The sequence below is a fragment of the Phoenix dactylifera genome, chromosome 4 (genome assembly GCF_009389715.1).
Source record: "Phoenix dactylifera cultivar Barhee BC4 chromosome 4, palm_55x_up_171113_PBpolish2nd_filt_p, whole genome shotgun sequence".
NCBI lineage: Eukaryota > Viridiplantae > Streptophyta > Magnoliopsida > Arecales > Arecaceae > Phoenix > Phoenix dactylifera.
Genome location: NC_052395.1, coordinates 17,010,694 through 17,071,641, shown reverse-complemented (window position 1 = coordinate 17,071,641; position 60,948 = coordinate 17,010,694). Strand labels below are relative to the sequence as shown.

The 60,948-nt window shown below is 40.6% G+C and overlaps 4 protein-coding genes across 6 annotated transcripts in view; 2 read left to right on the top strand and 2 right to left on the bottom strand.

The window, feature by feature from the left end:
* The first annotated feature begins 9,636 nt into the window (after nt 1–9,636).
* Nucleotides 9,637–20,037, top strand: LOC103708189 (histone-lysine N-methyltransferase ASHH3-like). Of its 2 annotated transcripts, XM_026805054.1 has the most exons (13): nt 9,830–9,905; nt 10,827–10,887; nt 11,432–11,561; nt 12,148–12,250; nt 12,481–12,580; nt 14,082–14,160; nt 14,309–14,480; nt 14,571–14,651; nt 14,821–14,897; nt 14,981–15,074; nt 18,764–18,815; nt 18,891–18,976; nt 19,636–20,037. In XM_026805054.1, the coding sequence occupies exons 2-12, from the start codon at nt 10,867–10,869 to the stop codon at nt 18,954–18,956; spliced, it is 975 nt and encodes a 324-aa protein (XP_026660855.1). In that variant the 5' UTR covers nt 9,830–9,905; nt 10,827–10,866; the 3' UTR covers nt 18,957–18,976; nt 19,636–20,037. The 2 variants fall into 2 exon arrangements, with proteins under 2 accessions (XP_008791233.1, XP_026660855.1); XM_008793011.4 differs by lacking the exon at nt 10,827–10,887 and having other exon boundaries at nt 9,637–9,905.
* Nucleotides 20,038–24,429: 4,392 nt separating this feature from the next.
* Nucleotides 24,430–26,013, bottom strand: LOC103708209 (zinc finger protein WIP6-like). Its single transcript, XM_008793032.4, has 2 exons — nt 25,328–26,013; nt 24,430–25,175 (listed from the first exon to the last, which is right to left on the bottom strand). The coding sequence occupies exons 1-2, from the start codon at nt 25,793–25,795 to the stop codon at nt 24,678–24,680; spliced, it is 966 nt and encodes a 321-aa protein (XP_008791254.2). The 5' UTR covers nt 25,796–26,013; the 3' UTR covers nt 24,430–24,677.
* Nucleotides 26,014–28,146: 2,133 nt separating this feature from the next.
* Nucleotides 28,147–31,502, bottom strand: LOC103708210 (protein TPX2-like). The gene is made up of 6 exons (XM_039125720.1): nt 31,463–31,502; nt 30,782–30,901; nt 30,591–30,689; nt 30,390–30,449; nt 30,195–30,289; nt 28,147–28,585 (listed from the first exon to the last, which is right to left on the bottom strand). The coding sequence occupies exons 1-6, from the start codon at nt 31,493–31,495 to the stop codon at nt 28,459–28,461; spliced, it is 534 nt and encodes a 177-aa protein (XP_038981648.1). The 5' UTR covers nt 31,496–31,502; the 3' UTR covers nt 28,147–28,458.
* A 22,721-nt stretch (nt 31,503–54,223) lies between these two features.
* The window catches only part of LOC103708190, a 17,100-nt gene continuing 10,375 nt past the window's right edge, over nt 54,224–60,948 (top strand). Inside the window, exons 1-2 of one of the 2 annotated variants that reach the window (XM_008793012.3) lie at nt 54,224–54,445; nt 59,887–60,060. In XM_008793012.3, the coding sequence (XP_008791234.2) occupies nt 54,402–54,445; nt 59,887–60,060 (218 nt within the window). In that variant the 5' untranslated portion in view covers nt 54,224–54,401. Of the gene's footprint in view, nt 54,446–54,741; nt 54,949–59,886; nt 60,061–60,948 lie in introns of those variants that run through there. The other variant, XM_026805055.2, reaches the window with a different exon arrangement.

Sequence of the window (60,948 nt, the reverse complement as noted above, 5' to 3'; positions counted from 1 at the left end):
GTCGACTCCAAGACTGGATGAGCCAAAAGATAGAGAATCGGGAGTTCGGGCTCTGAGATTCGAGTCGACTCCAAGGACAGTCGAGTCGACTCGAGTGGACAAAATTCAAAATTGGATCCACGGACTTCAGTGGATGAGCCGACTCCAAAATTGCCAGGTCAGCTCCAGAAGTTGGCGAGTCGACTCCGAGTCAAGACGAGTCGACTCCCAGTCGTGACGGCAACTTTAATTCAAATTTGGAACAGTTGCCGAGTCGACTCCGGAAAAGCTTGAGTCGACTCCCGCTACAGCCGAGTCGACTCCTGATCGCGCGAGTCGACTCCAACCCACCAACGGTCATATTGTCAGGCTGCGCAGAGTGTGCAGAACGGGCAGAAAAAGCAGTGTAACGGCTAGTTTCCGTAGGGGTTGGCTTAAATAGCCACAGAAGACTGTAGCAAGGCAGAGAACAGATATTCCACTCCAAGCATTCAAGTTTTCAAGCTCTCCAAGTGCTCTTAAACGAAAAAGGGGGGATCTGCATTTATTGCTCCAACAACTTCTTCCCAACAATCAAAGCTTCCTCCTCCTGCATTCAAGTCGACCACTCTTTCAAGAGGAGACCGGAGTTCCAGAAGCCATACCTCTTCACCAGCTTAAAAGCGTTTGAGGGCTTCTAACTCCTTTACGATTATATTGTTTTAAATCTGCTTTTTGAGAAGCTATTTTCTGTTTTCTTCTATCTCTTATATTTACTTGATTCAATTGGGGGATTGAATCAAGGGGTTTAAGGTTGGTTGGTGAGCCAAGTTAAAACCAACGTGTGTAAGGGTTTGATTGTGAGCCCGGGAAAACAATCGGGGTTGGTTCTAGTCGGTGAGCCTGGAAAAACCGACCGAGTTCGTTGTGAGCTCGTAAAACAACAAGTTTGGTTGTGAGCTTGCAAAACAACCGGCTGTAATCCAAGGGGGTTATAATGAAATTTCCAAGTGAGACTTGGGGAGTGGCGTAGGAGCAAAGGTTAGCTCCGAACCACTATAAAACTTTGTGTTTGTAGTGCATTGTCTCTCATCTTCTTCCCCGCACATTACTCACAGCACTAGGCTTTAATTAAATAACTTGCTATAGTTTTTAATTAATCATCCACAAAGTTTTAATTAGCCAAATTATTTTAAAAACCCAATTCACCCCCTCCTCTTGGGTTGTCTATCTGGGCAACAGTACTTCTCAGTCCCAAGAAAGATGGCTCTTGGAGGATGTGCGTCGATAGCCGTGCTATCAATAAAATCACGATTAAAGTTTTTCCATTCCTAGGCTGGACGAGCTTTTGGACTATATGTCTGATGCTACAGTTTTTTTCAAGATCGACCTAAAGAGTGGATACCACCAGATTCGGATTCGTCCTGGGGATGAATAGAAAACAGCCTTTAAGACCAAATATGGACTCTACGAATGGTTAGTGATACCCTTCGGGTTAACAAATGCTCCTAGTACTTTTATGAGGGTGATGACACAAATCTTTCGACTTTTCTTGAATAAATTTGTCGTTGTATATTTTGATGACATCCTCATCTATAGTCAAACTCAAGAGCTCCATCTCTCACACTTAAGTCAAGTTTGTGATACCCTTTAGAAAGAAATCTTCTTTGCAAACACCAAGAAGTGTGCCTTCCTGACTGATCACGTCACTTTCTTAGGGTTCATAGTGTCTTCCATGGGTGTCTCCGCTGATCCGAAAAAAGTAAGCGCAATAGTCGATTGGCCTGAGCCTAAGACTCTAGCGGAAGTACGTAGTTTTCATGGCCTAACTACTTTCTATCGCTGCTTCATTAGAAATTTTAGTTCAATAATGTCTCCCATCACAGATTGCATAAAGAAAGGAGATTTTATCTTGACTAAGTCGGCATCCCAAGCATTTAATGAAATTAAGAAAAGGATGACCGAAGCGCCTGTCTTGCGCCTCCCCAATTTTACTAAGGTATTTGAGGTCGCATGTGATGCCTCTGGTGTTGGCATAGGTGGCGTGTTAAGCCACGAAGGTCACCCTGTCGCATTCTTTAGCGAAAAATTAAGCGACGACAAGTTGCATTATTCCACCTATGATAAGAAATTCTATGCGGTAGTGCAAACTTTGCGACATTGGCGATACTATTTGTTACCGCAAGAATTTATCTTGTATTCAAACCATAAGGCTTTAAAGTATCTCAACTCTAAAAAAAACTGAACCATCGACACGGCCGATGGATTGAGTTTCTACAAGCCTATACTTTTGTACGGAAACATAAAGCTGGAGTTGAGAACAAGGCTGTTGATGCACTCAGTCGACGGATCTTCCTCCTATCTGTGATGAGCACTGAAGTAATTGGTTTTGATAGGATCAGGGAACAATATACCACCTGTCCCGATTTTAGTGATGTATACCTGACCCTACGAGATGGAGTAGAGAGAGAACAAGATGATTTCTTTTTACAAGATGATTACCTCTTTCGCTCCGACCGATTATGTATTCTCCGAACCTCATTAAGAGATTTTCTAGTATGGAAAATACACGCTGGAGGACTGTCTGGGCATTTCGGAAGAGACAAAACCATTGAGATAGTGGAGAGACGTTTCTTCTGGCCGAGTCTTAAGAGAGACGTGGCCAAAATTATCGGTCAGTGTCGCACATATCAACTAGCCAAACAACGTAAGCAGAACATTGGTCTTTACACTCCACTGCCCGTTCCTGATTGTTCTTGGCAAGATGTTAGTATGGATTTCATGTTAGGGCTTCCACGTACCTCCACCAAACACGATTCTATTTTTGTAGTGGTGGGCCGATTCTCTAAGATGACTCATTTTCTTCCCTGTTCTAAGACTTCTGATGCTTCTAGGATTGCGAAACTCTATTTTGACGAAGTCGTTAGACTCCATGGTCTTCCAAAATCAATTGTGTCCGATAGGGATGTTAAATTTATGAGCTACTTTTGGAAAACCCTTTGGCATATGATGGGCACCAAATTAAATTTTCCTCTGCCTATCATCCCCAAACTGATGGCCAGACAGAAGTTGTCAACCGAAGTCTAGGGAATCTTTTACGATGTCTAGTAGGTGAGCATGCTAGGACTTGGGATCTAGTGTTACCAACCGCCGAGTTTGTATATAATAGTTCGGTCAATAGAACCTTAGGCATGAGCCTCTTCGAAGTGGTGAATGGATATAAACCTAGGCAACCCATAGATTTGATTCTCATGTTTCATCAACATAGAGTCTCTGAGTCTGCACAATCATTTGCTTCACACCTGCATTCATTGCATCAGAAAATCAGCAAACGTATTCACTCTAATAACTTAAAATATAAATCCCTTGCTGATTTGCATAGACGTTATAAAGAATTGAATGTAGGCGATTATGTAATGGTGAGAATTAGACCTGAACGACTCCCTTCGGAAACATTCAAAAAGTTGCAATCTTGTAGTGCGGGACCGTTCAAAGTCCTAAAGAAAATTAGTTCGAATGCTTATGTTGTAAATCTTCCTAAAGACTATGGGATTAGTGCGACATTTAATATTGAATATTTAGTCCCATACAAGAAGTCAACATTCATTCCTTCTGACCCTTTTGTTGATACACCCGCTTTTGTTGATCATCCTGACCCAGCACCTGCTATTGAACCTCCACCTCCAAAGTTTTATGCACGCAGAGGACAAATAGAACATATATTAGATGAGCAGGTTATATCTACCAGGAGAGGAAGCTACCAACGTTACCTTGTTCGGTGGAAAAGTCGATCCGAATCGGATGTGACGTGGATTTCGCGAGTCGAGTTGCAGCGCCTTGACCCTGATCTTCTGGAGCAGTTCGACAGCCGGCCAGATCTGCACTCGACGGGGTCGAGTTTTTTTCACCCGGAAGGAGTTGATGGGGACACCAGTTTATTTGCATATTTATTTTATGTTTATTTCTGGGCTTGTTTGTATTTTAGAGATTATTTGTGTTATTTGTCGGTTTATTAGGAGTTATTTCTATGGAAGGGGGTTTTTATGTTAATTGTGTTTATTAGGCCCTATATATAGGGGACTATTTTCATGATTAGAAATTTTAATGAAGAATTAAGAATTTTTCCCTACGTCTTCCTCTTCTCTCTTCCTCCTCTCCTCTTCTCCCTCTTCTCTTTCTCTGTGCCGCTTTCCCTCCCTTCTTCTCCTCTTGTTCTTCCTCCCTCTTTCTTTGTTCCCTATTTTAGAACCACAACAGTCATCTCAAGCATGAATTGTCACCACTGCAGCCATTTCTCCCTCCCGGTTCGGCATCACCAAGTCATGGTGGGTTGCCCCGAGGGTGACGCACTGGTGGGTTAGGATACGTCTGCACTTATGCCACCTAGAGCAGGCGACCCGGATGGTGATGAGGGGGCCGCTAGAAGGCCAATGGTGGATCATCCGATGGTTGTACAATGGGTTAAGGTGGCTGTTATGCGGGTTGTCTCCAGAGCTAGTGTGGATGATGTTTAGCGGGGTGGCACTTATCTTGAGGTGGAGATGGACCCTGAGGCCTAGGGGGTAGATATGTTTATGCCGGACCTCTCGGACTTTTCTCCATTAAGATTCTAGCATGGAATTATAGGGGGGCGGCAATGCCGTCTTTCATGTCATCTTTCAGGAGGTTAGTGCTGATTCACAGACCAGAGATCCGCTTCCTCTATAAAACGCATCTATCCGATAGAGGCCTTCACCGAGTACAGCGGTGCTTAGAGGCAGACTGGGAGATCTATGCAGTAGAATCCCAAGGGTTGTCCAGGGGTATTTTTGGCAATGTAGAAGCAGGGTGTGGTGTCAATAGATATTTTCCACAACTGCTCTCAATTGGTTATTATGGTTATTTTGAAACCCAATGCAGCACTGTGGGTTTTAACTAGCGTGTATGCAAGTACTGACCATAGGACTAGAAGATTCTTGTGGGATGAAATCACCCATTTAATCGTCCAGAGGTTTCTGATAGCGGTGGTGGGAGATTTCAACCGTATCCAGGACGCTAGTGAGAAGAGGAGTGGAAGTGCTTTTACTGACACAGTGGATAGGAGAGAGTTCTATGACTTCATATTGCAGAACGGCCTAGTGAAGCTGGGCTTCTCTGGACCGCGGTTTACCTGGTGTAACAACCAATCCGGTAGAGCCAGGGTTTGGGAGCAGCTAGACAGGGATGTGGCATCCACTGATTGGATTATCCGGTTTCCTTTCTATAGAGTCAGCCACTTATCTCGGATTGCCTCGGATCATTGTCCACTGTTGATCTTGACGGCATCCGACTCTAGTTACTATTGCCCTACTTTGAGAAGGTTTGGTTGTCTTATCCTCAATCTTGGGACATTGTCCAAAGAGCTTGGAGTTTGCCGGTCCGCGGCAATGCCATGAAGAGGGTTTTTGAAAATTGGAGCTAACCAAGAGACGACTGTGCCGCTGGAACCGTGAGGTTGTGGGCGATATTTTTAGGAAGTTGGAGGAAGTAGAGGTCGCGATAGCCGACCATCAAAAAAAAGAAGATCTTGATGGAGCGCTCCCTGAGGCCGACATGGTACGCCTCCGAGGGCTTCTTGCCACTCATCACTCGATTTTGCGAGAATATGATATGTTTTAGAGATAGAAGTCCAGAACCTAGTGGATTAGAGAGGGAGATCGGAACACTAGTTTCTTCAATTGGACCACGGTCATCAGAAGATAGAGGAATATGATCTGGTCCCTGCGAGACGGGACGGGCCAGCAGGTGGAGGGGGATATGGTGGTTTGACAGGTCTTGCTTGATTTCTTTCGGTCTAGATGGACAGAGGATAGTGATGGTGATGAGGTCGGCTAGCTTCCGAGGGTCGACACAAGAATTGGTGGTGTGGAGAATGCGTTATTAGTCTGCCCAATGTCGGAATGGGAGGTGCGAGAGGCGGTCTGGGCCTTGTCAGAGGATAATGCGTCTGCTCTAGATGGGTTCCCGCTTTTCTTTTTTCGAAGATACTGGGGCATCATCCGGATAGCTTATGTGGAAGCGGTTATATATTTTTTCAGTCGAGCAGGGATGCTTGAGGACTGGAAGGCCACTCTCGTCACGCTGATACCGAAACATCAGGATGCGGCAGAGCCGAGTCACTTTAGGCCCATCAGCTTGTGCACTACTTTATATAAAGTTGTGGCAAAAATATTGGTGGAGCGGATGAAGCCTTTGCTTTCCAGTATTATCTGTCAGGAGCAAGGAGCTTTTGTGGGAGGTAGGAGTATCTTCGATAATGTCATGCTAGCTCAAGAATGATGTGGAATCTTCAGCGAGCCCCGAAGCGGCGAAGTCTAATGGCTGTCAAGCTGGACATGGAACGAGCTTATGACAGGATCAGGTGGAGCTTTCTTAAGTGAGCCCTAGAGAGTTTTCGTTTTCATAGGATCTGGATTGAGTGGGTGCTGGGGTGCATTCGAGGTCCGAGTTTTTCTATTTTGGTCAGCGAAACACCTTCACCCTTTTTCAGGTCCACCATGGGGCTTCGACAGAGTTGTCCTTTATCCCCATACTTGTTCATCATTTGCTCTGACGTCTTGTCTCGGGCATTGCGGATTGCATGCGCTGGCTAGGAGCTAGAGGCCTACATCCCAGCTCTAGGGGCCCAGCCGATATCTCACTTACTCTTTATCAATGATCGTCTTCTTTTAACAAGGGTGCAGGTAGCGGACGCACAGACCCTCAGAAGGGTGTTGGTCGACTACTGTACTGTGTCTGGGCAGAGAGTGAATGTCCAAACCACCATCTCTTTCAACCCTAGCACGACGTTTAGGGTTAGACAGAGGATCCAGAAGATTCTGGGGATGCCAGAGCAGGTCGGTACCTAGGCATATCGATCACAGGCAGGCGATTGCGGGTTTCTGAGTACATTAGTTTGGTGCAACGGGTCTAGAGTACGCTGGCGGGCAGCGTCTCTATTTATGATGGATAGATTGACGTTGATCAGATTTGTACTAGGCTTTATGCCCATCTATCACATGGCAAACACGGTGGTGCCAAAGACAATACTGATGAAGGTTGAGCGGCTACTTCGGGGCTTCTTATGGGGCTCACATGGAGGTGGTCATGGGGTGCACTTGGTGGCATGGAAGAGTGCTTGCCTTTTCTCCAATGAGGGCGACCTTGGGGTACTGTCTCTCCTAGAGAGGCGGGAGGCACTTTTTGCCCGGCATGCTGTCCATTTCGTGTTGGACTTGCAGGGGTTCTGGAGCCGGACCATGGCTGCCCACTATGGGTGGGTGGGCCCTGGGCGCGGGCCCGGGGTGGGCGGAGATGTTTCTTCCTGTGGCGAGAGATAACGAGGTATTTGCCTACCGTATTGGTACATACCAGATGACTGATAGGTAATGGGCGGAGCATCAATGTGGCTAGTGACCCGTGGGTGGATGCTCTCCCCATACGACACTGGCCAACTATGGTTAGTGTCGAGGTAGCAGAGAGCCTGTGTGTTTGTGATCTCTTTATCCTGGGGGGGGGGGGGGGGGGGCGGCGGTGTGGAATGAGACTAGGTTGTTTCAGCTTTTTGGGGAGTATCTCGCGGAGAGGGTCCGATCCCCCCCGGTGCCAGGATGTGCAGGTCCAGATATCCGAATTTGGAGTACCTCGAATAGGACCAGCATCAGGGTGGGAGATCTTTTCCGTATCCTTCGGCGGGAGTATGAGCCAGGGCCAGACTATGCCTAGATCTAGCGCTTGGAACTCCACCCGAGGGTAGCACTGTTCCTTTGGAAGGTGGTCTGGGATCGTCTTTCGACGAATGCAGTACTCAATGCACGAGGGTTGAGGATTCCCTCGGAGTGTGGTAAGTGCGGGGTGGATGAGACGATGGACCATGCGATGTTTCAGTGCGCATGGGCGAGGGTGACGTGGCAGCTGGCAGAGATCCCGCGGGAGGTGTGTGGCTGGAGGGATCAGTTCCTACAGGCCATACGTCGAGGGTCGGAGTCGCCACTGCTCTGCTAGAAAGTGATTTCAACGTCCTGCACGGCCTACCAGATCTGGATGGCAAGGAATGCTCGATCTTTTGACGAACACAGTATGTCGCTGAGGTGCATGGTGGAGATCGCTCGGGCGCAGGCGGCGGAGATTAGTCATATCACACCCATTGAGGGAACTTTAATAGTTTGGAACATCTGGGGTTTCTGCTCTGCTCTAGCAGCACCTCGTATGGTGTTTTTCACCTGAAAGCTCCCACCCCTGAGCTCCCTCAAGGTCAACTTTGATGGGTCTGTCTAGGATGGAGGTGCGAGGGGTGGCGCGGGATTTGTCATTCGGGATCTGTATGCCAGGATGGTGGCTGCAAGTGGTGGTCAGCTATTCGACATCTCGATTTTCGGTGCAAAACTGAGGGTTGCTTGGGCGGGCCTTTGTCATGCTCGACGCGAGTTACAAGCTAGCTTTATCATCATGGAGGGTGACTCGGTCACAATTATTAGTTGGATCTAGGGGGTCCAAGGGATAACGGATGCGACCACCCTTTTTTCCGAGATATCTGGGCAATGTTGAGGGATGGAGGGGCCTTTCAGGCCAAGCATGTCTTCCGAGAAGCTAACGGGCTGCGGATTGGGTGGCTGCTTATAAGGCGAGTCATTTTGGTAGTACCTTATGGGCTGGAAATGGAGAGTTGCCCTAGGCATTTCGAGGCATTTTGTTTTCTGACTTTATTGGGTGCATCCGTACTCATCAGGTATGAACCCTTTCCTAAGTAACTTGCCAACTTGCTTTTGCAATTCTTGGTGCTCTGAAGGATTCATTCTATAATGGGGTAGATTGGGCAAGGTAGCTCCTGAAACTAGGTCTATGGCATGCTGAATGTCCCTTAAAGGTGGTAGGTTGTCAGGAAGATCTTTAGGAAATAAAGATCTACCCATTTTAGCAAAAAATAATAGTAATAATAATAATGAATAATATATATATGTATATATATATATATATGTATATATATATATATATATGTATATATGTATATATATATATATATATATATATATATATATATATGCATGCTAAAACCCCAATCCTTTCTCCGTCTGATCCCAGCTTGATCCCTGCCGCCACCATAACCCTTCCCCTTGGCCCCGCCAACTCAACTTCGATGGTCTATACCATGGCTATGCTATGCCAACACATAAATTTGGGGGGTTAATTAAAAAATTTTAAATTTTTAGGATCACTTAGTTTCTTGCTCAAACTTGAAGTAGGCCCATAGTTTTCTCAAAAATATTAAATAATTATTTTTTCTTACATGTCATGATATTCTTTCTTATTATTGTCATTTAGAAACTAATTATCCAGATGTCCTCCCCGTTCTCCATACGATGCGCAGCGATCTCCAAATCGTCACATGACGTCATCATGATGCATATTTTTCAATTTTATTAGAATTAAATAGATAAATATGATAATTGTACAGTGTGCTTTGAGATAGAGAAATGCGAAGGAAGTCAAAAGATTCTAATCTCTAATGGTGATGAGAGACAATATATTGGGGAATTCAATCTTCCAAATGAAGCATGCACGGTGCCGGGTGGGTTCTTCGTAAGATCTCAATTCTCAAGACAAATTTGGGCTGAGGTGGGCGTTTTTCCAGATGTAGATGGCCTTACAAAACGCAAAGGGCCGGCCGTGACTTTAAAGCCCAGAAAGAGACTCCTCACGGGTTCGGTTTCAAGCCTCAACCCCCATCATCCCCCGTGCCCTCACATCCACCCGATCCGAAACAGAGGCACGGTGCCCGCGAATCTAAATCTCCGCTTCCCTCCCAGCTTTCTTCAATTCCTCCCGCCCATCTCCGATTCGCGATCCCCACCCTCCCGCCTTTCCGAACCCCAATTTACTCAACTAATCCGGCGACGCTGTCCCACTACCTCTCACGGAGACGCACCGCCATGCCCGCAACCAAGAATAAGGTATCGCCCATCTCCTCCCTTTCTCATCGAGTCTTTGTTCTTTCTTGTTATCTCAAGGGATAAGAACACTTGAAAACACTGGTATTATGTATGGCTTGGTTCATTAGTTCCCCCCCACGAAAACCGAAAGAAGACTGAGGACTAGCCATTTTAGAACAAGCATTTTGTTTTTTTATTCTTTGTCTGCTCCCCCCAAAAAAAGAGAGACTTGTCGGAAATCGCCGGTTGGGTTGGTCCAACCAAGAAAGACATGGGATGCACTTTTTCGTTTCGAACCATGTCCCTCGGAGAAGCGCTCTTTCATCGATGGCGCTTGGGCTTCTTTTCACATTCTTTCAATGCCTTCTTGAAATTCTATTATTCGACTGCTGCACGCTAACCCTACTACAAATGTATTCTCGTTCGTAGGGTTCTTCTGTTATGCCTTCTATTGACAACTGAGTTAGAAATTTTTACAGAGGCATGGTAATGTTGTCTGATAAGATTATTATCCGAAGGCGTGTTTCGTATTTTTGGTGTTTCTGTATATGGCACAAACATCAAACTATAGTATGCGAAAAATTGTTAGGAAAGATGCGGTTTTTCTCTGTATGAGAGTGCTTGGAGCATGAGAGGCCCCAAAGGTCATAAAGAATCAGTATAAAAAGGGGTTTTTCTTGCAAGCTTTTTTCCTATTCTAGTCAGAATGTAAGGCTTGGGGTTGGGGAGGGGTTGGGGTTGGTTGCTTTTGTTCTGCCAACTGAAGAAAGCGTAGTTTCCCACAAGAAATGCAAGTGTAATGGCATATTATTTCCTAGTCATTTTTTTTAAACGTAATCGATAACTTTATGCCTTGAGAAGGATGGTCTACTAGGTATCCAGACTCCATTCACATCACTCTTAAGACCAGTGAGTTTGTGTTTGTGATTGCTATTACCTCAGGTATGGCATCTGGAATGAAGCCTTGCCTTTTGTCTTCGTCATGCTCTTCCTCTTCTGCAAGGTTGGTAATCATCTATTACCTTGAACACTCAAAGGTGCAATTATTACCTTGTTTAATTGACACAAGAAGTTCCACTGGGGTTAAAAAAATCCTGGCATCTTAACCATAACATAAAAGTAGGAAACTGGTCTTCATTACTTTAGGTAATTATATACCCAAGTTATGTCATAGCTCTGACTTGGAATTTATGGATATGTACTCCAGAGTTTCCTCTTGTATATTAAGTACGTCACGACCAATGTGAATACTTGCTTCCTGTCTTCTTCGAAAATATAACTCTGATACTATTTTGGTTTTCACCTGTCTGTGGATGCGACTCTTATCCTTTAATGAATGCTGGAGCCACATATAATACCCAGTGCTACTTCTTTCTTTGGTACTTGTACTGATTAAATATGTTTCAGATATTATTGTTCTTTAGTTTAAATTCAACTTATTTAATGATGCTTATGTTTTTGGATTGATATTCTCCTTATAATTGCCTTTGTTGTCGAGTTATTCAGGATTTTTTTTTCTTTGGTTCTCTTTTCTCTTTGCATGGCAGAGGAATGAACAATGCAGCATTGAATGTGTATTTGAAAAAATGCCTAATGAGCTTGAAGGACCAGTTGAATTTGATCTTCCATGCTGGCTGAAGAAATGGAAGCCTACACAGTACATAAATATAAAGCGCAGTATCCATATGACTCAAAATTTTGAACTCTTTAAGCAATCTTCTTCTTTCATACTGCATTCATGCTGTCCTTATTGCCTTTCTAAGATTAACTGTATAGGAGGTTCTACTTATGTATTTGTCCATTAGTAATTCATATTTCCAATCCTTTGAGTCATATCAGATTATGATGGATTTTAATTAACATATTCAACATGGGTGTCTACAGCTTCTAATGTTAATTATATGTACTGTAACCTGAATAATAGCTATCATTTTCTCTAGCCATTAACATGAGTCTGAGAAAATATCGAAAACCGCTGTTACTTTGTTATTACTTTAGTATATTGTCACTATTTCGGTACAGATATATCTTATTCTCCTGATAACTAGAAAAAGGACACCAGTAATGCTAGAGATTCCAGGATACTTTTCTTTATTAGGGATGATGACCATACAAAATGCCAACAGATTTACCATAAGTGGATTTTTTTCTTCATCCCTTAGGAGGAGAATTAGGTTGTGTGACATAACATAACCTTTCTCTTGGCATTTCTAAATTTTTCGGCCGGCAATTAACTTCCATTAATGAGCTTGACTCTTTAAAGATGTCTACCTTACTAAGAGACGCATTGAGGATGATGGCATTTTCTGCTTGTGTAACCCCTTATTGGAAGCATCAACTGTCTGTGATGGAGATTGCCATTGCGGGTAAGCAACAATACCTTCAGTCTTTGATGTCCTCTCATTTCTTACTTCTAATGTTAAAAGATATTGGAACCCTATGTTATGTAGGCTTTTGGATCTAAGTCATGTATGCCTAGGCATTTGTACTGAAATCGAAAAAGAACACCCTCTCTCATTCCCACCCCATACACTTTCATCCAATTTTTTTAGTTCTAAATTTTGCATATTTTCTGAAATTATATATTTTTTGGCAGGATGCTATTTTCTACCTGTTCATCTAGTTGCAAATGTGGCAATAAGTGTGTCAACAAACCTTTTCAGCACAGAGCCCTGAGGAAAGTGAAAGTAGTGAAGGTGCACTTTTTACTCCTTAACTTTTATGGCTTGTCCCTGAAAATTTCAATCAAACACAAAATGTTTGGTGTGGCTTGCTATTGCATAAGGCATATGATAAAACACGAAGATTATAATTCTGTTGTGCAAGCCTTCTATTTTCTTTCTAGAATGTACCAAAAATCTATGTTATAGGATGTAGGATTAGATTTGTTAAACACACTGTATCATAATTCTAATGCTGTAAGTAATTATCATACATATTATCGTATATAGTTGTATTCAACTGGTTTTCTTTCCATTCTCCGATTATACCTTTATATACTTATGCTAATGAAGAAATGCCTTGTTAATTTGCATATGTGGAAAAACGAACTCTTGGTGCTTTTTAATGTTAACATTCTAGACTAAGAGGTAGCTGTTGATCACAATTCTCAGAATGATCACAACTAGTTGTCAGAGAGAGTAAGTTTAGCAATATTTTGTTATTCTATTTCTCTCAACACATAAAACTAGTTGTTAAAATAAAATTTTAATTTTTTTGAAAACTTTCAATTGTCAAGGCCATTTTTTCTACGTTTTGCCTTTTATATGTTTTGCCAGAAAATGGAGTAAACAATTTAGTTTTGGTCGAAACACGTAAGAGCCTCGAATCAGCTAAGACAATCTCTGAAGCTAGAAGTCTTTTGTCCTTGCCATCTGCTCCTTTTTCAAACTCCTTGTGCATGAGATTTATGTGTTATAGCAAGCATGATGTTGGTATGCATAAACAATTCTCATTTTTAGGTGCTCACATTTAGTCCCCATAAACTATATAACGTGAATGTGAGAACTAGTTCTCTTGTAGGTCAACTCTAAGGCCATGTAAATGATTTTTACTTTTTAAAAGAAAAGCATGTAGTATTTCACAATTTTTAGTTTCAAGATCATGCTCCTAATGTCATCCTGAGAAACTTTAATCATCAGCTAAATAATAATAACGCAAATCAGAAAATTTCTACGTCTAAAAATCTAAAAGTTAATACGTATTGGCAGACTGCCAAAATAAAATCCATGACCAAACTTTAGAAGAATGATTGCGAAGTGTTTGATTACTTTAAGAAGCTGAACCATTTAGACACAATTTGATTGCTTACGATGTGTAATACTTCACATGGTTTACTGATTTATTCTTTTCCATATGTATATGCATATTGCTAAGTAGGATGTTGCTTTTATGTCGTGAACATGTCATAGTTGTATTGGTCAAGAAATGGGTGTACTGAATGGTTTATTGAATTTTTGGTTCCACTTCTCTTCATTGTAGTTAATGATTCTTGCCCCATAAACCTAGAACACATGGTTGCAGGGAATGACTTTTAAAATAATTGAACTCAGGCACTTTTTGTTTTGTTGATTTGATTCTGGCAATAACTGAATTCAGCCATCTTGCATTGTCAATGTTTAATCTTCGCTCTATCTATAATGTCATTCTAGCATTTGCTCATCTCACTGACTTCCATAAAAAAATGTTTTCTTCTAGACACAGAGATGTGGGTTTGGGTTGGTGGCTGATGAAGATATAAAACAAGGGGATTTTGTAATGGAGTACGTGGGAGAAGGTGACTATTTCTGTGCTCATTATTCCTCATTAGCTCTGATATGACTAATGCAGTGTCTGGACTAAATTGTAAAATATGCACTATTTTTGGAAGACTAATAGTTTGTGTCACATCCATGCTCATTACTTTTCCTTCTTACATTTTGCAGTTATTGATGACAAAACCTGCGAGGAAAGACTCTGGAAAATGAAGCACCGTGGGGACACCAACTTCTATTTGTGCGAGGTTAATCATGATATGGTGATTGATGCCACATACAAAGGAAACAGATCGAGATTTATAAATCATAGTTGCGAGCCAAATACTGAGATGCAGAAATGGTTATCTACAGCTCTCCATTTTCTCTCCATTTTATGAAATATTTCCTGTTGTTTATGTAAGTTATTAATCTAAGATTATCTTATTTCTAGGCGAGTTGATGGGGAAACTAGAGTTGGCATTTTCACCCTTCGTAACATACGAAGAGGCGAGGAACTGACCTATGACTACAAGTTTGTCCCATCATAGCAGTTCCTATTAGTCTGGATGTTTGGTTCCAATTGCACGTTCTTCCTTTATTTCTTCCTGTTCATTTTGCTTTTTTTTTTAACAGCCTGTTGTGCCTTTTGTACAGAATTTTTGGCCCTTGATGGTAGTTCAATTCTTTAATGTGATCTGCAGGTTTGTTCAATTTGGAGCAGATCAAGTTTGTTATTGTGGTTCTCTAAGCTGCAGGCAAAAGCTAGGAAACAAGCGCAGTAAGCAGTTTTATACTTCTGATGACTCTAATTTTTGTCTATGCCTTACATAACTGGATTATATTTTTCAATTGCAAACTTAGGAAGTTCAAATCATGTGGTTCTTTGCAAAAGGAAGACCCATTTACAAAACTGTGTTGGGGAACTTGTACGTGTGTGGCGTCCACAGGATAATAGGTGTGCTATAATGTTTTTTTTATTTATTTCTTATCTCTAATACGCTCATTTCTAGGATATGGCGAAAAGCTATGCGCTTCAAGATTTGGTTGTATGGCATTTATAGTGTATACGCATCATCTCATTCTTATTTAATGTATGTTGCATATATTGGGTTGCTTTGTTATTTGTCTATTGCACTAGAGTCCTAAATTAACAACGTATAATAGTCTCTTATCAATTGATCAACTTCATAACAACGGTGTGGCTTGTGGAATTGGCCTTTTTAGAAATTGGAGTTATGTAACCATAACAGGCTATCAGAGGTGACCCGGTTCTCCAAGAATGAGTGAAGCATAATGTGAAAACATATTTTATTTTTCACTTTTTTTCCTATATGTCATTTCTCTTTCCCACTTTTGTTAATAATGAATAGCTTCTTTATGAAGTTTGATGTTGTTTCACAATGAAGTACCTTGTAAGCGAGTTATGGATTATGATCAAGGAACCAAATCTTGAACATACTGGTTGCTTGGATGGCCTTAAAATATTTTTTCCCTTCACCATTAGAAAGTTGAAATAATGAGGGAGAGGGCACATCACTAACAGACAAATACCATGCTTATTTACATGAATATCATTTAAGTGAGTGCCCTCTTACCTAAGTTGTTACATGAAAATAAGGAACAATCTCCTATTTGAATTCAATACAAGTACTCAAAAAATCAAGTTCCTTAAATTATAAAATTAGCTTTATTTCAAATCCAAATTTCTTGGAGTCAGATTAAATTTCAATTTTTAAATTCTAATGTTATATCTTAAATTTTAAAGGCTCATAAATTTTTATTTATGCAAAAATTGGTAAAACCCAGGAGTTCAATAAGAAAAATCAATGTCTTAGTCGCTAAAGTATCTCACCTAAAATGACAATAAGCAAGACTTAACACTTCAGTGGAAATATATATACTCAAGTGTTACATGTGCTCACATACTTATTTCACATGGTGGGTTGTCTCGTTTATGTTATTAATGCATATCTCGTTGTGGCATTGAGTCAATAGACTAAAACATAATCGTTGTTGTTCGCTAATGTTAGAAAAATTCATTCTTGTTCACTAATATTAGAAAAAAAAATTCTTTGTTCACTTGTCAAATCAACACTAGTATTAGATTGTTTCATCTTGAATTTTGATAATCTTCATTATCATTCATTTGTTCAATGAATTCAAATAGCGTGATTGCATTTTTAATGGTCAATGTGTAGATATATGTTGTCAATGCATTTTTAATTGCAAATTATTTTATGTTGTGTAATAAACTATAAATAAAAAACTTTAACACCATCAGATAGGATGACTAGGGCACTTCAATCTTTACCTTTGTTTTGGACAAAATTTAGCATTAGAATAATAAAATTTAAAAAAATAAAAAACAATTTTGAAGGCCAAAATAGGTTGCATTAGGGGTGTATGCGCTGTATCAAAGCATATTAGTTGATATGGTGTGCAATATGGTGTATGTTGTACCAGCTGTCCATGGATATGAGATCAATACTTGAGATTTGAATCCTTGGCAATGAATTGTGATCCACCATAAACTTAGGCAAACCATTCGTGGATGTGGTATCCATATGGCTATGATCCACCATACTCAGTTATTGATGATGAACCCATTTGCTCTCTTTTTTCATTTGTTCTTTTCATTTATTATTTCTTCTTAACTCTTCTTAGTGACCCCTTACTTAGGGCCAATATCTTGGTAGCTATTTTGGGTGTGATAATAGGACATATTTATACATGGATCATATCTATGAGTTTCCAAAATTGATAGTGGCTAAGATGGAAACCATATTCCTGAATGCATTGAAACTACACCTTCAACCTGTAAGGTATACAAGTCCCAGGAAAATTGAAGATCTGTTTGCCTCTTCATTTCTTCTTTGTGTTCTTTTGCAACTTCTAGCTCCAACAGCAACCTGTAACAAATCCTTATTATATCTGATTGAACGGGATTTAAGGATCTCATAAAATTTAATTAGACTGATAAATCGCCAAGAATGATCGTATTTAATATGCAACTCATCCACTCTTTAATATGGATAGCAAAAAGGCCAAAAATATGCATATGTAGCTGTCATATATAAGGAGATTTTTGGAAGCTGCTACAGCACCCCAGGGGGTGGGGTTTGCATGTGGGCAATACGGTATCATAAATTTCATTGTCTAGTAATGAAATGGGTGCTCAGCTGTCAGTCGAACGGTTAGAGTAGTTGAAATAAAAGAAAAGAAAACTTATGAAGAATTTAGCATTTGTAGGTGGAGAAAATGGAGTGGAATCCAGAATATGGCCCTAGATTCTAGCATATGGAAAAAAAAAACAAAATTTGAACAGACTGAATTAGCAGCATAAGGCCTGTTGTTTATGATTTACACATTATTTTACTTTTTAATATAATTTACATAAATTTATACGAGCCTTCTGCTGTTTTCAAATTATTAATTTTGTTATTTGATTGGTCGGATGTGTCAGCATACAAGATTTTTACGTCCTACCCTTCAAGTTTTTCCTGGACTTCAAAGTTATGAAAATAATGCTGAGATAATATTTATGGTCAATGCCAGCACTAACATAAATAAATAATGCAAAACTTACGCCTATCTTAATCTTAATTTGTGCATACGTTATATTTTCCTCTTTTATTTGACCAGCTTGTTAATAAAGGGATTATACATCCTCTTATTAAGAGGAGTGATATTTTTTACTTGCTATTTGCTTAATTTTAGTGTTCTATGAAATATTTGTAGAGGCTAAACATATTCTTGTTTTATCTTCTTTCATTGCACATTAGCAGCTTTTGAAGTAACTAGCTGGTGGTTCTGTTTGAATATGCACATTTCCTTCCTGAAAATGGATCAATATGTTCCAATTTGCACTAGCTAAATGTGAAACTCATATAATGATAAGTTACGGCACAGTGTGCCATAAAGAATTGCAGACCTTGTGAAAATGTAGGTGTAACTTATCATTCAACATATTCTTTATGAGAAAATTAGAATTATTTTCTGACAGTTTTCAGAGAAGCACTGTGACATGTCTTTTAGATACTTTGTTTTAACTTTTAAGTAACATCTGCTTTCTGAATCGCCTCTGTGCAAAATATAATGCATGGTTTTTGAGAAAATCAGCTTAAATTGCCTTTTCCTTGTTGATTTTGGTCCAAGGGGAAATCCTAAATTTTGTTTTAGCCTTAACAAATTTTAGCTAATTCCTACGTCACTTGAATTGTTTGTACTGTTGTGCAAGCTCTGATCTTTTGTCATCATTTGGCTTGAAGCTTGATTCTTTATTGTTGTACTGATTTGTTGTACTTCAACTAATGAATGTTCAAAATGTCACTTGAACATATAAATGGCTCTTATTTTGCTACAAGTTCTGGTGTTTGACATGTTTTAAGTTGCTTAATAGCAGTGTTGCATTTTGCTTTGTTAAGCTGTCAATCCTTCTATGCAAGGATTTATAGAATAGCATTTCTGCACAGTTTTGCCTCAGATGGTTCGATTAAACTAAGAATATTCATCAACAATGCATTAGATCCTATTCTCTAATTTTTCATTTTAGTTTGTCACAGTGGTTAATAAAATTTAAAAAAAGCTGCACATTTTGTGTACTGTCTTCATTTCTTGCTGCTCAGGGTATGCCTGATTTTTCAGGTACTATGGAGGATTCATATCTGATTTTAATAACTACTCTGGAATGCACACCGTAAGTTTTGTGTATTTTGGTCATTGAATGATAATTTGGTAATATGTCCCTAACTTTATGCCCTTATATTGGCAGATAATATATGAGGATGAAAAAGTAGACATTCTTGATATGTCAAAAGAAGATTGGGACTTCCTATGATTATAACATGCACTCATGAGGTACACGATTTTGGTTCTTTTCCCGATAGTTAAAATATATTATTTGTTTTCCAAAAGGAAAATGCTCAGTAAAGTACCAAGTACCTGGGAGTGTAATCATAAGATGAGAATGAGTTTTAATCATAAAGATATGTTTTTATAAACTAACCTTTTGCTGCACCTTTGTCCGTACTTTTTGTGGATTACCAACTGGTGAAGGTCCAGGACTTCAGAAAGATGCTTTCAGTCATGAATTATAATTTCTTGATATTGTGATTTCCATGTCTTGCAACATTTTTATTGTCTTATACCTTCATAGTGCTCTTATAAAATCTTGCTGGTAAGCACATATAAGAGAGAGAGCCATGTAATGCCACTTGTTTAAATTTTTGTTCTGAAGCCCTACTTTTGTTATAATAAGAATTATACATGATGCCTGTAGAAGTTCCGATGGTGCTTCAGGAACAAATATTTTTTATATGCTTGAGTAATTGCATATAAAAATTTCTTTTGTTTGATCTTGTGATTTCCATGTCTTGCAACATTAAATTATTTTATGTTTGTTCATATTGATCTTATAAGCTATGTACTGGTAAATTAGTAAGCAATGTAGGATTTAGTCCACGTAGGAGAAAAGGCCATGTAATGACACATTTCTTGTTCATATTTATGCTCTGCAGCTCCTCTTGTTGCAATAAGAATTGTATACAATACCCTGCAGAAGTTTCGGTGGTGCTTCAGAGTACTTACAGCTCATTTTCTTCATTATTTTCCTATCAAAATTAAAATACTTTAGACTGATTTTCAGATGAATAGTGAGGGTCTCCAATTAATTGTAGCAATGAGGCGTTCAAATATGTTTCATCTTGTGCGGTTTCCATAATATTCTGAGATATTTCAGTTACTATTTTTTAACGATATTCTGAGCTGATGTGCAGCTCGAAATATTCCTATGGGTAGTTATCAATGGAGAGCCATGTAATCTGTAAGTTATTATCAAAAAGGATAGAAGGCAACTTATTTCTTGTAACTGTCAGGATTTGTTTCCTTCATTTATATTTGATCTATGTTTTTGATGTTTATTCACTACTCAAACACCAGGTTTTCACTTGTATAGTAAATAGGTTACACCACAAGCTTACCTACTGTAGAGAAGAATCATGTATTGCAAACACCACAAAAATCGAGAATGATCAAGTTTTTTCTCTTCCCCTCAACCTCCTCTTTTTGGGGAAAAAAAAATCAAGTTTTGTTTTGTTTTTTATCCTCTTTTTTTTTGATAATTTAAAGGCGAACCTAAGGTGACTGCAGCATGCGCCTGCATCTTTAGACATTCTTTTCAAGCCCCAGAAGCCTCAAAATTCAATGGATTCTGTAGCCGTGGCTGAAAAGAATCAACCCCCCTTATAAAACTGTTTAACCATCTCATGGCTCTAATTTGGTGGCTATTGATTTGCCTTCCAGAAAGAATGCTTCATAATCATTCTGCATAGTTATTCATCAGCTTGAAACTGTCAAGTATGGTGGTTATGTAATCGGGACCTTTGTTGATGCACCTGCTGTTATTTCCTGATATTTCCCCTGTTATAACAGTTCCTGTAATAATTATTATCGTAATTATAAATCACAGAAGATAGGACAAATAACAATTGTTATAACATTGTAACAGTCCATGATGGTTCCTGCTGGACCTCTTATAATGGAATAGTGCTTTTACTGTGATCTTGCTCCTTGTCGATTAAAAATTTTATTCGTCCACTGATTTCAATAGCTAGTCCCTGGCTCTGTCACTGGAAACTTTGTGGAAAATATTGACTTGCCTGTGTTGGGACATAATGCTAGTCATGTAAAAGCTAATTGCAAAATGGCAGTGGAATAAAGTACCGCTTGCTAAAGTTCTCCAATTCTATACCAAGCCAGCCTGAATCATGTAAGATAGTAAAGATTATTAAGGGCCACTTAATTGTGTCAAATAAGATTTAGAGTTCGAACCGCTCTCGTACATTCAAAAAATGTGGTTAATATTTTTGTTATATATATATATATATATATATATATATATATATATATATATATATATATATATATATATATATATATATATATATATATATATATATATGATAGCATGAGCAAATTAATAGGATCAGGGGTAACGTGAAGCATTTTTAGTGATTGTTTCATCGGCAGCCGGCACCAACAAACAAGATTCCAGAGAAATGTTCAGTTCTCTGTATCTATGGACGATAACCATCTGCTTAAATTGTCTAGCACAGTGCAAATTTTCAAAAATTATAATAATTTTTTTTTGTTTTTTTTAACTAACTAGGCGGTAGTGTGGAATTGAAAGGCTTCATCAGACATGATGCTCCAAGCTGTGCTTATAGTGGGTCTTGATGCATGGGAGATCCTATTAGACCAATTAATAAGATATTTCAACACCCAAAGGTGCCTCAACTCGTCTCGATCTCTCAAATTTCTCAGTCATCAGACTTTTTTTATTAAATCTTTCTCAATGCAACTGGAAGTTTTGCATGGAATGGCTACTCAGTCATCCAGAAAAATACTTCATATGATTCACTTGCAAGCATGCTCTAAAACCAATTGCTTCATAGGAGAAGGAAGAAAATCCACCCGAGAAGAAATCCATGTCTTTGTGTGGGGTGGTGCTTCGAGCTAGCAAGTTCATGAATGATGAACAATTCTGAACACGAAGCAACTATTGGTGGACTGTGGGTGGGCTCCTCCGACATTGGGCCCTGCAATTTTGCGTGGAAGGGAGCTGCTGTCGGGACCCCATGAGAGGCCTCCTGCGAGGTCTCCATCAACATCTATTATCTGAGAGAATCCTCCCAAGTGAAACAAGCGTACGTCCAGGTTACCAACCGGGCCAGCACCTGCGCGCTTGAGGAGAAAGAGGCGCCGATGCGGGCATCGGCGAGACACTCGTAACAGTGGCTTTAGTTCAACACCGGAAGACGGGCCTTGGCTTTTTCTGGCGTGGCCCTAAGCTGGCTCCGGCCACCTTTTCGCATTTGGCTGCATGGGTCCCCCACGCGTGAGGATGGTCGAGTGGATCATCCACTTTAGCCATCTCCATCTCTTCCGGAAGGAAAGGAACATGAAATGGAAACTTCTCTTGCATCTCTAGCTCCATGTATGATATTGGAACGGCTTTGAGCTTCCATACATATATGCTGCTAGGGATGGAGCTAGCCGTACACCTAGCTCCGGCAGATCTGGTTTGTGTATCTTTCGCGCGCGAGAGAATGGTCAATCTTCTTTCAGATGCCGATCGTCGGATCGTGCCATGCACGGATCTCAAAGCATTCCAAACAACTTTTGCACAACTCTCAAAGCGACCATCATGCAATCTAATGGTGGAATCGCATGAAGGATACAGCCCCTATATCCGGCCGTGCCGATGAGCGGACGGCCCGAAGTTTTGCCGATGAGCAACCATAAGAGATCAGGTTTTGGGGTCATATTTGAACTAGAGTTTCAACTTTCAACCTGAATATGTACCTGCAGCTTTGGTTTCTTGGGCTATACCGGACCATGGCCCGGTCGGGCTCAAGTGGAAGTTTAATGAATCCGAGCCGAGCCGCGCTAATTGTGATTGGTCTAGGTGTAATATTAGGTGCGGCCCGGTTTGTCATGATTGTTGACTGAATGTGCCCCAATGTGGATGATTCTTAGACTAATCTGGGTGTAACCTGTGCCCGGGCCCAGAAATCTGAATATTGGCCAAGCTTGCCCTTTAAGAGTCCGGGCTGGTCGAGGGCTATCAAATTTTCTGATACTAATTTATCTCGATCCCAATTAAATCCTGGCAAAAAAAAATAATTTGGGGCCATTAATGTTCATGACCCAATTTGCACTTTCAAATCCAAGACCTACGTACCTGCAAGAAACTCATTATAAACTTGCAATACCTTGCTTCATTTTCATTAGAATCGAATCTAACAAGAGACATTAGGCTAAAAACAAAGAATGTAGAATATTATTGTAATAGAGCTGTTCACCATTGAGGAGATCATAGCTTCCTATATATGAGGTTTGGAACTCTGGATGGCTATTGTCAGGAACTCGTCTCCACCTCTTCGCTCACAGGAAACTAAAGCCCATGTTTTCTGGTAGAATACCATACCATGCTCCAGATGGAAGCCTTTTCTCCTTAAATTGTCCTCTGCATGAATACATGCAGCATGAATGCATACAGGGGTGGCAGAATGATGGTAGTAGTACTCATTGCATCCGTAACTCGCTGCCATGGATGCTGCCATGCCGGCCACATGGAAGCCGTTCCCGTTTCGAAACGCACCATGCAATCCTGCGGCTTGGGCTGCATCCATCGCACCCAGCTTCCCATAATGTCACCACTACTTTTCCTACTCCCGATGAGGCTGGTATCTTCGTACATGGTACTCAAACGCATCCATTGCAACCCTTCGTACATGGCACACCGAGCATCGCTCTGTGGCATGTCGCGGCGGGAGTTTTGTTTTGGAGCATATGGAGAGCTTTGTCCCAGTTGGTTTCCAAGCTCCCTTTTCAACAATAGATCTAGAAGGTACTGCCCAGCTTTCCAGGAGGTAAGGCTGAAAGATATATATTTGCTTTACGCCATGCCATGCCACGCCATGCCACGCCACGCCACATGATGGTGGATGTTGATTGGTGGCCTCCCCTTCATACATACAGCATCGCAACAAATTAATATTCAACGTGTACGTTCATCTGATCATTATTATTTAGCAAATATTCAGCATGTTCGATCATGTTGTTATATATATATATATGTCGCGGCTGCATGTGATGCGAAATGGGCAAAAGCACGTAGGAATCCGGGGTTCTCTTTGCGTGCAAGCTTATGGAATCCGGGGGGCGAGGCATCTGGGAGCTTTCTGTGTAGTAGGAATTGTGTTTGTTGTTGGCTCAGAGAAGAAAGAGGCGAAGCCCTAAAAGAGCAGCGTCACCCCCCTGCGGTCCGCGGGCCGTACCCACCACTCTGCGCAAAGCGTCTGCGGTAACAGTAGTAGACGTCGGAGAACGATCGAGAGAAAGGCAAAGAGAGAGTGAGTGTGTTTGTCAGAGAGAGAGAGAGAGAGGGAGTACGTAGCCAAATAAATAAATCAGTGGCTGCAGCTAACTGACATGAGTGCAGACTCGTTTCAGAGACTGCCTATAGCTAGCGATAGATATATCAGAATCTCTCTCCCTCGCGACCACATTTATTGGCAAGAGTTTCCATGTTTGTGCTAACTTAGGGAAAAAAGGTTGATGCCACTTGAACTGGGTTTTTTGCTTTTCAGTTTCATCGCCGGAAAGCTGCAATCTGAAGCTGCTGCCAACTTAAGGGGATAGCTAAGTTGGGAATCTAATCTATATTATTGCTTGTTTGTTCCTATAACTTCTGCACTGACACCACATTTAGATTAAGAATGACAGGTCAGGAAAAAGTAAGTTAAAGAAAAAGAAACTCGAAAAAAGATCCCTTCTTCTCCTGTCTCATGCACAAGACACAATGACAGGCCAGTGAACAGTAAGCGAAAGCAAAAGATAAAGAAAAAGAACTCACGGAAAGAGACAATGCCTATCTCTCCCTCTCTTCTCTCTCTCTCTCTCTTTCTCGTACATATATATATATATATATAGCCTAATCTAATCTAACGAAGGGTTTCATGTTTCGAAAATGGATGTTTAGTTCACTAATTAATTACTAAGAAAGCATGTCACCATTTTCTCCATTTCCTTCCCCACCAACATCCTCCCCCTCCTCCTCTCCCTCCTCCTCCTCCTCCTCTTCCTCCTCCTCGTCTACACTGGTCGACTCGACAATGTGGGGAGCATGGCCGCCGCCGAACGAGCGGACGTGGTCCTTGAGGGAGCGCTTGTGCTTGAAGTCGGAGCCGCAGATGCAGAACCAGAGCTTCCCGCAGTTCTTCTCATGGGTGCGCCAGTCCCCGCGCACGGCAAACGCCTTCCCGCACCTCCTGCACCCGAACGGGCGCGCCCCGTGCTTGCGCTTGTAGTGCGTCTGCAGCGTCCGGAAGTCCTTGAGCGGCCTCGACCTCGGGTGCTCGATGTTGTTCTTGCACCCCTCAGCGCAGCAGTAGCATGGAAGCCTCATCAGCGACGATGAAGCCATCGTCTTCGTCGCTCCCCGCAGCGACTCGGAGCCTTTCCGGTATTGCGAGCCGTGCCCCCACATATGCATCTGTTCAGCGGATCACATAGCTAACTTAGCATGAGCATGATCGATCGACATACTCATATATAGCACCAGCTTCTGAAAGAGAACGTACGCATGCAATATATATAGATATATATCAAACCAAAACGCGTTAATTAGAATCTAGCTAGCCAGACCTGCATGTTGTTGAAGCGGTTGAAGGTCTTGTTGCACACGGTGCAGGAGAACTGTGTCGTGCTGACGAGGATCTCAGCCGCAGAGGGGATCCAGTACTGGGTCGGGGTGGAGTGAGGGCCGGCGGTGGTATTGGTGGCATTGGTGCGCCTGCTTGCACTACCGCTTGCACTGGGAGGGCCTATAGATAGGGCGATGGTCACGTTGGACTCTTCGTCGTCCGGCTGCTGGTTCAAGGGGTGGGAGATCAGGTGCTGCTTCTTGGAGTGGTGCTGGAACCAAGAAGTGGAACTGGAAGAGGAAGCCGATGAGGAGCAAGAAGAAGGGTTTTTCTGCTGGCCGGGGGGCCAAAGTGTGAGGAGCAGTATGGAGTGGTCTTCTTCCTCCCCCTGAGAAGAAGACATGGAGGCACCCCCACCACCTTTGGTGAAGAAGCCATGGCTGGGATAGGCGCTAGGTGGAGAGTGCATGACGATTAAGTAATTCCACAGGAGTAAGGGGAAGACTAGTTCTTGTGAAGGTTGGGGAGAGGAGAGGAGAGGATATATAGGAGCTTGGTGATATGGACGTGTATATATAATATGGGATGGGGAAATTCAGAAGAAGGGGAAGATTGGAGCGAATGATGGATGGATGGATGGATGGATGGATGGATGGAGGTGGGGAGCGTGTATAGGGAGCATGCACGTGCAGTGGAAGGGAATAGATGGGTTTTGGCGTGTATAGGTTGGGGGGTAGACAAAAGGCCGGCGAAGGAGGGGAGGTAAAGGCGTGGGACCGCGGCTGGGCAGGGGAGCCCCACCGCCCTCGCCGGCCCGATTCCCGAAAACCTCCTCCCCTTCTCTCACATCTTTTTCATTTCCTCTAGTTCTGGCTGCATTCAAATCGCCTTTAGTCCCTCCTCAACTCCATGTTTTCAATTCTCTCTCTCTTTCTCGCATCCACGCGCGTAGACCCAATTAGAAGCCGCGGATTCCTGGTCCACTTCTTGTAGAGGTTTTCATACAAAACGGACACGTGTGAGGTGATGGCTAGATCTGTTTTTTTATATATATTTTTCTATTATTTTTTATAGATAGATTTGCTCCATAGATAACCAAAGAAATAGAGTTGCTGCTTTTTATTTTTTATTTATAGAGAGTTGGCGCTTAAATATCATCATCTAGTCGTTCCGCATGGTGGAGGTTGTGCCTTGTAGGTGAAAGAATAATTGATCTTATTTTTTGGAAGCTGCATGATATTTTATTTTCCAATTTTATTGGGTGCATCTGTATTACTGTATAGGTGTTGTGCAGCTCTCAAAGGACTATAAATTTTTTTCATTTATATATCTGCATGGATCGCAAAGCGATTATTGCGCGATCCAATGATGGATTCATGCGAAGGAAGATGAATTCTTTTTCCGTGCAAAAGATACAACCTTATGCCTCCAAGGCAATTCTAATGGGTGAAACTTTGAGGGGGTCAACAAGATGGTAGGACTGTGTTAGGTCTGGTCTAAAATTAGACCAGCCTAGGATTTAAACCTCCAGCCGCAACTCAGCCTATCGCGTGGCTGTCCTGTTTCTGACCCAACTGAGGATGTCCTTTTTTAGCCGCAACAGGCCCAAACTAGGCGACCAAAATCCAAAACTCGGTCCGAGCCCAATTTAGACAGGCCATGCTTTCGAACCAATTCACCCCGATCTAGGTTTGTTAAAAGTGAGCTTTCTGGGCTGCTGGGCTCAGCCAGGCCCATTGACTGCCCCTTGGTTCTGCCATTATTTTTTTTCCGGAAAAAAAAACCCTACATTTTCTTGGTGAGCAACCAATTATTTTACCCTGCACATTCCTGTGAACCATTAATCAAGATGTGCCACGAGTTATTAATCAAGTCTAAAGATTCCCATCAAAATCATGCTAGCCGTGGTCTGCTAATACAATGCCATGAAGGTAGACCGGTCCGATGGATGGCTGTAAAACTTGATTTGTTATCATGAATATTTGGAGCATTGGTTAATCCGAATAACATCTTGATCCACATGTATAGTCCTTTCTTGATTTGTGAAAATAGTCTTCTACTCATCAATATATCGAATTCAAGTGTCGTTGCATTTTCGAAAAAGATGGTCCATCCTACAAGCATGAAGTGAAGAAATAAAATCATCGTCAATATTTCCATCACTATCATATTTTTATCATTCCAAATATGGATTTAGTGTGGACATTTCTGTAGTTTTGGGGTGCAACCATGTTTTCCGAATACTACTTAGCTATTTATTTTAAATTTTGAGGGTCTAAAATAAAGTCAATTGGCTTCAACTTGGTTACCTTTACTTATTTTCTGAAAATTAGGAATGATGTTCCCAATCATATAAGTCTTCATTCTGGATGTAGAGATCAGGAAGCAGCAAATAAAATTATTTAACTTATAAGTGACCGAGGTGTTGAGGATGGACACAGAGTATGCTTTGGACATAAATCTATCATTTATGAGTTTGGATAAATAAATTACGTAGAGATCCCGGGAGGTTAGGCACGCCTCTTAGTATTCAATAAATATTTAACTTTATTAAAACAGCATAAAGTTCTACACCTCAGCGGTGCACCGCATGAACAAACTGAGATATGGTAAGCTGAGCGTTCATTCGAAATAGTTGTACTATGAATAAAATCCATAAAAATCGAGACGTATGATTGGTGTAGTGCACCGCTATATGGTGTATATGGTGCAGGATATAATTTCTCTATATATACACCTACCCCATCTTTTGATTGGCCATCTCATTTCATGACATCCAACATAATATTAAAAATAATAGCAAAACACTTTTAACTCGCATACTTGAACTCTCGGCATGATCTATAATGATTTTTTTCTTAATAATTACATTTATTATTCCAAGAAAAGAGAAAAGTACATCTCACCAGCTCCTTAAATTTACAAAAAAAAAAACACCATGGCACTCAAAAAAAACCTTATTAGAGCTTTGATGATAACTTTAAACACAAAAGGGTCACAGAAGATTTGGCCTAAAGTGGTGGACCATTCTCTCATCACTCCACCATGAAATAATAAAACTATCGCAAAACTCATGCACAAAAATTTTAAGCATAACACAAAAGCCTAGCTTCATGGTAGCTTTTCTACTGATTATTTGACAGCCTTCATATTTTGGTTAACATAATGATGAATTTTGTATGGCTCGCCACTGCCGCAACGTTTTTGCTTCAAAAAATGAAGACCTGGCTCTCTTGGAACTGTTAAAGGTCTTGTTGACCTGTCAAAGGGAAATAACATAACAAGATAATAAGCATGCATTTTTTTCTTTAATTTATCATTATTGATCAAAGTAAGTCAGCCACTCTTTATTTCTCTTAGCTGCAAGTCCAGCATCGCATCCCAAAGGGTATCAAAAACTACTTTTGGATAGATTAATTATCTAAAATTTAAGGATCCTTCTTCAATTTCAGACCAAAAAACTCATAAGCCATCAACGAGTCGAGCAAGGGGCGAGGGTCCTAATTACATGGGATGGATTTAATTTGCTTCAACGAAAATTTTATCCTCTTTTCAGGCTTGTTCCGTTTGTGCTTACAGAATTGATGTCCATGAAAAAGTTGGACTATCCGAAGGGCTTAAATCAAACAATTTAGGATGTTTAATTATAGTAAGAAGAAATAAAATAGAGGATCGGCTGCTTGCAGTCTTCTATTTAAGTAATACTCCTGCATAGATCGATAATCAAATTAGCCTTTCACTAGGCCTTAAATAATTTAGGCTATAAAATCTTTTTGGTTTCTTAAAAAGTTTTTGAAAAAATTAATTAGGCTATAAAATTCTATTTAAAATAGAGGATCGACTACTTGCAGTCTTCTATTTAAGTAAGACTCCTGCATAGATCGATAATCAAATTAGCCTTTCACTAGGCCTTAAATAATTTAGGCTATAAAATCTTTTCGATTTCTTAAAAAGTTTTACAAAAAATTAATTAGGCTATAAAATTCTATTCAAAAGTCAAGAGGGAAATGGAGAGATAATATATATACATTCTGAAAGAGCAATTTCTTGTGAAAGTACATGGACAGTATAAACGTAGAACCTCGTATACTCTCTTTATATTAAACGGAGGAAAGGGTTTGAATTAATACGTTATTGGAAATATAAATAAACATACGTTATTGCCTCGCACAAGTTACTTTGTTAAAACATTAATCTATATATATATGGTACTTGATCATAGGTAATTCGGGTGGTTTGGGGACTTTTAAAAACCATGATTAACTCGGGTTGTTAAAGATCTTCAGATATTCTTCATGAAGAAGTAACTGCCCTTCTAGATCCCATTTTTGATGGTACTTGTGGGGATACATGTCACCTAAAAAAACCTTCCAAATCCAACGTTGTGTCAAGTTGAGTTAAAATATGGATCAAGGAAACATGGGAAAGTTCATGAGATGCGATCTTTGATGTAAAATCTTGTCTGAGGTGAGTAAGAAAAGCTTATAATAATCATTTGAGGGCCCATTATGGAACCACTATAGTTCTCAAAGATTATTCTCTCAGTCAATCATGATGACTCTGGCTAAAATTGTGCTTTGGCCTTTTTATAAATTTGTGTCTCTAAGTGCTGATGTAAGTTCAGAGGTTGCTTTCTTTTGAATGCTTCTTTCCATGTAGCCTCTTGTTGAGTTCAGAAATTTGTCCTGCATTATTCCTCTCCTATCCTAGCAAAAAGTCCTGCATAGTCATGTATTGACATTTGTTTCTATTTAGCCTCTTTGTGTCATCATCTTCTTTCCACCAATGTGGAAAGGATGACTTGTAAAATTTGAGAAATTGTTAACGAACGGATTCGTAATTATATTTCTAGTCAAATTTTTCATTACCGTTGTGGAAGGAATGGTCTGTCGAATATCGGCATCAGTTGCGCTTTTGGAACCATCTCCTTTCTCATAAGCCTTATCTCCTCTTCCTCTATAACCTGCATATTGTTAATTGTCTCCTTCTATGTCATCACTGCAATTGTGCACTTTCATATAGTATATATTGAATGATGAGAACCAGTATCATGATATAAACACCTTTAGGAGCTTCTCTTCGAATCTCCGAAGGATCTCCAAGGAATAATTTTTGCTGGAGACCTGCATGAAAAATTTAGCCTTAATACTGACAGGATATGAATTTCAGCTAAATCTTATCTTGGTCAGTATTTAACGCGATAATGAAGAGATATCATCAGACAGAAAGAAGATGACTTGATTTCAGAGTATATAGAGGCTTACTAGGTGATTGAATCCAGCACGCCTGGCCGCTCTTTGCTCGGTGTGTAGCTTAAAATTCAATGGTTTTGTCTGCTCCTTTACTGGCGGTTTTGGTAAGTTCTGTTGATCAAAATTGTCATCATTTGCCATGAAATAACTACAAAGATTGTCTGAGGGAGTGTAAGAAGAGAATTTAGGGGATGTCGGATTACCTGAGGTTTATCGGTTGTCAGTGGCAAACCTTGCGCAACAGGAATCCGTAGTTTGGCCTCCACAGCAACCAATTCTTGCACTCTCTTTGCAAATGCTTGCTCTTTTATCTGTCCTCGTTGCTGTCATACAAGGTGGAAGGCAAGATGCATGAGTCTGCCCTTCCTACTCTTTCTTGCAGCGAATATAAAGCTTAAAAGAATGGTATCCCATTTCTCAATTTTCTTTCGAAAAAAAAGGAGAGATTATTCTACTATGAGATTGTTCTATTGCTGTATACATAAATATCAACTTGGGCTAGGCTATCAACTCAGTGACCATGATAGATTGGAGAGGGTAGGTGATCTTCTTGCATGGAAATTAAAGTGGTTAGAATTCAGTCAGCAGCTTTGGTTGGTATACCCAAGAAGTGACTGGGTACTGCAGTTGCATATGATGTTATTGAACAGCATTACCTCGGTTTGGAGTCTAAAGGGTTGAGGCTGGCCACCTTTGACTCCCCTTTTGGTGTTCGAGCTGGGTGCAATCTTTGAAATCTTGAAGAGTTCAAAAAGAAAGGAGAAAAATAAACAAGTGGGGGGAAGATCAGCAGGTAGAAAAACTCCAAATGCTACTAAAAGTTGGAAGTACTGGTGTTGTTTCTGAAAGCAAAGCACTATGCATGGAAATGCTTCTCAACCAACCTTTGGGGAAGTAAGCTTGCCGGGGTCCTCCATTTTGGGGTGCTGAGGGAATCTCACGTGCATGAGCCTATTTATGCACATAAAAAGGAGGTGGTTAAGGGAGTAGTTTTCAGCTCCGCTGCCATTTCACCAGCCTTTTGGATTCCTTCAAGACCTCATTCATTGATCAAAAATTTCTAATAGAATTTGGTCCCAAGTCATACCAACCTTCTGATACAATCTCCCATCAGAAAAGTGCTCCCAACAAACTCACACTTTAAGTTGGGACTGAACTTTTCCCCACAAAGAGCACAAGGATGACAGATTAACGACTACGCGGTCTCTAATCAAGTTTGTTATGGTGGGGGCAGTCCTCTTGTTGCATCAGATTCAGCTGCCTCTCGAAGATATGCGAATAAAACCAAACTTTGCATTGCCAATGAAGGCTAGTTGTACCAATTCGACGGCGCTGCCGACATGTTTCAGACCCGAAATTTGTCGCTAATTAATCATGAAGCTTACTAATGGCATTGCTTAGAATGTGTTCCTGGCATAAGAAGCTTGAGGACATTGCTGAGTTAATAGCTTTAGGAATCCTTATCAACAATATTGTGAATGCCCTTGAGGCCACTCATGTTATAAAAAGCAAAACAACAGTAAGCCAATCGTTGGACAAACTTTTAGGACACCCTTCCTTTTTTCTTTCTTTTTTTTTGCAAATAAGAGTAATGATGAGTCCGGTGATGCATCTGCCTCACGTTCATGGTTTCTGGTGATGGACTGGCATCAAGAAAATTTTTATTAGACAATAGGTAACACGTGGTACTGTATCTCATATTAGTATACCTTTACTTTAGATAATAATATTTCATTAAAATCTGGTGCTAAGTATGCTTCTTCTGCTCGAATAAGTAAGGGAATTAAGCTTCCAGTTTGGTCTTAGGTACACTTCTTCTAATGGATCTTTACTTATTAGACTATGAACTAACTAAGCCACGGCTTATCAAAGATGGAAAACCATGGAGCACTTGATATCCCTTAGAGAAGAACAAATACAAAGAAAAGGATGACTTCCAATTGATGACAGAGAACACTAACTTCAAAGGCTTTCATAACATCTAACAGTATAGGTATTTGTTATATGTTAGAATCATATTTCACATATGTTCAGATTTTCTTTTAATGTTCACTAGTCTTTATTGTAGTTTAGACAGTGGAGTCCAATATTTAAGACGAAATATAGTCTTGGGCGAGCTCATTCTCTTAGCCTAGTAATTAGTATACAATTATAAGCATTTATAAAACATTTAATGGGCTCGTGTTTATCTCCATTTGCCCAAGATTGTCTCCGAGTCAACTTGGAAATGGCGGAGGATGCTTCTCAAACCTCCTCTGTTTTCCTCCAAATCGGAGAGCTACAAAGGGATGGCCCAAGCTCTTAGAAAAATAAGAACAACAGGTATTGGTTGCGGTGGAAGAAAAAGTGGATATCAACGGTAGAATTGGAAATGAACCTAGAGTTATTAAAATAAGCAAATCATTTTAATTCAATGTAAGCTCCTAGAGATGGTACTCTAACCTCCTCTTATTTTCTTCTTGCAACACTTACCATACTCCCATGCTACTTTATACAACATCTCCCAATTTAACCAATGGTTAACACTAGTATAGTTATGTTTAGATCGATCCATTGTTTATACTGAAGTCGCCAATTAGTAAAGCAGCCGCTCTCCAAAGATTTAAAGGCTCTGTCTCTCCACATTAATCCACATAAAGCTATCTCTGCCCTCTACCTAACTTACTATTGACTCCAGATCCAGCATCAAAACCCTCCCACAAGTGGCAGGGCCAGGATTTAGCTTGAGGAGGACATTTGTAATAATTTATTATCTTTTACAAAAAGGATTTTAAAATGTCAACCTACAATGAAATTTGTAAATGAATTTCTGCTACACATGTATTGTGTAGGAAGAATATGCATTACAATGCAATCCATTCTCATATGAACGCAAAATCAAACCACGCAAAAGTGGATTTTTTTTTGTTTCTTTTTTTAGATAACAATATGCACAAGATGATTAAAGGAATTTTACTGAAGTAGTTTTTGTAAAAAGAATTGAAGTGGAAGAAATTGAAGTGAAAGAAATTGAAGGAATGAACCTCTTTCTTGTTATCTAAAATGTACAAAGAGTGGCCAATATACAGACATGAGTCCAAAGAGTAGTACAAGTGTGGTAGTATAATGGTAGTACAAAGTAATACAAAGTAGTATAAGAAAAGTACAAGTAAAAGTACAAAAAAAGGGAGATATATGTAATTTCCATATACCCAACATTCCCCCTCAAACTCATGTCGGCGACGTAGAAGCCAACTTGAGTTTGCTAACAAGTTCACTGAGACGACTAGATGGGTGAGACTTCCTGAAAATGTCAGCAAGCTAATCTGCAGAAGTAACGGGTCGTAAGTGAAGAGTGCCAGCATTGATATGTTGCCGGATGAAGTGACAATCAATCTCAATGTACTTAGTATGCTCGTGGAAAACATCATTGTGGGCAATCTAAATAGCACTCTAATATCATAGTGAAGGGGAGAACTAGATAGCTGAGGGGCATCCTTGTCAGTCAGTAAGCATCGTAACCATAATAGCTCAGAAATGGTATCAGCAAGTGCGCGATACTCAGCCTTGGTGGTAGACCGTGCGACAGCTATCTGCTTCTTACTCCACCAAGAAATGAGAGAAGACCCAAGTAAGAAGCAATAGCCAGTAGTAGACCAACGATCTGTAGGATCACCGGCCCAATTTGTATTAGAATAGGCGCTTAAGTCAAGAGAAGATCGGGAGGAGAAGTGTAAGCCATGAAAGAGAGTTCCCTTGAGGTAGCACAAAATCCGAAGAACAGCAGCACAATAGAGAGAACGAGGCTCATGCATGAATTGACTGACCATGTGAACAACATAGGCAATGTCTGGCCGAGTAACTGTAAGATAGGTAAGACTGTCAACCAACTGCCTGTAGAGATTAGCATCAAACAGAGGCACACCATCGGTAAGATTGAGCTGAGCATTATACTCTAAGGGAGTACTGGCTGTCTTACTATCTATCAAGCCTACCCTCGAGATAAGGTCTGAAGCATACTTGGCCTGACAGAGATGATAACCATCGTTAGAGGAGGTGACCTCAATACCAAGAAAGTAGCCGAGAGTATCCAAATCCTTCAGCTCAAAGTGTCGGCTAGGAAAATCCTGAAGAGCACGAATGCCAGCAGCATCGTTACCAGTAATAATCATGTCATCGACATAGAAAAGCAGAAGGATAGTGCTAGCAGTAGACTTTCGGATGAATAATGCAGAGTCATAAGAACTAGGTACAAACCCCTGCTAAGTGATAATATAGCTAAACTTAGCAAACCAAGCACGCAGAGCTTGCTTTTGACCATAGAGAGCACGACGAAGGCGGCAAACTTTGTGAGGAGGGTGCTCATAGCCAGGAGGAGGCTTCATATAGACTTCCTCAGTAAGATCGCCACTGAAAAAGGCATTTTGACATCCATCTAAAACAACTGCCAATGTCGAGCTGCAGCAACTGCAATCAAGGACCAAACAGAGGTAAGTCTAACAACATAAGCAAAAGTCTTCTCATAATCAATACCGTACTCTTAAGTGAAACCCTTCGCAACAAGACAAGCCTTATACCGCTCAACTGATCCATCCGCCCGAGTCTTAATTTTGTAAACCCACTAACATCCCACTGTAGACTTTCCAGGGGGCAAATCCACCAGATCCCAAGTATGAGTTTTGGTAAGGGCATCTAACTCATAAGACATTGCTTTCTGCCAAAGAGGGTTAGTACTAGCCTCACAATAAGTGTGAAGCTCGTGGAGGGTGGCAAGGGCATAAAAACAATGATAATTTTGTACATGTGGAGGAAGTGTTCTTATCCAACTAGAACGACGAGGTGCGATGGCTTGGGAAGGCTCGGGTGCAGATGGAGGAAGTGGTGGGTCTGGGATAGACTCGAGAGCATGTGATGCCCCATGATCAACTGGCGGGTCAGAGTCATTGAGAGGAGCCGAGTACAGATCGCTTGAAGAGTTGGCATCACCTGCCAAAGGGTTAGTAGACTCGGGAAACAAGGCAATGGACGGATCAATAAATATTGGTGAGTGACTGGTGTGGACGGATGGGAAAGAGGAAAGACTAGTGAAGAACTTGTGTTCCCAAAAGTCCACATGATGCGATAGTCGAAGGCGCTTAGCTATGGGATCATAACAATGGTAGCCTTTTTATTCAATACTATAACCAAGAAAACAACACAGTCCAGAGCGAGGCTCTAACTTGGTACGTTCATGTGAGGGTAGGAGAACAAAGTAGACACAACAAAAGACCCGAAGAGAACGATAGTCAGAAATTTTACCATGTAAAAACTCAAAAGGAGTTTTGTTATGAATAGTGGGTGAGGGGATACGATTGATAGTATAGACAGGAGTAAGAGCAGCTTCACTCCAAAAATACTCAGGAAGAGAAGCAGAAATGAGAAGGGATCTCACTGTGTCTAGAATGTGACGATGTTTACGCTCAGCACGACCATTTTGTTGTGAAGTGTAAGGACAAGAGCGATGGGAGAGAGTGCCATTTTGTTGTAAAAACTCAAGAAATAATTTCTCATTATACTCTAAAGCATTATCAAAGCGAAAAATTTTTATGGTCCGAGAAAATTTGGTGTATACTATTTTTTGAAAACTTTTGTAAATCTCAAACAATTCAAAATGCTTAGACAAAAGATAAATCTATGTATAACGAGAATAATCATCCACGAAAATGACAAAATAGCATGATCCCCCCTCACTGGGAGTCGGGGTAGGCCCCCAAATGTCAGAGTGAACAAGAACAAAAGGAGCAAAAGAAGATGAGTCACTAGTCCTAAAAGGTAAATGAGTTTGTTTGCCTAATTGACAAGAAATGCAATCAAACTTGTCAAAATCTATGGAGCCAAGACGACCATTAGAAGCCAACAACTGAATGCGAGGCAAGGAAGTGTGACCAAGGCGAGAATGCCAAAGACTAGAAGAGGTGGTGAGAGCAACAATTGACGAAGATTCTATAAGAGGAATTTGCAAGCGATCCATCTCAAACAAGCGTCCAACCTTATGGCCTGTCCCAATTAACTGACCCGTCCGTGGATCCTGCACATCACAACCCTAATTAGAGAAGTGAAGCTCAAAAACTAACTCACAAAGTTGACGAACTAACAAAAGGTTCAAAGATAACTTGGGTACTAAATATGCATTTCCAATAGTATGGTTGGAAGTGGAGATAGACCCAATATGACTAACAGGTATATGAGAACTATTAGTAGTATAAATAATATGGTTAGGGTTAAGGGCAGTTTTCTTAGAAAAAAGGGTTGAATCGGGTGTCATATGATTACAACAAGCAGAATCCATAAACCAAGAGGATTTACCTGAGGTGACGAACAGAGTACGGGACAAAACCTGATGAATTAAAGTCTCAATATTAGATGCAGTGAGAGCAGTGGTATGAGAAGACTCAGAAGCAGATGAGCCAGTGGAAGCAATTGCAACAGTCTGCTGGAGGGGACCTCGGGACTCGCAAGCCTTCTTCTTTTATAACTTCAGAGAATCTTGAATCAGATGACCATCCTCCTTGCAATATCTACAGAAAAACTTCTTAGAAGATAACTGAAACTGTGGTGGAGGAAGTCTTATTAGCTACATCCATAACAATTTTTGTAGACTGTATCTTCATTGTGGAACGACGAGTTTCTTCAGAAATCAGTTCGGCAACTGCACCGTCCATAGTGGGAAGTGGTGTGCGATGAAGAAGTGCAGCCCAAGTAGATTCAAAATCATCTCGGAGAACCATCATGAAATGCATGAACTTTTTACGGTCGCGATACTTAGCAAATAGCTCGACGTCGATGGTACAATGAAGTTGAGATGCAGCAGCAGCCAACTCAACCCAAAGAATAGAGACTTGAGAATGAAAGTTTGAGATGGACTAACCTGGTTTCTGACACATCTGGTAAAGTTTGGTCTCTATCTGAAACTGAAGTGATGCATCGTTGGTGCAATTGTATCGGTTCGCCAAGAAGTCCCATGCAGCTCTAGCATTTTCAAGCATAGGGAGAAGGTTGCCAATGGATGGGGTAGAAGTGTTGATAAACTAAGAGAGAATCTTAAAGTGAACACTTTCCTATTCCTCTAAGAGACCAGCATACTCCAAAGCCGACTTAGATAGGGTCTTTTTAGGTTTAGAAAAATCCTTAGAGACATAATGCGGGACTCGCAAGCCTTCTTCTTTTATAACTTCAGAGAATCTTGAATCAGATGACCATCCTCCTTGCAATATCTACAGAAAAGCTTCTTAGAAGATAACTGAAACTGTGGTGGAGGAAGTCTTATTAGCTACATCCATAACAATTTTTGTAGACTGTATCTTCATTGTGGAACGACGAGTTTCTTCAGAAATCAGTTCGGCAACTGCACCGTCCATAGTGGGAAGTGGTGTGCGATGAAGAAGTGCAGCCCAAGTAGATTCAAAATCATCTCGGAGAACCATCATGAAATGCATGAACTTTTTACGGTCGCGATACTTAGCAAATAGCTCGACGTCGGTGGTACAATGAAGTTGAGTGCGGCAGCAGCCAACTCAACCCAAAGAATAGAGACTTGAGAATGAAAGTTTGAGATGGACTAACCTGGTTTCTGACGCATCTGGTAAAGTTTGGTCTCTATCTGAAACTGAAGTGATGCATCGTTGGTGCAATTGTATCGGTTCGCTAAGAAGTCCCATGCAGCTCTAGCATTTTCAAGCATAGGGAGAAGGTTGCCAATGGATGGGGTAGAAGTGTTGATAAACTAAGAGAGAATCTTAAAGTGAACACTTTCCTATTCCTCTAAGAGACCAGCATACTCCAAAGCCGACTTAGATAGGGTCTTTTTAGGTTTAGAAAAATCCTTAGAGACATAATGCCACAATTTTCTTCCTTTGAGAAAAACTTTCATATTGGAAGCCCATATACTATAATTGGTCCCATCCAAAATAATCTCAATAGGATGGATAACATCATTTTGAGAAAACATATTTGATGTAAGAAAGATAAAATAGAGGTCATCAAGACTTATGACCTGAACTTTGAAGTGGGCCGAAGTGGGCTGAGCTACGAACTGGCCTTCCAAATGCTTCGATGGGCATGAGACTTTGTCGGCAAGAAGATTGATGATAGACGAATAATCCGATGGCAACAGATTATCGAAGTCGTCTTCCAAATGCTCCAAAATGACACAAACGGCCTCGAAAATAGTAAGAACAAGAGCAAAAGAAAAACCAGCAAACCTGGGATGTGCTCTCACGAAATGAAGCTAAAAAGGGGCACCAAAATTCTCTGGATGCTCTGATACCATGTAAAAAGAATTGAAGTGGAAAAAATTGAAGGAATAAACTTTTTTCTTGTTATCTAAAATGTACAAAGAGTGGCCAATATATAGACATGAGGCCAAAGAGTAGTACAAGTGTAGTACAATGGTAATACAAAGTAGTATAAGGGAAGTACAAATGGAAGTACAAAAAAAGGGAGATATATGTAATTTCCATATATCTCAACAGTTTTAAATCACCCAATAAATGGATTATTTTATAAGTATAATTTTATGAATAAAATTTAAATGTGATAGGCAATAAATACTGACAATATAAACACGTCACAATCCACTAAAATTATCTTTTTCGAGGGTTAATGGAAAGTAAGGCACCACCGCGTATTTTATTGCGACGAAAATTAAGTACAAGAATGGTTTTAGCTATAAGGTGTTGTCCACTAATATTATTGGATCAATCTTTTTGCAAAAAATATTTTTAGCTAAATCATATTGCACATGATCCGATCGGAGAGAAGGAAGATTTTTTTCAAGCGGCTTAACTCGAATCTCTTGAAGATAACTAGAAGAAGATGGAATAATATAAAAATAAAGTTTAGGTCTCCTTTTTTTTCCATTGATCATCGAAAAAATGAGATACATAATCTCTATTTATAATATGAGGTCTACTCTAACACAATTTTTGTCGGATTGCTCTTTTTAAACCTAGTAAAATTCTTTTTTTCTAAAATAGACATTTATTGTAGAAATCTTTTAGTAAAAGCTAAAAATTTCGAAGAGGTAGATCTCGACTTCTACATCAACTCTCTCTTCTGTCGCTCTATTAGATTTTTATTGGGTAAAGAGCTATGCCCAATCAAAGTTTTATCCAAAAAGAAAATTTTCGGTTTGCCTAGCTCGTTTTGGGCTTCAAACGATAGAATTTCGACCTAATACCACCTCTTGGCCCAAAGTTGTAGATCTCAAAAAGATACCCAATTTCAAAAAAAAAAAGAAGATCATCTCAATCGGGCATCATATGACCAAATTATAGCCTTCTAAAATTTAGCCTATGACTGGCTTCCTGATGTATTGAATCTCGCTCCGATCTAGCCATGCTCATAGTGGTCAAAGTAGTTCACATAGAGTCTGGAGATCTTTCTGGATTAGGGCTCCTCCTGTTTAGGAGATTTAGGTCCCGCTAAATTGGAACTAAAGGTGGGGAAACACCTGCTTCCCCGTCCCATCTAACTTTAGTGGAGATGGTTTCTGGCCTAGCTTTTATTCTCTCTCGAGTCTCGGCAAACTATTTGCTCTGCTTATGCATCTGGACTCCGTGGTAGAGGCGCTCCTTGCCGTCCTTCCTTGTCGTTGACAACTACGGTAACTCCTCGATCTTGATCTCGATCTCGATCTCGATAGATCAGTTAATGGAACCAAAAAATGAGAGCTTCGCCTCTTATATGTAGTATCGGATTTTTGTACTATCATCACAAATTTTTTACTGGCATTAACAAGTCATTTTGCTTGGGCAGCAATTGCAAGGTCAATGTTATTTTGTGTTCTAGAGGCAAGGATCATGAACACATTTCCATCCTTTATGAGATGATACTTCTTCAGATGCCGATAAAAGACTGCATATCGATTCTAAAGGTATGGGCTCCCAAAAATAATATGGCAAACATTTAAAGAAACTACTTCACAAGTTACCTCGTCAATATACCTCTCAGTTATGGCAAATTTGAAGGTATATTGCTTAATAATCTTTAATTCAATGTCCTTTTGAATCCAACCAAGAAGATAGGGATGTGGATGAGGCTTAGTCTGCAACTCCAGCTTCTGAACCAAATTTTCAGAGATAAGGCTCTTTTAGCTTTTAGGATCTACAATAACCTCAATGAAGCATTGCTTCATTTGGATCTTCAGATGAAAGAGTTCCTCTCGTACCTCTAAATCTGCTTCAATTGTTGTCTCAGATTTACTCGTCATTAGGCTCAATTTAGAGTATGCTTGCTCAAGCTTACACAACTCCTCAACTTCTACGGTATTGAGAATCGCCTTTTCCTTCTTCTTACAATCATCTTCTTTTTGCGTCTTTCTCTTCGACTGCAGCTCGAGCTGAAGTTTCCAGCACTTCTCCTTGGTGTATCCACGAAGGTTACAATGATCACAATAAGTTTTTTGAGTTGTATTAGTGTGCCTCTTGCCTTGCTCCCTCTCTTGATATAGATTTCCGCCCTTTTTTTGAACTTGTTGCCCTTTTTACCTTTCCTAGACTGATTTTTCTCTTTAATCCCTATGACCTTCATGCTAGCTTTGTTAATGTCTTCAACTTTGAATAGTTTCAGCTTCTTTCGGATTTTCTCATGGAGACCTCTGATGTACTTTATAAAAACCACATGATTGTCGATAGAGATTTCGTGTGAGATCGTTTGCTTGTGAAACTCAGTGGTGTAGTCCTAGACAGACTGATCATACTTCTACCACATGTACTGCTACTTGATTCACTGAACCTTCTCATGGTCGATTGGATAGAAATGCTTATTAATTAGGCTTTTGAATTTGTTCCATGCCCAATTTGAAACATTGTTATCCCTCGTGTGCGAATTTTACCACGTAAAACATAGCTAGAAAGCTTGAGACAAGCAAAAACTACATTCTGGATACTTAAGTATCTATAGATAGTAAAGTATGTCTCTAACTGGTCAAGCCAGCTATCTAGCTTTTCTGCTTCAACAACCTTATCATATATAGGGATCTCAATTCGAGCCTCAACTTTAAACGATTGAAGAGAGAGATTTCTCATACCTCTAGGTCACTCCTCCTTATCCTCCTCATTGAATGGTGGATCTTCATCTCAAACCATAGGAGACAGCTTCGCAACATTAGTTACTGGTGATTATGCTGGAGATATCGCCAATATGAAGATGATCTCGGTGAGTTGGGCAATCTTCTCCTCTAATTGTATGAGATATCCTTTTATCTCATCATCACCCATTGAGGAAGAATTAGCAGCCACACTCATCTTTGTCTTTCGATGTACTTGAAACATGGATAGTCCTTCTCTTCATTCTTTATATTGTTCATACATCTGGACCATGAACAGAAGGCCCCACAAATATAAAGAACCGAAGCTCTGATACCAACTTGATCCGATCGGAGAGAATGATGATTTTCTTCAACCCGCTCAACTCAAATCTCTTAGAAGATAACTAAAAGAAGATGGAATATTGCAAAGTAAGATTTAAGTCTCCTTTTCTTTCATTGATCATAAAAAAAGAGGTACATATGCTTTATTTATAATGTGAGGTTTGCCTTAATACAATTTGGGTTGAAATTTTCTTCTAGAAATCTTCTACAAAAAGCTAAAAATTTTGAGGAGGTAGATCTCAACTTCTAAATCAACTCTGACTGTTGTCGTTCTACCAGATTTTTATCGGATAAAGAGCATCTTATCCAAAAAGAAACTTTCGGTTTGACTCGACCCATTTTGGGCCCCAAACGATGAAATTTTGGCCCGATACAACCTCCTAAGAGGTTGGCCCAAAGTTGTAAATCTCGAAAAAATATCCAATTTCAAAAAAATATTATCTTAATCAGACATCGTATAACCAAATTATGGCCTCCTGAAGTTTGGCCTGCGACTCAGCTTTCTGATGTGGCGAATTTCACTCCTGAACTCTATTCTACTATACTTGTAGTGGTCAAAGTAGTCCATATTGAGTATGAGGATCCTCCTAGATCAGCACATTAGAGAAATTGTCCAAGATTTGACATTCCCGAGTTGTCTTTTCCCTCCATGGTAATGCTCAATGGACCACCAGTTTCTATGTCATCGGCCATTGATTAATTTGCTCTCGAAGCAAGTAGCAGGATCTGATCAACACAAAACAAATGATAGGCCTTATCATTGTTCATCAAGCCCTCTGGCTCTACCATTCCTCACCACCATCTCGACATCTCTTCCCTGCCAAATCCTGCCATCTTCCCCATCGATACCTTCACCAGTAAGTAAGAGAATTCGTCCAATAAGACAAATGAATGTGAGAAACCTAGAGCATGTTAATTCATCTGTCTTTTTTATGCAACATCCAGTATACCAAGAGGAGGATCAGAACAGAGCACAAGAGGACATCCAGATTATGAACTTGAAAGAACCAGAACAACTTGAAGTGGATGATAACTGAGTTTGGTTTATGTTGGATCCAGCTGCCCAAGCCTTCAACCCAGCCTCAATAATTTTAGGGTTGGTTTTTGCCACCAAATCACCATGTTTTGGGCCTGGTGCTGCCCACCTTCCCCATGCTCTGTTCCAGATGCTGATCCAAGAAGAGTATGGCCAGCCATTACCTTATGGATCGACCGGTTGCGGCGCAGCTTCCTCTGGATTTGGTCTTGGATTTGGTCGGATTGGAGTGCCACTTGAGAGTGGTCAAGTTATACCGTCTCTCGTGTCAATACAAGCTGACGTAGATGCAAAGGTTTTGTCGTTTGAAAACAATTTATCCCCACCATCCCTCCTTTCTGCCCGCTTGGCCGGATGCTAATCATGTTATTCCATGTTAATCAAGGTAGCATTTCCGGAAATAAATAATGTACAGCCAAAAGGTAAGTAGGATCATTGTATGAAGATCGCTTCTTATTAGAGGTTCGATGGTGAGCCAAAAATCAGGTAAGTCACCTTTTGAGATTATCAGGGCGGCTCCTGCTTATTGGTTTGGATGAGATTTTTCCCTCCACTAAGTATCAGACGTTTGGTTTGGAAGTGTTGCTGGAATTTGGACCCGGGGGCGGCCGTCGGCTGAGGAGGAGGAGCTCCGGCGCGAGGATGGCGGGTGGCGGTCCGTCGGCGGGCGGCGTCCTCCGGGAGACCTGCAAGAAGCCGGTGGCCGGGCTCCCCGGCGCCGGCCCTCCGATGCTTAAGTCAGAGGGGGGCTTAATTTTGGAGAAGGAGATGTAGTTCGTATGTAGTAGTCCAAGCCAGAAAATTAGAGTTAGCCGGGGTCCCCATTCGGGAGGAAGAAGCCTCCCTTTTTATAGGGAGAGTGGCAGGGTTACCTGTGATGTGACTGGGCGAATTAATGGGTTACCGTCACGATTGGACGTGGGCGTGTAAAGTAATGAGTTGCCGTGGATGGCCCGTTCCCATCATGGGAGGAGATGGCGTGTAGCCAGAGCTTGCTTGTGGCGCGCAGTGCAGTACATTCTTGGGAATGGTGAGGCGTTGACAGTCGTAGCAGGGTATGGTTCCTGATTGATATGTCGGCAAGCAAAGCATGGTGCGGTGAGGCTGCTGTAGGGCATGGCCGCAGCATACAGACGACGAGGTCGGCCTTCTGAGGTCAGCTCGACCTTCTGTGCTCGGCCTTCTGAGCTCGGCAGCCTTCTGAGCTCGGCCTCGGCAGCCTTCTGAGCTCGGCCTCGGCAGCCTTCTGAGCTCGGCAGCCTTCTGTGCTCGGCAGCCTTCTGAGCTCGGCTCGGCCTATGAGCTCGGCTCGCTGTCGGATTTGGGTGCTTTAATTGTATTTGTGGGGTGGTCCATTTTTCCCCCCAACACTACCCCCCGACTTCCGAGTTCGAGCTGCTTTTTGGCTCGGGCGAAGGAAGTAGTCCAGTCGTCGATCATCCTGTAATATAGCCAAATATGTATAGAGATGTACGTGCCAAGTAGGATGTACCTCTAATGCAGTTGGAGTTAAGTGCTCCAGGTTGACTCAGCGGCCTTCTTTGGCTTGTGGTCGACTCAGCAGCGCCCCCACTCAGATCGGGGCGACGTTGGAGATGTAGATATCCGGAGACGACGGACCTTGTCCGTTGGCGACCGTGCGCCCCCACTCAGATCGGGGAGACGTTGGAGATGTAGATATCCGGAGACGATGGACCTTGTCCGTTGGCGACCGTGCGCCCCCACTCAGATCAGGGCGATGTTGGAGATGTAGATATCCGGAGACGACGGACCTTGTCCGTTGGCGACCGTGCGCCCCCACTCAGGTCGGGGCGACGTTGGAGATGTAGATATCTGGAGACGACGGACCTTGTCCGTTGGCGACCGTGCGCCCCCACTCAGGTCGGGGCGACGTTGGAGATGTAGATATCCGGAGACGACGGACCTCGTCCGTTGGCGACCGTGCACCCCCACTCAGATCGGGGCGACGTTGGAGATGTAGATATCCGGAGACGACGGACCTTGTCCGTTGGCGACCGTGCGCCCCCACTCAGATCAGGGCGACGTTGGAGATGTAGATATCCGGAGACGACGGACCTTGTCCGTTGGCGACCGTGCGCCCCCACTCAGGTCGGGGCGACGTTGGAGATGTAGATATCCGGAGACGACGGACCTCGTCCGTTGGCGACCGTGCACCCTCACTCAGATCGGGGCGACGTTGGAGATGTAGATATTCGGAGGTCAGCTTTGGCCTTCTCCGACCTGGTAATATATTGAATATTGAAATTATTTAAAGCCGAAGTGACGTCTCGTACCTTTTGTAGGCATTTTGACGATTCCCGAGCTTCGAAGTCCCTCAGGACTTAGCTCAGCACCGGCGGAGAGTCGTTGGAGACCCTTAGGAGGTAGGCGTTGAGTTTTGGGCTGCGGCACTGCCCCCCAAGGCCACAGAGTCGTTGATATGTAGTATATAGGAGCTATATTGAGCATCTTCTTCTCCATGTTAAGCTCGGCTAGCGGAGAACTGCACGAGGGGGTGGCAGATAGGGACCGCAGCTCGGAGAGAGCCTGGTCGGCCAATAATAGCGTTGAAGGCCGAGCCGACCTGGGCTACAAAAAAGTTTAGCTTCACAGTACTTTCTCGGGGCGCGCGCACAGCCGTGATTAGCAGGCCGAGAACCCCTTTCGCAGGTATGAGACCTTCTGTGCAGCCGGCCAGAGGGTTGCTCATTTTCTCCAGTTGTTTTACAACCATTGGAAGGCATCAAGATGTCCGTAGTGCTTTTATTATCCACAAGTCCTTTTACGTCAGACTTTGCAATAACTACAGCATGGCTATGAGGGGTTTCAACACCCTTTTGGTCTTCATAAAGGGAGCTCAGGGTCCCGTTCTTCTGGCTCCCCCCTTTTAGTCACGGACGAACCGACCCAGTCGACCTCGGCGGATGAGTGCCTCGATCTCGTCACGGAGCCGGTAGCAATCTTCCGTGTCGTGGCCGTAATTTCGGTGGAAGCGGCAGTACTTCTTCGAGTGCTTCTGCAACTCTGACGGCCATATTTTTGGGGGAGGTCGGAGGTAGCCCTGACCCTCAATCTCCATGAGGATCTCGGCTCGGGTGGATGTGAGGGGAGTGTATCCCTCAAATTTTTGGAGGGAAAACCTCTGCCGAGCTGGACTTTTGGGCCGAGGAGGATTCTCCTCGTGCCATGGGAATCTGCTACTTAGTTGGGAGCGCTCCTCGAGGTGCTTCTTTTGCATCTTGGCAGGTCGTTTGGCTGCTTCCCGCCGAGAGGCCATGGCTTCTTCAGCCTTGGCGTACTTGCGAGCTCGGGCCAACATTTCAACAAAGTCGGCAGGGAAGCTCTTCTCAATCGAGAAGACAAATTTGTAGGACCGAGCTCCAGTCTTCAATGCTGACATTGCAATTGACTGGTCGAGATCGCGAACCTCCCACGTTGCAGCGGTGAAACGGTCGATGTAGTCTTTAAGGGACTCTCCTTCCTTTTGCTTGATATTGAGGAGAGAATCTGATGTTCGCCGCTGGCGTCGGCTGGCAGCGAAGTTGACAGCGAACTGCCTGCCGAGCTGCTCAAAGGAGGACACAGTGCTCGGCTTCAGACCGGAAAACCAAAGCCGAGCCGCTCCTCGGAGGGTTGCAGGGAAGGCTTTGCAGAGCACGGCCTCCGAGGACCCTTGCAATGCCATAAGGGCTCGGTAGCTCTCCAAGTGGTCAAGGGGGTCGGTGGTCCCGTTGTAGGGCTCTATCTGAGGCATTTTGAACCTCGGTGGGACCGGCTCATCTTCGATCTGGCGAGAGAAAGGTGACTTGGTGGTGAACTCAAAGTCATCTTCACGCCTTGCTTTCTGGCTGTGGAGCGCCTCGATCTGCCGCTCGAGTTTCTCGACCTTTCTGCCGAGCTCGGGTGGGACTCTTGTTGCAGCTCGGCATGGGGCAGGCCCCGCCTCAGATGGGTGCTCCCGAGCTCGAGGCGTCAGGCTTCGGCGCGAGCTCGCAGGATAATGGATGCGCGACAAGCCCTCCCGGCTCGATGGTCGAGTTCGGTGGGAGCTTTGGTAGTGGCGACGCTCTACAGAAAAATGATGTTGCGAGCGGCGTCCTGAGGACTCATGGTTGTGAGGAGGGAGTAGAGGCTGGTCTTCTACTTGCTGTAGGCCTCGAACGGCCACAGTGAGTGCTTGTACTTGTTGAACAAGCAGGTTGAACTCCTCTGGTTGGACTTGAGGGACTTGATCCGCCGGAGGCCTTGGTGGCGAGTTCTGGATTGAGTGTCTAGGACTTGGTGCGGGACGCCGGGAGGCGTTGGAGGCCCCTTTGCTCCTTAGCTTCATGGTCACGACTCGGGCCCTTCCTCTAGCGCCAACTGTTGCTGGAATTTGGACCCGGGGGCGGCCGTCGGCTGAGGAGGAGGAGCTCCGGCGCGAGGATGGCGGGTGGCGGTCCGTCGGCGGGCGGCGTCCTCCGGGAGACCTGCAAGAAGCCGGTGGCCGGGCTCCCCGGCGCCGGCCCTCCGATGCTTAAGTCAGAGGGGGGCTTAATTTTGGAGAAGGAGATGTAGTTCGTATGTAGTAGTCCAAGCCAGAAAATTAGAGTTAGCCGGGGTCCCCCTTCGGGAGGAAGAAGCCTCCCTTTTTATAGGGAGAGTGGCAGGGTTACCTATGATGTGACTGGGCGAATTAATGGGTTACCGTCACGATTGGACGTGGGCGTGTGAAGTAATGAGTTGCCGTGGATGGCCCGTTCCCATCATGGGAGGAGATGGCGTGTAGCCAGAGCTTGCTTGTGGCGCGCAGTGCAGTACATTCTTGGGAATGGTGAGGCGTTGACAGTCGTAGCAGGGTATGGTTCCTGATTGATATGTCGGCAAGCAAAGCATGGTGCGGTGAGGCTGCTGTAGGGCATGGCCGCAGCATACAGACGACGAGGTCGGCCTTCTGAGGTCAGCTCGACCTTCTGTGCTCGGCCTTCTGAGCTCGGCAGCCTTCTGAGCTCGGCCTCGGCAGCCTTCTGAGCTCGGCAGCCTTCTGTGCTCGGCAGCCTTCTGAGCTCGGCTCGGCCTATGAGCTCGGCTCGCTGTCGGATTTGGGTGCTTTAATTGTATTTGTGGGGTGGTCCATTTTTCCCCCCAACAGGAAGCATTTAGCTTCTTTTTCTCGTATCCATTTCTTTCCTCTTTTGATAATGTAACTCATCTCTGCTCCTCACCTCTATTGTAAATACGATTAATCTTCAATAAAAGCCGGGTGGCTCTTACTGCCTCCCCTTTACATCAAAAAGAGATTACCAAGGCGTTTAAGACTATTAAATTCTGGAACCAGTCGTACCTCTTCAGTATTTTTCCTATGCATATAAATGTCTACTCACAAGCATCTTGCTTCCTATGCATATCAAAGAAATAAGCAGTTCAGTGTCAAATAAGAATGAACATAGCTCCCTTGTAATTGGTGTTTTTTGGTAGGAAAAAAGAAAAACACCAGCTACAAGGGAGCTATGTTGATACATATTCAACACTGAACTGCGAATTGATGTTTGATGATGATGTTCATCATAGATTTCTGCTCTGAAAGGATGCTGTGACAATCAAAAAAAAAAATACAGAGAAAAATAGTGGGCACATCAGCTAATGGATGACTGAAGCTTGACACTATAAAGTAGCAGACAAACAATAAAGGAGAACCCACAGAATGAACAAGAAGATCAAAGTGAGTCTGCCTCAAATTCAAGGACGGTATGGTTGTGATTTACAAAGAGCAAAACACCAAATTCTGCAGTGATTCCTGGCCCAAAAATTCATTCGAATTTTGCCGGAAATCCAGCATCCAAATGTATACCAGTCAGTGGACAGATACATTCCATTAGTAAATCCCTTACAAACGAACTTCAAATTTAAATGAAATAAAATAACTAATGATTCAGATCGGTGCCTTGTGCAGTAAAATTAGGAAGTTTTCTTGTTTCTCAAAGTTTTGGTAGACATGGAGACTTTCATTGTTACTCTAAATTCAATCAGATATCAAATAAAACGCTATCCAGCCGTCTCTTTTAAAAATCAGACAACAACTGCAGAGCTTAAGCTTCAAGCACCAGGGGTGAACAATACTTTCCATCATCAGTTACCTACAGAGGAAACAAATACTAGCAAGCCATACAGGAGTAATGACTGCCGACTGAAACCCAATATAAGCAACTACCCTAACTATGTCATCATCACGGATCACTCTTGTCAGGTTGCAATAAAATTAAACAGCAGACAAAAGAAACATGAATATCTGAACACGGATCAACTAATAAAAGTCAGCAAGCATGCGATAATTGACATAGAATACATTACGTAGTTAACCAGAGACATGGTGCAACCAAGACAAGACATAAGCATTAGTTGGAGCCATGGTTCCAAGATAAGACATAAGCATTTATCTCCAGCACATAAAGAGGCATGTGGCTGTGCTGGACGGAAAAAAAAAAAAAAAAAAAAAAAAAAAAGCATAAATATCCTCTTAAATATTGAATTTTGCATAAATACCCTTTCCAAATTGATATTTGCATATATACCCTCATAAAATACTTGTTTTGCTATTCTACCCTTTTTTTTTCCTTATTTTTGCATATATACCAACGTCATCTAACACCATTAAAAAAGTAACAGTTTTAAATTAAAATAACTAAAATATCTTTAATAGGTAAAAGTGCAAAAAAAAATATTTATAAGGAGATCGCGATTGAGGACAAAAAAATAATTTCAAAAATCTATTTTAAATTAAAATAAATGTGAATTTTACTAACGGTGTTAGAAAAACCGTTATATTAGAGGTATTTATACAAAAACAGTATTTATGAGGATATAGAAATAAATATAAATTTTAAGAGGGTATTCATGCAAATTTAAATTTGTAGAAAGATATTCATACAAAAAAAATCTAAAAATAATAATAAGTGAGTCAGTACCAAAATTTCACGTGTATCATGCCAAAATAAAATTAATTAAAATATTTAATAACTTTTCCTTTCAACTTTCCACGTCCTTTATTTTTATTTTTTTCTTGAGACCAGAATTTTCATTTTCCAGGATAAATATAGGTAGTAAGTAGCAGTGTCGTGTCAGCGATGTAAGCAGGCTCTCAGTCGAGCCACGGCTCTGGATTCATAGGCCCAATCCCCTTCATATGGTAGAAAAAATACCTGTTGGGCTCACAGTCCGCAACTAAGCCCACGAAATATGGATGGATTCAAAGTTGCATTGGATTCCGCAAGATGCGGGAAAGTAAAAGCAAGCACCATACGATGGGGTTGCCGGAGGAGGAGGATGCGGCGGTGGTCGCGGTAAAAGCTTGTGTGAATGCTTTGGAGTAGGCCAAGAACAAGAGCTAATAGGCATGTGCTACGCGCGCTAGGTGCTTCAGGCTAGTTCAGTCCTTTTAGAGAGTGATTCGGTTACAGTGATGAACTGGATCCGAAAGGACCCAAGCAGTAACGGAGGAGTCCATCTCTTGCTCTGCGATATTTGGATGATGGTGCATAAGGGCGACATATTTCAGACCATGCATATATATTCTGAAGCTAACGAGGCAGCCGACTAGGTGGCGGCATATGTAGCGAGCTACTCAGAAGGCGCCCTATGGACTAGAGAGGGAGAGATGTCCGGAGTACTTTGGGATCTTTTGTTTTCTGATTCTATTGGGTGTATTGATGTATGAAACGCCCATTTTAGCAAAAGAAAAAAAAAAAAAAAGAACAAGAGCCGATGCGGGCGTGGGGTTGAGACGCTTTCTGGTCCATCAGCCGTTCTAGGAGACGAGTCGCCTCCGGTGGTCCGCCGCACTGGACTGTTCTGCGACCAGATGATTGATTCGCCGGCGTGGCCAAAGCTCCGCACCAGCGGCCACGCTTCTGCTGCGCTTCCCTGCGACTCTTCTACTCTCTCATTCGGAATATCACTTCGGATAAAAAATTTAGATGGAACTGAGGCTGCCGTGGGTTCAGCTGCCGCTCCAACCGCCATTGTGAGATCAAGATTCCAGTGGGAGATTTTGAAGGAGTCCAAGCTGCCACGAGAGACGTTAAATTTGGATGACACAAATTTAAAGACTATTGCTTTATATTATTTTTTTCAGTTTCTAATATCCAGTTTTGAAATGTGGGATTTTCCATTAAATGTTGGGTTGCTGAGAAAAATGAAGTCAAATTGAAAGATTATGAGATGATAGGGAGGTAAAAGTTATGAACTTGAAGGTTAACCCAAAAAAAATTGTGTTGCTTGTTTGGTAAAAATTGAAGTAATTTAAATGATTTAACAATTTTTATTGTACCACCAAACACTAGATTGTCTTAATTCATATTTCTAAATTCAAAAAAAAAAAAGACATTCAGCAACATAGATAAGTTCTTGACATGCAAAGTTGCACAAACTCAAATTCACATTCCATTACCCATGCATTTGGTGGATTGTTTGGTATTTTACCATAATACAAAATTCCTTTGCAATATGGCTAATGGTGACCATGGCTGCAGCTTTGGTTATTCTAGAAATAACTGGCCAAAACATTGGTGAAACATTGATGACAATGTATCTCAATAAATAAATAAATAAATAAATATATATATATATATATATATATATATATATATATATATATATATATATATATATATATATATATATATATATATATATATATATATATATATATATATATATATATATATATATATATAAACTCTTATGATGACTTGCAAAATTAATGTGAAATTGTAAAAAGACATAAAATATTCTTAAAAATTATAAAAAGTAAAAATATTTTTGTTTACAGAAAAATAGGTAGATTGATAACTTACCATAACAGATAATAGGTTATAAATCCCCATATATATATATATATATATATATATAAACTTTTATGATGACTTGCAAAATTTGTAGTTGTAAATTCGACTGCCAATTACACTATTTCATTGCAATATACAATCTACCACTTTGAGGATAGAGTGTCTAAACAAATCATAATATAAGACCTAACAACAAAATCTCGATTGTTCATCCTTAATCAAAGTATCTTATATACTATATTTATCTAATTATAACTAAGGGTTTTACATTATTCGCATAAATAAAATTTAATGAGAAATCATGCAACCATAATTGGTTGGAAAATATTCCTTTTTGGTAGATATATCTTTCACAATTACTAATTTACATTCTGCTTCCAAGAGCCGGTATCTTGATATTATAAAAAGTATAGCTACCTGGTGCCACTTCATTTCTAACTCAACAATTATTGCTCCATAGTAGTTAGGGATCGATGCACTATGTTATGGGTGCTTCAATGTAAATCGAGGTCCACCATACTATACATTCATTTGCCGACTTCCATGTTGGATTGGTGTCTTAAACGAGGAACAAAATGGTGTCGTAAAATATTTCTCTATTATGATATAAACCCTCCTAATCAACTCCATATTTATCTGCTTCTGTCTACATGTTTATATCATGTATAAACCTTTTCATTTTATGATAAATGCTCAAATTTAATTTGCAGTACTCCATAGTAAAATTTCTAAAATGCCCACTTCTTAATACAAATGAGAATTCTTAATTAGCAAAAACAATGAAGGTAGTTAATGCACTTAGTTATTCAACCATTTATTCATTTATTTATATCATCTCTTTCCATCCTAATCAAGTTCTCTCTCTCTCTCTCACTCTCACTCTCTCTTAGCAATCCTATTCAACTTCTTGTTCCATAAGCAAAGTTTCTCTCCTCCCTGATTAATTAGAAATTACTTCTCCCTTCATTAAGCAAAAGAATCTCTCAACCGCTCTCTTTGTCCCAATCAAATTAGATAAAAAAATCTAAGGAAGGATCAAACCATTCACATAAAGAAGGCTAATTATTATTTATTATATATGCGACTGCCTTCATATCTTACAAACTTCATTTTTTTTCGGTTCTATAACTATTTGTCCAGCAAATATATAGATTTATGCGAATGAAACATGTGCATTTAATTATGCTATACTAAATCTGACTTATTGTCCCAATCCAATGAGGGATCCATAACCTTTTATTTTTTTCATCATTTCAAATGTAATTAGCATATGATTGCATATTTTTTGCATATCTCCAAAATCTAGTGTACCTAGTTCTCAATAAAGGAGCAAGAGAAGAGCACCAACAAAAAGAATTAGAATCATGGCTATCCTTCTTTTTTTTGTGTTTAGGATTTTTTTTTTTTTTTGGGGGGGGGGGTGGAATCCCGCTCGCGTAGCAACTTTTACTGGGCCTCCTTTGATCAGAAAATGTTCGATGTGGGTAGACGGAATGGCTATTCTTACTCATATTCTTTTCGATCAGTAGGTTACCCCACGTGCGAGTATGTCATTCCAATGCCACCTCAATACCGAATGACCAGATGGCGACTCCACCAGGTAAACCAAGTGAAGGGCATCTGATTTCCACATTTAATCGACGTCCGCATATTTTAAATTTAGGTCACTCTGGTAAAATTTTAGCTCCGTTTTAACCATGCTACCATCTTGGCAGATGGCTATCCATTTTCTCTTACATAAATCTTTCGCTTGCGGAGATATGTAATTATTGCAGGGAGGGAACATAGAATGGCACGCTTGTTTTTATTAGCCCTGGTTCAAAGAAGGGGACCAGATAAAATATTTAACTATTCTCACACCACATGGTTTCCATGCCGCATGTTTTTGTCGTGTAAAAAGTTTATCAACTTGTGCGACAGGTCATATCATCACCTCACACGTGGCAGGACGTCGCTCTTACAAATTACAAATATTTATTTATTTTGTGGAAGGACATCCATAAACAATGAGAGAAAAATAGTTAACCTAGATTAATGTACGCCTTCTTTTTCAAGCTACACTCCATACGCAAAGGAAGATGCATGCTCAGCAGCACCCAACTCGTTGCACCCGTCTAAGAACCCTCAGGGACATGCAGCCAAACTTAAATGTCGGGTCCACCCCAGGGTGCAGGTCGGGTGTCAAACAAGTGGTGCAGCGATGCCTGTATCCTATAACCGACCTACACCGTACGTTGGTCGGTGCGTGCGTACCAGGAAAGGCATCACATTCCATCATCCCCCCGAACCTGCGCCCGCATAAAAATATAAAGTGCGGACTTGAGCTTACCCATCCACGTGGCCAAAATAGATCTCGGACCCCGCGTATAACTTCGTACGCGGACTATCGTTTTTCTCGACTTTCCCTCCGTTAGGTAAAAGGAAGGCAGTCCAAGTGAAACGAAGCCTTCTTTTCCCATACCCTCAACCCTTCTCTCTATCCTATTTCAGGCGATATTTGCTTCTCCTTGCTCGTTTTTTGCCCTTTGTAATCTCCCTCCCTCGCCTTCTCTCTCCGGGATATAGAATCGATTACTATGCTGCGGAGGTTCGTGGACAACGTTCTTGCCGTCACGAAGGAGTCAGTTTTCTTTCTTGATCTCTCTCCGTATTTCTCCGTTCAAATTATTCCTCTATTTTTTTCCGTTATCGGAGTATCTTGTGTGAATTTTAATTTTCTGTCGGGTTGCGGCTGATTGTTCTTCTTGAGTCAGAAATTTTCCTAATTTGATTTCTTGAGATTGGGTTTACATTTATTGACTTGATTTGAAAATTTAAATTATTTATTTTGATGGGTTGATGTAATGAGTAAGAGGATCGAATAGGAATTTGTGATGGGTTAGTCGGTTGGGTGATGCATCGCCTAGCTCTTTGTACCAGACCGATGGGGAAGGTGGGTGTAACCTAATTATCTGATGAAAGATTGGTTTAACTCAAGATGTTCGAAAAAATATTGTGGAATGATATGTACTCGCCTCCTGCTTTATTTTTGCGTCGAATTTAATGCGCTCTGGATGCTGATCAGCAATATTTTGGATGATACATGGAAGCTTTCGAGTTTGAATGGCAGCCATCAGCGTTCAGGTATTAACTGCCAGATAAATTAATCAGATGTTACAGGTTTTTCTTTTCATGACCGAAGGAATGGCTTTCTGTTGTAGAATGTTATCCATTTCGTGAAGGCCGGCTTTCTACTTTTATGTTGATGCTCCTTTGAATTGGTACTAGACTGATGATGGTCGACGTTGTTTTCCGCTATAGGTATCTCCGTTTCATGCCTCATGATTAGTTGAAGGGCTATAATAGATGTCGATGACCTAGTGGGATCATCATGGACTTATATTAGAGATAAAGGAGGAAATATCAATGTTAAAGAAGTGAAGGAAGAAGGAGGAATGATGGTATGAACTTAAGAGATGCAAAGAGAAAAATCAACGTGAACGAAATTCACCAATTTCAGAAAGAAATGGAATATTTCAAAATCACAAGATTTGTTTGTTATCCATTGGTTGGTAGTTTAACCAGATCTACAAAAAATTGTAACCTAAAGATCTGAAATCGAAATAGCGGATCTATTTACATGATTTTGAGTCTAGTTAAGATATGATTGACTAGATTAATGATGAGTAACCAACAGAAATTCAAATCTATTCTTAAAATATGTTGAAATCATTTAACGAATTTTCGATGCTTAAAATGTCACAGTTTGGCATGTTATTTAAATTGTGCTGGCAAATCTTGGACAGACCTCCTAACAAGTGTTAGGTTGTATTGGTTTAATCTGTGGTTATCGATATACACATCTTGAATACTTGTTGGTTCATATGGAGTGGTCAATTTTGCCCCTTAAATCAGATGGACCTAGAGGCTGTCCTCTACTAGAAGTCCCTCTTCAATACAACTCCTCTTTGAGTTTGATATTGTTTTTTCAGCTTTTCTAATCATTCTTAACATTGTCTGAAAGTTCCTTAGTTGTATGTGCATGCCAGATAAAAAATGATGGCTTTTTCAGCTTTTGTAATGATTCTCAACATTATCTTAAAGTTCCTTACTTGAATGTGCATGTCAGATAAAAAATGATGGTGATGACATAATTACTGTTATTTTTTTCTTCTTTCAGTAGAAATGCTGCAAATCATCATCCTTCACATTTTGAAGAACTGGGCATTAATTCAAACATTATCACTCAAGGCCTTACCTCAAATCATGGTCTCTTCTAAGGAATTTGTGTTGCTGTTATTTACTTAATTTTTTGCTTGCAAGAAAGAGAGACAGAGAGACCTTTTCGCTCTTAGGAACTTGTTTGTTGTTATTTGACCGCATCGTTATTAAGAGGATTTGCTTGTCACCTTACAGTTAAACTCATTTCACCATCTCTATATAAGAAAGGTTCTTAACTCCTTGTGTATGAATAATCATGTTCCACATATTACAGCCATGATATTCCATCTGACATATCAGAACCCTGAATTCCACTAGGATCTTCTTCCAGTTGTTCATTCTCATCTGTTTTTGGAACTTGGATTGTAGAATATAAAGAAAGTGAAGATTTTATGCTATCTTTTATATTAGGCATAATGTAGTGGGTGTTTTAGTTACGCTGTAATATGAATTAGTGACATTTTCTTCTTGGATTTTTTTTGGGGTGGTTGGGGTTGACCATCAAGGATAAATGTGAAAAATTAAGGTAGAATGATCGACATAATTTCGTGTAAGCTTCTTCTCTTTTTGGGACTATGACTTTCCATATAGGTATCATGATCCTTAACTTTAGAAGAAGAACAATAGTTGAAGGGAACGAAGCTTTAAAAGAATATTTTTATCTTATGTTGGAAAGATATTTTCCCACAAGCATAAATCTTTTCCCATTTTATTGCCTTGATAAGAACTCTCAACTGGGAGTCCAGAATCATTTTGGAACTTTCACTTGTATGTCTCTTGATGCAGCAGGAAAAATGTACGGCACATGAATGAAAGATACAAGAGATGCAGAAGTCAAGATTGAAGAATTAAATGAAATGGAAAATGCATGGTCTGCATTAAAAATCAAGCAATATTTATACTAAATTTCTTAATGTCATAAAATCTTCCTACAGCCTTTCTTTTGACAGCTTAATAGTTCTCTGACAGATCTAAACCATGAAAGGCTTTGATGAACTACGATTTCTGAACATGATGTATCTGAAAAATATGAGGGAAATTGTAGGAAAAATAAGGTAAATTAAGATTGAGTAAATCAGCTAAAGAAGGGAAGGATTGCATAATGCATATCAAAAAAAATTCTCAAGATTCAGAACTTTTGCCTACAAGGCTGCAACCCTTTAATTGGTTACTGAAATTTATATTAATACTTCAAAATTTTAAAATAATCTCAATTTAGGTTCTACAAGCATATCTATTTTGAGGATTCCTATCACAATCAAGCTGTGGTTGGCTAGCTTGGGTAACCACAAAATGTTGGAACAGTCTAAAATGCATTTAACCTTGTTGCTAATTTGTAGGTCTTGTATTGGAGTTTGATGAATTGCTCTCATGATTCAGTCATGAATCTAATGAGGTATTATTCATGAATATAAGATCATGGAACTAGTTGTTAAGATCTTGGAATCTTGCTGGTTCATCTATAGTTGATTCTAACCCTTCGATCCTGAAAGCTTGAGTTTTTTTCAGAAGGTTCATGTATGTAACCATGGATTGTCCACTACTGCAATGTCTTTGTTAGTTATAGTTTTTGGACAGGGATGTGCGACTGGTCATTCCTATTAGTTTCTGTAAATATAAACATAATTTCAGCGCTGGAGGTTTGCTTCCGCCATGAAATTGAGACAACCGGTACCTTTGGATGGAAACTGGTGGGTAAATGACACTAACAAAGTTCTACCAGTACAGTCAATCTATTCAATGATTGTTATTTTGCTCAAAATGCTCCAATTTAGAAACAGGATTGTTGGCCAACTATAGTTATATCCTTTGATGAGATGATACAAACCATTGCATTTTTTGATGTGATGATTTTCTGAATATTCTGTTAGTGCTTGAATGTTATGATATAAATATGCGCAACTAAAAACCTCAGTTAAAGCAACATGCTTGCAACTCACTACTTTGTTAAGTTTTTTAGGCCCTGTTTGGGGGAGTTTTTGGAAGGCCAAAAAGCATTTTTTAGCCATCCAAAAGTATTTTTAGATGAAATAGAAGTGCTTGGTAAAAATTTTGGGAAGCTGTTTTAGTTTTCTCAGAAAGCTAAAAATAACTTTTGGGAGAAGCTCCATTTTGGAGCTTTTCGGAAAAGCACTTTTAGGCTCGGTCGGAAAACTATTTTTTTGACCAAAATACCCATGATAAAATATAACAATTACACAAAATGTCCCTTTAATAATTGTTTAACCAATTTTATCACATAATTAGAAAATTTGTTATATTATGAAAAAATTAATTTACGCTAATAATTATAGTATGTTATATCATTATTATTGTATTATACTATAAATATAATATTATATTACATTATATCATTGATATGTTATGTTAAATAATTTAATATTATATTAAATTATTATTTTATAGTATATAATATTATATTACTATATTATAATAATATTATATTATATTACAGTAATATTATACTATATCATATATTTATGTATTAATACATATTATATTTTATTATGCTCTGTTGTATAATACTATGCAATATCCTTTATGGTCATTTTGTCATACCAAAAGTACTTTTTTAATTTGTTTACTAAATATATATTAAAGTGGCACAGCACTTTAGAAATGTAGTTACCAAATAGCAAACAACTTTTTATATAAACTCTACTTCAGAAAGCTCTACTTTCAAAAGCTCTACTGCCAACAGCTCCCCCAAACGGGGCCTTAGTCATTGCAAAGGACCACTGTAAATACATTTAGGATATTAGTGTTGAATAGGGCATATTAAACTGATATTCTAATTACCCTCGGCAGATTTAACGGCTTACATTGTGGTCTGATAATCAATCAACATTTAAAGGCTAAAGGAAGACTAACGTCAATGTTCCAAGAGTTGTCTAGGCATAACTTGTCATTTGATTGACAGGACTTTGTACTTGGGCATTTTAGGAGTTTAGCAAGCATGTATCATCATGGTTTCATTTTAGGTCATCGTCAGTAGTCAATGCTAACCTTCTTCTAAATCAAGAATTTTCTGTATCTACAGTAGTATTGTTTAATCGGTTGAAATATGAGGGATTTTGGTGGGAGGAGGAGATATGGGGCCAGTGGTGTGTCTATGTCTTGTTGTCAGTATCTCAGTTGCATGAATGCAAGTAGTTAAGATGCTATGCAGTTTGTTGTATGTAGCGTGTGTCCTATATAATCCGTTTCACTCTTTTCATATCTTTGTTTTGATAAATAGAACATTCTCATCTAGCAGTTTCTTGTCTACTTTTTGTTGTAGTAGATGAAACAACATGACAATATAACACCCTACCTCTTCTTTCCTTTACCACTTGGATTTGAATTCCAGAAGTTTGTATGTTCCAGCATAGGTTTGAGTCAGCAGTTGTGTTTTGATCATTTACTATGTTGAAGGTGATTCATCTAATTCAAGACTGTAGCTGATGGTATGGACACTCCTTTGTCAGCCATATTCAAGATATCTTCTGACAAGGAGTTCCATCTAGCATTGCAAGATTAATCTATATGCTGATTCGTTATCGTTTTTGTTTTTTCCCAAAATAAAGACAAACAAATAAATTATAACTATCATTTTGTCCTGCTGACATTTTGCATATAAACTTGTGCCCTGTTTATTCGATATATAAATTGAAATATATTATATAATGCATTTTTCATTCTATTTCTTAGGATTGTGATGCCATATTGATTATGCTTGTGTATATGATTTTCTTTCTGTTAGACTGATTTGCTGACCATGTAACAGTCCACTCACTTAATGCCTGAAAACCTATTCTCTTTTTTGGGTCCTGCAATACTGAAAAATGTAGGATAGTATTAATTGGCTTTTTTATTTTGCAGATCAGTGAAGACATTCACTTATGAATCTTTGAACAATATTGCGAGGCTGATTAATGGATGTTCAGCACTTGTATTGACCATTCTGCCAGGGAATACTAGCATTTTAGAAGGCCTCCATGGCTGGGAGCTGAGACCCACTCTTCGCGGACCTCGACTTCCTCGTTGGATGGAAAAGTAAGTTAGATTTTGGCTTTTGTTGAAAATGATCTTCTATTCTAATGGATGCTATCTGACAATTGTGTCAAGTCTGTAATTGGAATTTCCTAGTAGACTATTTACAATTTTGGGCAGTTAATGATGGATGCTATTGAAACGAAGTGGAAATCTACAGTTGAAGACAAAAGGTGTGCAAGGGTGGACGAAGAGAATTCCATTCTTTTAGGGTTTTAGAGGATTTTCCCCCTTCCCTCCTAATTAGGCAAGCCGGGCTGATCTTTCCCAAGAGTCCACATTGACGGGAAGGTTTGGCACCCTGATGTCGTCTCTTTGCCGACTGTTTTTTGAGTTACCATGTTGATTTTAAGTCCTTATTGGGTGACTACTTGCTAAAGTTCTTTTTTTTTTTGAAATTACTTTCCTATAAAATGAAAAGACATATGTGCAATGCTTGTGATCCAAACCTTAGTTACAAGCATTGCCATGACTTGGTAGAAATCTCAGAAAAATTTTACATAGCTGATGGATGGCATTCTTGTCAAGATCTTTTGCTACCATTGACATTAGACAAACTAGAAGATGGACAGGCAAGGCAAGTGTGCAACTGATTCAGGTAGGCAGGGTGCAAGTGAGTCAGGCAGGCTTGGACTTGCTATAGCGCAACCTGATATGTTGCTCATGCTGATAATGAGAGGTATCTTCAATATTCGGGTGCACAATGGAATTTGTGTAAGAGTCACTTCCATGGACTTATACCAGGACTAGATTTTCTCACTTCATTTCTTTTTCACATGGTAATGGATACTTATTCTGCTTGCTGTCAACTGAATGACATCTTGATAGACAATTCTGGTTTGGAAATCCAGCTCCTTGTATGCTTGTTATTTGGTCTGGTTTTGTCAAGGA

Coding starts and splice junctions, on each gene's coding strand:
- LOC103708210 (XM_039125720.1), bottom strand. CDS start 31,495: ATGGAGGACCCCGGCAAGCTTACTTCCCCAAAG. Junction 30,690..30,781: donor TGACAACCGATAAACCTCAG/GTAATCCGACAT, acceptor TTTGATCAACAG/AACTTACCAAAACCGCCAGT. Junction 30,290..30,389: donor TCGAAGAGAAGCTCCTAAAG/GTGTTTATATCA, acceptor AACAATATGCAG/GTTATAGAGGAAGAGGAGAT.
- LOC103708189 (XM_008793011.4), top strand. CDS start 9,885: ATGCCCGCAACCAAGAATAAG. Junction 11,562..12,147: donor GTACATAAATATAAAGCGCA/GTATCCATATGA, acceptor GACTCTTTAAAG/ATGTCTACCTTACTAAGAGA. Junction 18,816..18,890: donor ACTACTCTGGAATGCACACC/GTAAGTTTTGTG, acceptor TTATATTGGCAG/ATAATATATGAGGATGAAAA.
- LOC103708209 (XM_008793032.4), bottom strand. CDS start 25,795: ATGCACTCTCCACCTAGCGCCTATCCCAGCCATGGCTTCTTCACCAAA. Junction 25,176..25,327: donor ACCGCTTCAACAACATGCAG/GTCTGGCTAGCT, acceptor TCCGCTGAACAG/ATGCATATGTGGGGGCACGG.